This window comes from Diachasmimorpha longicaudata, chromosome 20 (assembly GCF_034640455.1).
Source record: "Diachasmimorpha longicaudata isolate KC_UGA_2023 chromosome 20, iyDiaLong2, whole genome shotgun sequence".
NCBI classification, from domain to species: Eukaryota; Metazoa; Arthropoda; class Insecta; order Hymenoptera; family Braconidae; genus Diachasmimorpha; species Diachasmimorpha longicaudata.
Window position 1 is genome coordinate 377,194 of NC_087244.1, and position 69,512 is coordinate 446,705.

The following is a 69,512-nucleotide window of genomic DNA, read 5'->3' on the forward strand; positions in this document are numbered from 1 at the left end:
TATACCGGAAATTCATTAAGGAGTATGAGGCCTTGGATCACATGCAACGGGCACCATCGACGTCAGAGACACGGTTGGCATACTACTTGCCTCATCACGGAGTGCTGAGACCGGATAGCACGACGACCAAACTAAGGGTCGTATTCGACGCTTCACATCGAAGCTCTACGGGAGTGTCACTGAATGATATCCTTCATTCAGGACCAAAACTTCAAACGGAGTGCTCTGACGTCCTCATCTGGCTTCGTCGGCATCGATTAGTCTTCGGAGCGGACATCGAGAAAATGTTCCGCCAGATTCGCGTCCATCAGGATGATTGGGACTATCAACGAATCTTCTGGAAGGACGACGACGGCCAGATCATCGAATATCAGCTAACAACGGTCACTTACGGGACCAGCTGTGCACCTTGGCTGTCTCTTCGGGTGCTGAAGCAGCTGGCAATCGATGAAGCTCATCGATTTCCTTTGGCTTTATCAACGTTCGCACGGGGGCGATACGTTGACGATATCTACGGAGGTGCAGAAACCGAAGAGGAATTGGGAAAAAATAATCAAGGATCTAATCGGACTCTGCATGGCGGGCGGCATGCCACTGCAGAAATGGTGCAGCAACGCGCCACGGACACTCGGACAACTCGGAATATCGGCGGAATCAGCTCCAACTATCGAATTCGGGGAATCATCAGTGAAAGTGCTGGGCCTCTGCTGGCAGCCTCAGACAGACACTTTCCACTTCAAGGCAAGAAACTTCAGCGGAGACACCATCACCAAACGCGTAATCCTGTCCGAGATTGCGCAAATTTATGATCCTTTGGGACTAATAGCACCGGTCACCATCACGGCAAAAATATTTATACAAGAATTGTGGCTGCTCAAGCTCGACTGGGACGAGCAAATACCAATGACACACACTAAACGGTGGAGAAGTTTCAGGGAGGAACTTCAACGGCTGAGCAGCCTATCAATACCACGATGGCTACATCTTTCATCGGGAAAGAAAATACAACTTCACGGATTTGCGGACGCATCGACCCTGGCAATGGGTGCATCGGTCTATCTTCGATCCTGGTCAGCATCATCGGGAGTCAACGTCAACTTGGTTTGTGCCAAAACCAAGGTGGCTCCCCTCAAGAAGATGACCATTCCACGGCTGGAGCTCACGGCAGCTGTCATGGTCACAAATCTAATGGCCTATGTACAGCGAGCTCTGGAACTTGACGATGCGGAGCTCTACTCATGGAGCGACTCATCAGTAGCCATCGCATGGATCAACGGAGATCCATCACGGTGGAAGGACTTTGTGCAGAACAGGGTTCTCAAGATCCAAGAAACCCTGCCTACTGCCAAATGGAATCACATCAACGGCAAGGAGAATCCAGCGGACTGCGCATCAAGAGGAATATCACCAACGGAATTGCGGGAGCATCATCTCTGGTGGACTGGACCATCATGGCTTGTCCAACCACCAGAACAATGGGTAGCAGCATCAACGGAATTAGCATCAACCTCGGAATTAGCATCAGTGGTGGCAATGGAGGCGAAACCACCCACCATCAGCTCATATCCAGTGCACATTGTCGACGAAGATGCACTGATCAATCGGATTTCGTCATGGAACAAGCTAGCTCGAATCACAGCCTGGGTGAATCGAGCAATAAACAAATTCAAGGGACAACCAACACCGGATTCTCCACAACTCGGAACTACGGAAATAGACGACGGAAGACTGTTCTGGGTTAAGTACACCCAACAGCGATACTTCGGACGGGAAATCACCACATTGAAGGCTGGAAGATCACTGGCAGCCAAGCATCGTATGGCGACGCTGACGCCATACCTGGAGAACGACGTCATGCGCATGGGCGGACGTCTTCGGAATTCAACATTGGATCCGGAGGAGAAGAATCCAATTATTCTCCCACGTCACTCACCGCTATCATCACTTATCATTGCGGAAGCTCATCAGAGGAGCTTCCACGGGGGAACGCAACTCACGTTGGCACACATCCGGCAGAGGTACTGGATCATCGGAGGACGGGCACCAGTACGCTCACACATATTAAAGTGCGTCATCTGCGCACGTCATCGAGCTGTGCGAGCTCAACAGCTGATGGGACAGCTGCCATCGCGACGAGTGACACCATCACGAGTCTTCCTTCACTCAGGAGTAGACTTCGCCGGCCCAATCAACATCCTGAGGTGGAGAGGCTCCGGGGCAGGCAAAACGATGTACAAGGCGTACATTTGCTTATTTGTCTGCTTCGCCACATCCGCCACACATTTGGAACTGGTCACAGACCTCACGGCGGACGGATTCATCGCAGCGTACAAGCGATTTACGGCAAGACGGGGAATTTGCGCGACCCTGACCAGTGACAGGGGATTAAACTTCATCGGGGCAGAAAAGGAATTACGGCAAATCATCCACCAGGCATCTAGCGAATCGGCAACCATCAGGAACTGGCTAGCAACAAACGGAACGGAATGGAGATTTAACCCGCCCTACTCGCCACACATGGGAGGCAAGTGGGAGGCCGCGGTTAAATCCACGAAACATCACCTACGGAGAGTGATAGGAACTTCAACTCTGACGTACGAGGAATTTACGACTCTTCTGACTCAGGTTGAAGCCATCCTGAACTCGCGGCCACTCTGCCCGATAAATAACGACCCGCAAGACACCACGGCATTGACACCAGGGCACTTCATCATCGGCGGATCGCTGACAGCGATTCCAGAACCAAGTCTGGAACACATCAACACGGATCGGTTAAACCGGTGGCAACTTATCACGCAGAAGGTGCAGAACTTCTGGGACCATTGGGCACGCGAGTGCGTGCATCGATATCAACAAATCTATCGGTGGAGGAAACCAACGGACGACATTAAAATTGGGACGTTGGTTCTCATATCAAATGAGCAGGAACCGCCAACCAGATGGCCCCTGGCTCGAGTCATCAGGATCCACCCGGGACGGGACAACTTGACCAGGGTTGTCACACTTTGGAAGGGCAACAAGGAAACGCAGCGGGCAATCCATCGACTGGTCCCACTACCAATCAACGGCGACCTACTGGAAGGTCAAAATTAAACGGACAGTCTACATCGTCACCCAGGGGGGTGACGCAGGGCGGGCGGTATGTTCAAAATCCCGCGGTCAATTCAGGATGACCAACCGGACGACCTCGGCCAATCACCCTTGACCATCGTAACGAGAGGTCACGATCGAATTCGGGATCGTTACGATGGTCAGTACGCCATCATCATTCGGACAAGACATACGGTGTGTCTTACGGGAAATTCCACCGGGGAATTTTTGGCTACCAACGGATAACCAACGGGGTTAGATCGGCAAACCAACACGGCGGAAAATACAGTCCACTATTAAGTAACGAATAGTTTTTACCACCTCGGAGTGCACACAGTGTATATTTATTTAAACAAATAAATCGGAACATTATCACACCACGTGCCAATTATTCGCCATTCCCGGAACTTCCTCACCCACCATCCCATCCGGCCCAAATCATCCCGGAAACTCACAATAAAATAAACAATGGGTCTTATTAGTAGGAGATAACTTAATATTTTTACTTTCTTATGTATGTGCTTATTGTAGAATAACCTGCTAAGTATCTTAAACGCTTTCTTCGCTTTATCCAGTTGGATTTTAATATGGTCTGTGTATTTTAGTTGGTGATCTATGTATACCCCTAGATATCTTACTACATTTTTATGTGGAACTTTAATTGGGGAGTCTCTTTTCTCTCTTAGTTGGAAGGATTTCCATTTTTTTCTCACGTTAGGATGCGCTTTATCCAGCGTTGGTCGTATTAAAATTGTTTCGCATTTTGTAGTATTAATTTTCAATTTCCATGTATGGTAGTAATCTGCTATTTTTTCGAATAATTACTGGAGTGAGTCATTTATCGTTGTACATTTTTCACCTGAGATATAAACGAGTAAATCGTCTGCGAAGGCTACAGCTTTTTTCTCGGGATCGACATTTAGGCCGAATAAATTTAACAAATCGCTGGTATAAATATTGAATAAAAGAGGTGAATTAACTGTTCCTTGTTGTAACCCATTTGCGACATTGAAAGCTTTATTTGAGCATTCTTTTCTATCTGAGACGATGAAGCTCTTATTATGGACCATGCTCCATATTATTTTGATGAGGTGTGAAGGAAACTTTTTTTGTAGTAGTTTAAAAAAAAGTCCATCTAGCCATACTGTGTCAAATGTCTTTTCTAGGTCTATAAACACCGCTCCTACACAACTTCCACCGTTTATGTTCCAGCAAATATCCGATGTGAACTTGTTGATAGCATAAATTGTAGAGTGTTTGTGCCTGAATCCGAATTGTTGTTCGGGTATGATTTTATTTTTATTGCAATGATGAAGTATTGCATTATAAATGAAGATTTCACAGATTTTACTAATATTAGGAAGTAAGCTTATAGGTCTGTAACTTGAGGGGTCAGATCCATCTTTACCTTTTTTATGCAAAGCAATAACTTTGGCTAGCTTCCATTGTTGTGGGAAATACATATTATTTAGTGCCTTGTTGAAGATTATGGCATATAGCTTAATGAGTTTATTGGGAATATTTTTTAATATTGTGTTTGGGATTCCGTCTAGGCCTGCTGATTTTTTGTTATTTATTTTTTTTAATAACAGATGCCTCAGTTCATTTTCATTAGTGAAATAATCCTGAATTGGGCACTCTATGGGGTTGGAGGATTTTAGGTTATTGTCAAACTTAACAACCGTTCGATTTTCTTGAATGTCTGATTCAATTTCCAATTTAAGGTCATTTATTTTATTTTCAATTAATGATTTGTGTTCCGGCTTGCCCAAGTGTTCATTCTGGTTGTTAGCTAGTTCGAAGTGAGAGCGTATTATGTCTAGTTTATCTTTGGGATTGATAACCAATAAATTGTTGGTATTATCCTTTCTGAATTCGTTTGGGTTGAGGTTAGCGTTTTCCATTATTTTTAATTTATTTGGCGGAATTTTGAGTGAATCTATTGGTGCTGAGCGTTTTCTTCTAAATAGTCTGTTGACTTCTGGGAGTGATTTTAATGGGTCAACTGGGTGAATACTTTTTAATTTTTCTTTCCATTGATTATTTATTTCCTTGTCGAACTCAGAAGTTATTTTTTTTTCTAATTTTTTTCAGCAAGGATTCTAGACTTTTCAGTTTTAGACATTTTGTCCCTGGGTTGATGGCTTTTAGTTTGTGAATTTCGGTGATAAGAAAGCTTTTGTGTTTTTGGAGTTTATTGATTTTTTTATTCAAAAATCTTTCTGCGGAGTTAAATTTTTTGCATTTGGGGACTGACTCCTCTATTGAATCTAATATGATTTTTTCGGGAGTTTTTAGATTATTCTCAATCTCTTCATTATTTAAATTTCTGTTATGGGGGATTTTTACATCGATAATTTTGGAGTTTATTGACTTTTGGAATGACTCCCTGTCTGCTTTGTAGAAATTGAATCTATGCTGCGGGGGGTTTTCTTCGAATGTCATTAAGGATTCGATTTTTATTTTAAATTTTATGCCATTGTGGTCGCTATCAAATGGGAATGTTTTTAATTTGTTATTTATGAGATCTATTACTTTAATTCTTTTATCAATTAAACAGATGTCTAGAAATGAGTTGTTGTTTGGGAAAGTAGCTGAGGCTGGAGCAATGAGATTCATTTTGAATTTTAAATCGTTGGTTTGTAGCCAGATATGAAATTTTCTACCTCTCGGGTTGTAGCCTGAGTTCCCCCAGTCAGGATGTCTGCAGTTTAAATCCCCTGCTAATATATAGTAATTCTTTTGATTCTCCAGATTTAGTTCGTCCAACAGACTTTCAAGTTCGGGTATAAATTCTTTTTTGCAGTTTCCGGTTGAGTAGGCCGCAATTACGTATAAATTATGATTATCAGGTAGTTTAATTTTGATGCAGGTTGTTTCTAAGGAAATCGCTTGTGCCAGACATTTAGGATAAATTCTTACATGTTTAATATTTTCTTTAATCAATAGAGCAGAGCCTCCTCCTTTCATTGCCTGAGGCCTGTCATTTCTGAGGCAAGTATAGCCTTTATAGCTAATGTTAGTAAGATGTCAGGGCAGTGCTTATTCAGACATTGGAGCAAGCCGGCTCTTTTAATATTTGAGACTAAAGAGTTAACGTTTAAGGCAGCGATAGATAATGCATGAATATTATTCATAACTTTGATTGGAGTTGAGTTCTCCATTATTTCTCTTTATTAGAAATCTCTGGGAAGAGCGAGCTTAAAATGAAATCAATTCTTTGAGCATTTAATAATATGGAAGCGTTCATTGACTTTAGTTGTTCATTGATCGCTTTTAGAATCTCCGGGTCCGAATTTTGGTTGGTGTGATTGTTAGTGTTATTACGAAATGTTATAAGATTGCTTGGGCCTTCTTGAACCTTAATATTATTAATATCTTTATGATGTTCTCTAGTGATATGACTAAAGGGAATACCTGGCGAGACTTCTTTTGAGATTTTCAGTAATCTTTCATCTTTATGGGAATTGACGAGTTTATTTTTAGCTCCCCGCTTCTCATTAACTTCTTTAGCTATTGGACAGCCTCTGTAGGATGCTGGGTGGCCAGTTCCTTTGCATAAGGCACATTTGAAGTCGACTTTGCTAATTTCTTCCTCTGGGGAATTTGCGTGGTGATCTTTTATTCTACATTGGCCAGGAGCATGGTCTCCTGCACACTTGACGCATCTTGACGGTAAATTGCAGTTAGTGGCTGAATGACCTATTCTTTGGCAGTTGTAACATTGCACGAAATCCTTATTTACTAATTTCTCCCAACTTATTTTTTGATGGAGAATCCTGTGGATTTTATTGAGATTAATTACTTTACTATCTGCTGATAACTGGACTAGGAAAATTGGCAAAACTGTGTTATTTGCAATGGATTTTTTAGTTTTAAATCTTGTAACTTTAATAAAGGACAGGTCTTTTTCATTTACATTCGAGAGTACTTCGAAAATGTCCTCTTCGTTATAATTTCCATCGAGACCTTTCAATAGGTACATGTGGCTTCTCTCAGATTTTTGTGTATAGGTGAAATTGTGGATGCCCTTTTCTTTAAGCGACTCTAATATTCTTTTGTGGTCATCAGAATTCTCCATGTAAATGATATGTTGTTTTATCCCTAAATTTTTGGTGGAGAAAGAGTCTTTCGAGGATAGGTTTACGTTATTTTTAATGGCGTTTATGGATTCTTGAGCTGAGTGACCAATTACTCTTATTGGGGGTGGTTTACCTTTCTTTTTATGTTGATGCTGGTCCTCCTTGGGCTGTGGGTGAGCTCTGGGGTGCTTTTCTGTCTCATTTTGCAGTGATGTTGCTTGCTGGCTTGTTGAGGCTTCATCCTGGGTTAACTGGTTGTAGTCCTTGTTTGAGGGGCGATTGGGGCCTCTCGTATTTTTCTTTTGCTCGGTGTTGAACGAGATGTCACTTGTTTCTGGGTTATAGTTGATTGTGTTGTCCTCCTGGTCCATTTGATTTGCTTCCTCTGGTGTTACTCTCTTGTTTCCAAAATGTGAAGGGTGTGACTGTTTCAGTTTATCGTTGTCCTTAACCTCAATTGTTGCGTCAGCGAACAATTTTGTGCTTATTTGGTTTTTTAAGCCATTAATTATTCTTTGCTGAGCTTTGTTGTGAACTTGGAGTTCATTAATTGTTTTGTTTAGAGAGGAATTCTCTTCTTTTAATTTTTCAAAACCTTATTTGAGAAGAAGAAACTGACCTGATAGTTCCTCGATTGTAAGCGGACTCAGCATTTCTGTTTCCATGTTGGTGATAGCCTGAGATTCAGTTATGGCTTGATGTTCAGTTCTATTCTTTTTTGAGAGAATATTTGTTAGATTAGGTTGTGATCATTTCTTGGTTGGAGATGAGAGGATTTTGCGATTGAGCTCCTCAATATCAGCTGCCTCAGTTGGTCCACGCTTGGCTGCTGCTAATAATTTGTTGGTTGATGAATTATAATCTTCCTGGCAAGAAGAGTTATCCTCGTAATTCATTTTCTCTGCTGATGTTGGGTGGCTCGTTGCCTTCAGAGTTGCTTCCGGAGAATTAAGATGAGTCTCAATTTTGTGCTCGTCATTTTACGGTTTATTGGGCTGGCCCATCTAACCTCAACGAGAGGTTATTTTCTATATTGTTTGTCAGTGATTCGTCTATGTTAGTTTGAGTCACTATAATGGGATTAATATCAAAGTAACTCGTTGATTCCGCTTGCAATGATGAGATTTGTTGGTATTTTAGTTAAATTGGTCGAATGGAAAGATGGGGGGCAATCGACGTCCGATCGACCCGCATGCTCTCGGATCACTCGCGGGTGCTCTCCCAACTGAGCTATCCGGCTCCTAGCCATTTCTTCCATTCACCTTTCCTGCCTATATGAAGCACCGCCGTCCGTCATACGGCAAACATTTTTATCATCAAAACGGAAAGTTTATATAGCGTTCCACATTTCTTGTGACGTCAAAGGAAATCTTTGGATAGGATTTTGGATGAGGTAGGAAGGGGGAACAGGCTAATTCTCCATATGATTTTTGCAAGAAAAATTACTGAAAAAATGGACAGTCCAGACCGGGGTTTGAACCCGGGACCTTCCGATTATGCATCGGGTATCGGGTATATATATATATACTAGCTGACCCGGCAAACGTTGTTTTGCCATATAAATAATTTCCTAGTAATTTCTAGTGTAGACAAAAAATCCCTACTCCGTGCTGTTTACTGGGTCAGAAGCTACCCCAGGACATCACAAAGCAGGGTTGGGCATGTAAAATACGTCACGTAAAATCCATAGTATTTTATACGTATTATACCATGTATTTTGCGTCACCTTTTTCAAACGTATAAAACGTAATATACTCTTCATACAGCAACGTAAAATACGTATTATGCGTCACGCCGTGTCGCATGGAATTTATATGTTTTTGCACTGATGAGAGTTAAAATATTCGATGAAAAGTCAATTTCATATTTTTCGCGACATGTTAGGTATTGCATTCCCCCGTTCCGCACACTGTTAAGCGCCATGCCTGAACCAAGTAACCCGGCGAGACATCATAACCCCCAAATCAGTTGTTCATTTCCCCCTCAGACATGTGAATGCCGATTAAAGAAACCATGTCCTGTAATTTAGTTAGAACATCATTTCGTTGTAGTCAATTCATCCATCCAATTGAATGATGAAAAAAGGTGGACGACGACTCCACAATTTGTGGGAGAATGGCGCATTCGGGCGTCAAAAATTGAATGGAAAAACAGTGGCGTACATTGTTGTGATTCTTTTAATGCTCGCCTCTAGTAACATTTAATAACTCCCTAGTGAATCTCATGAAATTTACCCATTGACTTATCACCCTCATGACATTCGACCTCCACAACCATTTATATATTTTTTACATTTTATACTTTTTTAACGTATTTTATGTAAAATACGTGCATTCAGAATCCGGTCGAATGTAATAAACCGTAATATACATTTCATACATTTTTTTCATAATTTACGTGTATTATACGTATAAAGTAAAAAACCCTAGATCCCACCGATTTACCCAACCCTGTTCAGAAGTGACACCTGTAGACATCTGGCGGGGATATAACTAATTAAATGACGATTGATCAGTTATCGACCGGAGAGGAAAAATGATTAAACTACTAAAATGGCTATTAAAAAATAAGGGTTGATCGTAGAAGGGTGAAAATTGAGGGTTGTACGTATTTTTGTATATTGTATCATAAAAAAATAGAAATTAAAAATTTTGTCTAAAAAATAGAAAAAAAAAATTTAGGGGTGGACTACCCCTAACATTTAGGGGGATGAAAAATAGATGTTGGCCGATTCTCATAGATACCGGATAAGCACAAAAAATTTCATCAAAATCGGTCAAGCCGTTTCGGAGGAGTATCGAACCTAACACTGTGACACGAGAATTTTATATATAAGATTGTGACGAGGCAACATAACCTTAGAGGTTATGTTGACATTCCCCTCCGCACGCCCCCTATTTTACTAGTATTTACGTACTTATTTATTCACCGTTGGAGAACCCCTTCCCATAAACCCTTCCCCCTCCCCCGATCCCCTACTCACCGCGCTCGGACAGCGCGAGAACCATCGCACAGAAGCACCACTGAAGGATGGGATGACGTAGGCCATCCCCCTCCTTCCCGCAGTCCGCTACTCACCACGCTCCCACTTGGAAGAAAAGCAGATGACGTAGCGCGCCCCCCCCGCAGCAGTCCCCTGTTCGCCACGCGTTGCAGGACAGTGGGCGCACACGCACGTTGCGTAGTGCGTCACCCCGCCACCTCTCAGCCCCCGAAGATGCCCACAAGCATCGATCGGTTGATCAGGGGAAGGCGAATATCACACCCCGGAAATGGACGAGAATGGGCCGAGGACCCCCGAATACTTCGAGGAGGTCCTCAAGTGGCTAATTGATCGCCACTCGTCGTTCAGCTGTCAATATAGTCAGTCCGTCCGTCAATATCTTATTCTCAAATCAATCGCGGAGAACTAGTGAAGTGACCCAGGATCGCCCGAGTCAACAGAGAGGCTCACCCTGAACCAGGATCAACCTGTTGTCCCTCAGGAAGAGGCTTGAGACCCTGCTGATCCAACAAAGGAGGACAGAAACCCCCAGAAAATCAGGACCAAAGCATCATCCGAGTGAGTACCCTCTCTTTCCCCTCATTACCCAGCGGCGTCATTTTCCCCCAATCACGATTCTCGGAACCCCTCCAACGGTGTCAATTAATCCTATTCTTTTTCTAAATCTCATTAATTTATCATTGTAATATTCTTATTCTTATTATTAGTGGATCCCTCAATTTTCCCCTTTTTTCATAAATTAGAGCCATCCTCTTTTTTCTTTATATAAAATCAAACGTGGTCCGACAAGCGACCTGCCTGCCCCCCACCCCTGAGAATTTCCAGAAACAGGCATTCCTTCTATGATTATTATAATTTCAATTAATTGTACTTTGACCCACAATATTATAATTCCCATAATTATTACTTGGAATAAATATATTTAATGTTAACAGCCTCTGCCCCTTTTTATTTCATGTTTGACCCGTCCTAATAATTAATAATTAGACGAAAGGTCACATATATATATATATATGTGAAAGGTCATATATATATATATATATATATTCCTCGACCGTTTCGCGGGTTTCCGAAGACTTCCACCAGACGGGAAGTCACCTCCAGTGGCGAGAGTCCGGAGAGAGAAGGATAAAAATATAGGAGGAGATATGTTTTTTGTATTTCTCGGTGACTGGCGAGCAACGGATGTCCGCGCCACTACGCTCCAACGAGGGATCCTGTTTGACCCCGAGAGCGTCGGCAGTAGGCCCAATTACCATCCGAGAGATGTCCTCAGGCTCTGCGGCATAAATGGCCAGGACCAATGGTCGGGAGCGACCAGTCCGCCGAGATCGGAGCTTCAGGGGCGAAGGGGAAGGTCTCTCCGAGGAGAGGACATCGGATGCGTGCAGAATATTCCGGAAAGTTCGCCCGGAACTAGCCACCGAATTATTGCCAGGAGCAAAGGCGCTTGCGCTACCAGGGAAGGGCGCATGCGAGGCGACGCAGGGCACCTCTCGCGCAGTCCTGAAAATTTTTGACTGGCGGATGATGACGCCACTACCCCCTTCCTGTCGCTTATCGCCGGCGTGAGGGACCTGTTGCGTACGGCACGTGTGCCGTACAATCACTTCCCGTTTGGTGGGCCTGTGTGTGGGCACGTGAATTTCATTCGTCCCGGGGGTGAGAGAAATTTCTGGAGTCCCCGGACCGTTGGTTGAGCGTGGTGGCGTCTCTCATCATTATACCAGGCATTTATCGTTTTCTAAAGATTTTGTATTTTGTTTTTGATCTCTCGTGGGCAGAGATTCGACGGGAGCTAATTTATTTTTGGGGACGTCCCGTACGTTCGAGTCCTGAAGGACTTTCAGTGAGTATTACCTCACCGAATCTCTGGCCACTCCAACCAGTGTTAAAGTGACAATCTCTCTCTCCGGTGTTGTATTTTAAAACATTAGTATTTATTATAAGACTGTGATTTTGGGGTTTGGTCGATGTGAAGGATCGACATTACGGTTGAATTTATTTTATCTAGAGCCACGGTGGTCGGTTAAGGAATGTGAAGGTCGCCTGACCTCGTTATTGTTTTGAGTCATCTCGGTCCTCGTAATCACATTCCTTGGCGCTGGGAGTTTTAATATTTACCACATTAGATTATTCGAGTCATCAGGTATTTAATACAAATTTGGGCTACGGCCGTCATGACAAATTGTTAATAAAGTTCCGACACACTGATGCTGAGTGTTCCGACTATTTTTGATTTAACATTTGATGAACGGCAAGTGGGTCTGCTAGCCCGCTTCTGCCGAATTATAGTTTCTGTTTGTTTTATGTTATGATATTAACTCGAGTCACGAGACTCACGAGTGTTAATCTCCGTTAGTGATTGGAGGGGATTTTATTTTCAATTGACCGATAACTGTTTCTTTTATATCGAGACTACTGATGACTGGTTATTAAAAATTGTGCTCTCCGCAAATTGATCGAGTGTGTTTCTGTGTTTTCTTTTATTTATTTATTTTTCCGAACACCATTAGTTGCATCCCCTTGTCCAGTTTCGGTGGCTTGAAACTCTCCGCACTGAGCGCCGGGAGGAATCCGAGGCTGCATAAGGGAGGAGTATAACGGTGGTCATTCCGTATAATGACCTGGCGCCCAACCTATGGTGGTTGATTTTGTTTTGAGGAGTTAAGGTGCCAGAGGGCGGGCGGACGGACGGAGCATTCCGTGAACCTCCCGAAATACGTCACAGTACATAGCTGTTTTTGTGTGTCTTTCCACATCGGCAATTCGCCTTGAAGGACTCACAGATTTAACATCACAGGCTTCATCGAGACATTCAAAAGATTCACTGGAAGGAGAGGTATCTGTGCTACACTTAGCAGTGATTACGCTAAGACATTCATGGGAGCAGACAATGAGCTGGGCCGGCATTAGACGAAGCAAGGAACGAAATTCATCGCATCATCAACAAGTTGGCATCAAATGGCACAAAATAGATGTTCACACCACAACAGTCACGCCACATGGGTGGGAAATGGGAAGCTGCGATGAAATCTGTGAAATTTCATCTAAAAAGGCTCACGGGGAATCTGGTCCTCATGTACGAGGAACTCAATACACTCATCATTCAAATTGAGGTTCAACTCAACTCGAGGCCTTTCTGCACTCTATCAGACGATCCTGACGACTGCAGAGCCCTCACACCTGGACATTTCATCATTGGGGAACCTATCAACGCAGTTCCACTGGCATCACTCATCAATCAGAAAATGGAAGGTCTCACAAGGTGGAAAACGATCGCAAGGATCGCTCAGCAATTCTGGGACTGGTGGTCTCGGGAGTGCATGCATCATTATCAAACCATCTACAAATGGAAAAGATTAACGGATGACATCAAGGTCGGAACACTAGTCCTCATCATTGATGAGAGGTATCCACCAACGAAGTGGCCTCTAGGACAAGTATCAAGGATTCATCCAAGTAATGACAATCTTACAAGGGTGGTAGACATAACCACTGGGGCAGGAGGTGCAAATACCTACACCAGACACATCAACAAGGTGGTTCCGTTACCAATCAGCACAGAGGAGGAAGTACCAGAGGAGCATTCATCATCCTCCGATGATGAACGCGGGCGGAATGTACTAATTTGAGGTTGATCCAGTGTACTGGGTCGATCGGACAATATCGGGAGGATTCGGTAAAGGGCTCGTGTGCCAAGGGGGGCTACGCTGACCTCACTTCACTTCGTGTTAATCCTTCATTAGTATCGCAACGCAAATATCGGATATTATCAGGTTTTCTGTATCGTGGCTTTGATCAGATCAATACATTTCTTTCTATGCGGTTTTTGGTTACTTATCATTGAACTTCATCTTATAATCATTATTACTATTATCGGACATTAATCAAGTGTAAATAGTGTACATTTGTGGTAAAATATAGTGGATCGCCTGACGGCTACATCAACGTTTTTTCTTCACCATCCCTGTTCCGTCGCGGAATGGTTCATCGTGTCGGAATAATTTAGATTTCAAAACAAGGGGAAATCCCCACAATTTTCCTTAAAGGTTTTTACCGGAATTTATTTACTATAAACTTATATATATGTACTATAAACTTTTATTTTTATCTTAGTATCATAAAGGCCACATTTTCGAATAATCTGGCCTCTTAATGTGTTCTTTTCCTTTTAGACTAGAGAGTTTTCTAGCAATTACAACCTCGGACTATTCCCCAATTTCAAGAACCTTTTCTGTTGAGAACCCTCATTTAAATTTAGGAAATATTTGTTATTGCCTTTAAGGTAGGATCATTTATTACCTGATAGTACCCACTCACCCACTGACCGTTCCAACCTTATGACACCCTTCCCCTTCCCCTACACGATCACTACCTACTCCACCCTCAAAATAAACTGACAAATGACAATGTCCGTATATTTCCTTGACCAATTAAAATCCACCAATTTTTGTCCAGTCCACGTGAATTTCAAATCCACAACTCAACATTTTTTCCTCAACAACTTCAGTACTCAATCGTCCTTGGCGATATTAACATCGCAGAGTATCGACTGTTCTTTCGTGAACAATTCTACATTGACATCGTGTCGTTATACCCAAGTCTTTTAATCCCAACTCCGTTCACAGTCCAATCATTTTTAATTTTCATTTAAAAAATATATAAAATAATCCTTTGTATAAAATAAAAGTGCGAAATATATTCATTTTGAAGTGAAGTGACATTGTTGATATTTGTTTATTAATTTTAACTCTAGACTTTCCAACAGTTTGTGAAAAATAAATATTTTTAAATCAAACTAAACATAATTGGTCCTTCGAGCCGGATCTAGTGAACAAGTGATTCGGGAGTGTATAAACATTTTTACGGAAGTTTTTATCTATCGTGATAGAAATTTCCAACTTTCCTTTTGTTCGCAAACTTATTGAACTGTTTTTCCTTGGCATAGAGTTGCCATTCAGCACATTGACTGCTACAATTACTAGTGTCGGAAAATTTCAATAGTGAAGTGATCTCATCATGGCAAATGAGGCCCGACTCAGCACCCGTAGACGTCAACGGGGTAATATTCAAGCCTCGATAACGATGTTTAAAGCAACATTGGAAACATACACGGGACTTCCCATCGAGGAACGCATTCCAGAGAGACTCCAGTTTGCATTGGACAATTTGAAGGAGCGATTCCAGCGTTTTGAAGACATCCAGGAAGAGTTAGAAGAGGCTGACCCAGAGGTAGAGTGTCCGAAACGCTTTGATATATTGCAGAAATACGAGACAGTCGTCGGTAATGCCCTGCATCAACTCTCCTCGCGACTAACACCCGCCCTTCAGCTAGGACAAAACACTCCAGCGCAGCCTGCAACAGCATCTTTATTGTCACTCATGCGTCTGCCTGAACTGGACATTCCCAAGTTCGACGGATCGTATGAAGCATATCATCCATTTTGGGACTTATTTGATTGCACTATCAATCAGAACTCTGACCTATCGAAGGTCCAGAAACTCCAATATTTTCGAAGTCTCCTTACTGGACGAGCTGCAAAGGCCATTGAATCTCTGTCAAATACTGAGGAGAATTATGACACTGCCTTGGAGATCATCAAAAATAAATTCGACTGCACAAGAAAAATCGTCCGCAGACATTGGGAACTGCTGCAAGAGTATCCAGCTCTATCAAGGGAAACACCAGAGGCACTCGGTCATCTGGTCGATACATTTTATCAACACACTAGGGCGCTGAGTAACTTGAAACAACCGGTGGATGAATGGGATCTGCCGCTCATCTATTTAATACAATCGAAGATCACTCCAGAGACAATATACCAATGGGAATTGAGAATCAAGGACTCCAATCTTCCCAAATACACAAATCTACTAGAATTTTTGGGAAATCGCTCGCATTGCTCTTCAGTGACTACCTTATCACCACGGGGAGAAAGATCCAACCGTAACCGAGGACGACGACAGGCTTTTGTGACCTCCAGCACATCAACACCAGTCTCATGCATCATGTGCAAAGAAAACCATACGATCATGAGATGTCCCAAATTCAAAAAATTATCACCAGTGGCTCGGTACAAGGAAGCAAAGAAACTTTCTCTCTGCATCAACTGCCTCACACCAGGGCATGGTGTCAACAGCTGTAATTCGAGGAGCTGCTCTCATTGCAATCAACCTCACAACTCTCTGCTGCATCGAACAGAAACAACAGCAAGCGAGCAATCCTCTACTCCTGTGAAGACAACACCGAACAACCTCTCCTGACTAGATAGAGAGCAGAGCCCATTTGAGATTGCGAATCGTACGTCACTGATCCTGAACTCATCCACCTGCGATCTAATGGTAACGGCCAAACTTAAGGTAATGAATAGCAATAAATCACCTATCGACTGTCGTGCGTTGTTAGATACGTGTTCGACCACTAATTTTATAACCGAGAGTTTGGCTACGTCACTTGGACTTCCCAAAAGACATTTTTCGGCATCGGTTGGGGCTCTGAATGCAATCACTACCACGACCAAACATATCATTACTGCCACTATACGTTCGCGCATCAATAACGAGGAACGAATCACATTTTTAACGGTTCCCAGTATTTCAACTATGGTGCCAGGTCAGCCACTTGATAGAAATAAAATAAAAATTCCCGTAAATTTGAAACTCGCCGATCCAAATTTTCACCAACCAGCTCCAATCGACATGCTAATTGGAACCGGGACTACTCTTTCATTTCTGGGATCCGCAAAAAGGCGAATTTCTACCGAAGGTCAAGACGATTTATTCCTTCTGCAAACCGCTCTTGGCTGGGTCATAGGAGGGGGAGCTCCTACATCTTCACCCCCCCTTTATGGTTCTTGTCATCTCAACAATACAGACTCTCTGGAATTCGACTTGTCAAAATTTTGGGAAATTGAAAACACCACGGAAAAGACCCACTTCAATGAAGTAGAAGCTACGTGCGAGAAACTTTTCAAAGATTCCGTGACCAGGGATACGACAGGACGGTACATCGTAGCTTTACCCTTCAACGATAACATCTCTCGACTCGGAACGTCAAGATCTCGTGCCTATAATCGATTTAAATCGTGCGAGAAAAGGTTCTTTTGGGACGCCGACCTTGCTAGACAATATAAAGCCGTCATTCAGGAATATATCGATCTCGGACATATGACGGAAATCAATACTTCTAATCTATCCGATCATGGATACTATTTACCGCATCATGCAGTATTTAAGCGGGACAGTCTCACAACAAAATTGCGCGTTGTATCCGACGGATCCGCGACAACCAGCACCGGGGTTTCTTTGAATGACGCTCTCTACGTGGGCCCCACCATTCAAGACGACATTTTTTCACTGCTGTCAAGATTTCGTCTACATCAATTCGTTCTGACGGGCGATATCGAGAAAATGTATCGACCGGTTCTTGTGCGTCCAGAAGATCGAAAATACCAGCGAATTCTGTGGCGCGATGATGACGGCCCCGTGAGAACGTATGAGCTCAACACGGTAACCTTCGGACTATCAGCAGCACCCTACCTCGCAATCAGATGTCTTCATCAGTTAGCAGATGACGAACAACATCTGTACCCTACTGGAGCTGCCATCCTGAAAAGAGATCTATACGTTGATGATCTTCTCACAGGAGCACAAACTCTTCAAGAAGCTCTCACTTTTCGAAGTGAACTTGAAAGTTTAATGAAACGGGGCGGTTTTAATCTTCGACAGTGGGCATCGAACGACCCCACACTACTTCACGGTGTCGCCTCCGAGGACATCAACAAACGCCTACAACTGGGGGATTCGACAACGCTGAAGACCTTAGGAATTGCTTGGGATTCAGCTGTAGATAAAATCAAATATTTCGTAAAACCTTCAAATATCGGTCAAACCACCAAACGAGTAGTTTTATCAGAAACCGCCAAATTATTCGATCCATTGGGCCTCCTATCTCCCGTCATCATTGTTGCTAAGGCATTCATCCAAAAACTGTGGACTTCGAAGGTAGATTGGGACGCTACCTTACCACCAGATTTACCGAAGGAGTGGCTTCAACTGTACCAGCAGTTACCAGTACTGGAGCAAGTTACATTCCCACGGGGAGTATTGATACCAGGCGCTACGAATGTCCAACTTCATGGTTTTTGTGACGCGAGCACAATGGCTTATGGAGCCTGCCTATACCTGAGCTCTGTCGACGCCCATGGGAATACTCGGGTGAATTTACTTTGTTCAAAATCGCGTGTGGCCCCACTGAAAGAGCAAACCATACCTCGGCTTGAGCTGTGTGGAGCTCAACTATTGACATCGCTCATGATAAATGCCAGAGCTGCCATCAACTACCCCATCGATGAAACATTTTATTGGACGGACTCTACAGTGGTTTTGCATTGGCTAAACACACCTCCGCACAAACTTCAAGTATTTGTCAGCAACAGAGTGACAGAGATTCAACAAAAAACCAATATTTAGAATTGGAGACATGTGAGAACCCACGACAATCCGGCTGACCTTGTATCACGTGGGCAAACATCGTCTGAATTCATCAAACCATCCCTTTGGCTTCGCGGTCCATCATGGCTCCAAGAAAACAAGAGTGGATGGCCTAAACTGCACCTGGAGTACTCATCACAAGTACCTGATCTGAGAAAAACACCAACGTCCCTGGAAACCTGCTTAGTTACGACAACTGATGCCAAGGCCTCGAACATGTGGTCATCATCAATTAGCAAATTGCAACGTATTATCACCTATTGCTTAAGGTTCAAGACTCGTCGCAGAGGTCCATTGAACCTTGATGAACTTGAAGCTGCTCTTCAGGCTCTTGTACATTGGGTACAACTAGAAAACTTTGCAGCAGTCATTAAAGAACTCCGACATCCTCACCATGGTGAACATAAACCTGCTGCATTATCTAAATTGGTCAAATTATCTCCATTTCTAGATAAGGATGGCCTTTTGCGAGTGGGAGGTCGTTTGACTAATGCTCATATTCCGTACTCTCAGCGTCACCCCCTCATCCTTCCATGCAAACATCCAGTAACCGATCACATTATCAGAAACGAGCATACAGGGTGTAGATCAGGGAGAGGCGAAAAGTGAATAGGCATGTTTTGGGGGTGATTCTGAGCAGAAAAGTCCTTTTCTACTTTTCGATCGGACGCACCCCTGCAGAGATATGGGGGTGAAAAGAACGGCCAATGGGGCGCGAGCATTGCGCGGCTCTCCGTCCGTGTGCCACGGGTGAGCAGTGTGCGTGCTTCCCCTTCTCCTCGGGCGAACGTTCCATTCCGCTAGTGTGTAAGAGAGAGAGAGGGGGAAAGATATTTCATGACAATCCTTTCGGGGGGGGGGGGGCGCTAGGATGATTAAAAACCGATTATTATTTACCTTAGTATTATTTATTAAAAGACAAGATTCTGAAAACCGCGGGCATCCCCCTTGGCGTTCCAAAGCTAATTTTTTAAATGTTAATTATCTCATTATGCAATAGCCCTACAGTGTTTTGTCAAGACATCTTTTTTATTGTAAATTTAATCCTATAAAAAAAATCACAAAAAAACTTTTGTGAAAAAATTTCGCCAAGTTGACGTTTTATTGGCTGATCCTATTTTCCAAAAAAAAAAATGGTTACTTTTGTTTACAAAAAAAACTTGAAATAAAAAATACGCCAAGCACATCGTTCACAATTCATATTGGTTAGAGGAACCTGATATTTCAAGTGAATGAATCCAGGAACATTTATGAATAGCAAATCGCCATTCTAAACGCTAAATAACAAAACGCCCTCTGCAAATTGTCGGCTCAAGTCTGATCAATGAGTCTGAAACACATAAATGATACATACGCTCATATGTCCATGTGTGAGCAGACTTTAATATATCTGTGATTGCTAAACTGGCCATCTTGAAAAAACTAGCGCCACCAACCGTAACTAGCGTCGCCAATTGCCAATTCGATTTTCAGAAAAAAGTCCACTTGGCGCGCCGCGTTATTTGTAAGTCAATAACACTGGGCGCTTTCCATCGTAGAGTACTGCCTAACACAGTATTAAAAAGGAGAACTACGATTGATCAAAACAACACAACAAGACATATGCTAATTAACACTGTGTCACTCTATGTCCCTTGATGGAAAGTACCGATTGTTACCGGACAATTCATTACGATAGAACGCCTCAGTACTTCATCAGTGGATTGCAACCTTACTCAACCGGAGTATTTAACCTTCTCAATTGATTCAACTGAATATGGTATTCACGATTAAGATCATTTCCACTTGATTCCTCGATCGACCGTTGAATTGGGATAATCTACAATCGAATGTTTTTCGAGTAACTATATCACCAACGATGGACTTAATTTCGGAGATTGTACAATATTTTCTCCGAAATTTGTTTATTGCTTTCTAGAAATGAAGTTCGACACCCATCTATCTAGTAACTACTCACTTACATACAATTTTTATTTTCTGAAGTATACATAAAATGCCGGGCGCTCCAAGTGGACCTTTTTCTGAAAATCGAATTGGCAATTGGCGACGCTAGTTACCGTTGGTGGCGCTAGTTCTTTCAAGATGGCCAGTTTAGCAACCACAGATATGTTAAAGTCTGCTCACACATGGACTGTTAATTTTATTGTGAGGTTCCGGGATGATTTGGGCCGGATGGGATGGTGGATGAGGAAGTTCCGGTGATGTAGAATAATTTGGCACTGGGTGTGATGAATGTCCGATTTATTTCCCTTTAAATAATTATACACAGTGTGCACTCCGAGGTGTTAAAACTATTCTTTATTAGTAGTGGACTGTATTTTCCGCCGTGTTTGATTTGCCGATCTAACCCCGTTGGTTATCCGATGGTAGCCAATAATTCCCCGGTGGAATTCCCGTAAGACACACCGTATGTCTTATCCGAATGCTAGATGATGGCATACTGACCATCGTAACGATCCCGAGATCGATCGTGACCTCTCGTTACGATGGTCATGGGTGATTGGCCGAGGTCGTCCGGTTGGTCATCCTGAATTGACCGCGGGATTTTGAACATGGACATATGAGCATATGTATCATTTATGTGTTTCAGACTCATTGATCAGACTTGAGCCGACAATTTGCAGAGGGCGTTTTATTATTTAGCGTTTTGAATGGCGATTTGCTATTCATAAATGTTCCTGGATTCATTCACTTGAGATGTCAGGTTCCTCTAACCAATATGAATTGTGAACGATGTGCTGGGCGTATTTTTAATTTCAAGTTTTTTTTGTAAACAAAAGTAACCATTTTTTTGGAAAATAGGATCAGCCAATAAAATGTCAACTTGGCGAAATTTTTGCACAAAAGTTTTTTTGTGATTTTTTTTATAGGATTTCACTCATTTTTGCAAAGCATAACAATCACTTGCAAAATAATATAAGCAACAAAATCAGTGAAACATGGAAGGGAAAATCATCATTCAGAAATAATTTTATCTAATCATTTAAATAATTAAAAATGATTAGACAAAATCATTAAAATGTGATGTTTTTCCCTACTATTTATTTTCACTGATTTTATCGAATCATTCAAATAATAAAAATGATTAGACAAAGTCGCTGAAATTTAATGTTCTTCCCTTTCACTGATTGTTCTTTCCTTTTCACTGATTTGTTTACCAATTAATAATTTTTTTATTTGCTATTTTTGTTTGCATCATTTGTTTCACTTATTTTTATACAGAAAAGCATATAAATTATTTTTAAAAAAGTTAAAAACATCAGTGACAAAATATAAAAGGCGAATATTAATTTTTTTAATGATTTTAACTAATCATTTCCCCAATAACAACATTATGCAAACGGCTCACAAAGAAACCTCATCTGTATAGGTTAGATTTTCTGTCAGCCGGCTTCATAATTTATCTAATCATTTAAATAATTGAAAATAATTAGATAAAACCATTGAAGTTTGATGTTTTTCCATTTCATTTCGATTCACTGATTTTCTTACTAATTAATAATGTTGTTATTTGTTATTTCTGTTTGTATCATTTTTTTCAATCGATTTTTGTCACTTATTTTTATGCTGAAAAGCATCTAAACTACTAAAACAAATGTAAAAGAAATCAGTGAAAGAAAATAAACGGCCATTATACGGTTTTAATGATTTTTTCAATTTCCCCGCTGTTACCGGTAGCGCTGGCAGCATTACTAGCTTCCCGCGCTACCGGTAACCGCGGTAAAAGGGAAAGACCGCAGGTACTAGATAACCGAGGTTGGGACAGTAGTGGGTGGCTGGGCGCGCGATGTGAATCGGCCTTTTTCCCGATTTAACGTCGATTGTGATTGGTCCCGTCATTTTCCCCCTAGAATGAGCCCAGCGACAGAATTTATCATCGGAACATGTACTGTGCCAACCTGGTTATCTAGTAACCTTGCGGAGGAAGAGGAAATTGCATACATTATAATTGTTGCCAACTTTGACGTACAAGTCTAACGCTGAGAAAATGAAATCGCGAAAATATTACATTATGATGGTTGCTATGGGCGGATATTTTTATTTATTATTGTCTATCAAGAAATAAAAATATCATTAGAAAGCTCATAGTCAACTTATATAATATAACTATGCACGAATTTCGCGAGAAATTTTCATATAACGAGAAAAAAAATTAAAACCAATCGGGGAGTAGTTGTGTCGTGTATATTATACGCGACAGCATCGGCCGATGACGTCACACGGGCCTAAAACGTCAACTTGGCCGATACGCTCTCGCGTATCTTGATTTACAACAAGAAAGGTCTCTTGACAAAATCCTGTAAAAGAGCCTCTTATCGAGATAATTAATAATAAACAATCGAGGTCAAAATTCCGAGGGGATAGCTCGCGATTTTCGCACAATCCGGAGCAATAACCGCGTTATCTTGATTATCACGTAAACAAATGGATTTACGGCCTTTTGTCACACGACATTTTTTGCAGAGAATCAAATTTTCGACAATAAATGTTTCCTGGTGGAATCCCGTAAATCCATTTGTTTATGTAATAATTGGATTTGAAATTTACACAACAATCCGCGATTAATTATTAAACTAAGACATCTACGCGATTTTTCGATAAGATAATTAATGTTGTGACCTTTTCCCTAATTTATTATTATTTAAATTAGAGGGCGGGTCAATTATTAAATAAAACGGGGCAGAGGCTGTTATCTTAAATACATTTATTTGAAATATTAATTAATTGAATTACAATGTTGGGAGTCAAAGTATAATTAATGAAAAATATAATATTAATGACGCGATCATACAATAGTTTGTTCAATAGTACAATATTTATAAAAATGCCTGTTTCTTGGAATATCTCAGGGGTGGGGGGCAGGCAGGTCGCTTGTCGGACCACTTTTGAATTTATATAATGAAAAAGGGGGTGGCTCTACTTTGAAACAAAAAGGGGAAGAATTGAGGGATCCAATATAAATTAAACAATAATAATAATACGAATAATACAATTAGAATATTAATAATCCCTAGAAAAGAAATAATAAGGATTTACACCGTTGGAGGGGTTCCGCGAATTGTAATTGGGGAGAATGATGCCGCTGGGTGATGAGGGGAAAAGAAAGGGTACTCACTCGGCAGATGATTTTCCGAGTTCCTGGGGGTTTTGTCCTCCTTCTCTGGGTCCTCTGGGTCTCAAGCCTCTTCCTGAGGGACAACAGGTTGATCCTGGTGTAGGGTGAGCCTTTCTTCCAGCTCGGACGTCCTGGGTCACTTCACCAATGTTCCGCGATTTATTATATTAAGAATAATGGGGCGCACTGTATGATTAACGGCTGAACGACGAGTGACGAGTTATTGTCCACTTGAGGAACTCCCCGAAGTATTCGGGGGTCCTCGGCCCAATTTCGTCCGTTTCCGGGGTGAGTTCTTCGCCTTCCCCTGATCCACCGATGGATGCTTGTGGGCATCTTCGGGGGCTGAGGGGCGGCGGGGTGGCGCACTACGCAACGTGCGTGTGCGCCCATTGTCCTGTAGCGCGTGGTGAACAGGGGACTGCGGCGGAGGGGGACACGCTACGTCATCATCCTCTTACGTTGGTGGCTGAGCGCGGTGAGAAGGGGACCGCGGGAAGGAGGGGGACGGCCTACGTCATCCCATCCTTCAGTGGTGCTTCTTGCTGGTGTTTCTCGCGCTGTCCGAGCGCGGCGAGTAGGGGATTGGGGGAAGGGGTAGGAACTAAGGAAAGGGGCTCTCCAACGGTGTGTATTGCGTGTATGAATCTAGTAAGAAATAGGGGGCGTGCGGAGGGCAAAAATCAACATAACCTCTAGGGTTATGTTGCCTCGTCACAGCTGTCCCGGGGGTAGAGAATACATGGGGTTTCCACAACCCCATGTTGAACGATATCAAACCTTATTTTTCCAACGTCGACTCCAGGAACGGCGAGCTAGAAGAGAGGCTAGTAGGTGATTAGGACATTTAAGAACAATTGATTCTTCGGAACTTAAAATATACCCCTGCTTCTCCCTCAACCCAGCAGGGTTTCTCCGCGGGTGACTTTCCCGCTTAACATAATAATTATCCTAACCTAACAAATATAATAAGGGGAGCGTCAACTAAAAATCATAATTGGCAATTTATGAACTTTACAAAATATTTATTATGAAAGAAAAGAAAGAATACATGTTATACTAACTGTACATTTGAAGAAATAAGCAATGAAAACAAAAATAAACAAGAACGTTTGGGGGTCGTCCACCGGATCTTCTTTTTACGGGAGGAGCCTGCAGTCGGGGCAGGAGCGAACATCCTCCCCCCACCGGCCACAGAAGTAACAACGGCGGGCACCGATGGGGCAGATACTTGCCTGGTGGGCGCCGTTGCACTTCCAGCAACCGGTGAAAAGGAGGGGGGAGTGTTTGGGGATGGGGGCTAATTGGGGGAATCCAGGGGCTCGCCTCACGTAATGGGAACGCTTGGGAGAGGGTTTGTGGGAGCGATTGATAGAGGGTTTGGGTGATGAAGGGACAGAGCTGGGAGGGAGGTTTGCGGGTCGAGGGATGTGAAGGGACATCAGAGCAGGGATGGGTTTTGGGGGTTGATTTTGGGGGGTGTGTGAGGAAGTGGAGGGGGTGTGGAGGCTCATGAGGGAGATTCGAGGGGTGGGTGGACGTCTGAGGGGTGAAAGTTGTAGGGGGAAATCAGGGATTTCGGGATCGGAGCCGGTTGGCGATGGGCTCAAGGTCTCCGGGGTTGGTGAGGGGGAGAGTGGGGATTTTTCGGGGGCGACCTCGTCTTCTGACGAGGTGGGTTGGAAATGGGGATATTCTATGGGGGAGAGTGAGCGAGGGGTGGGGATGTCCAGGGAGGGAACTGGTGAGGGGGGAAGGGAGAGCTCCTCCGAGTCTTCCCTGGTCGACGTCTCCGGGGTCTGGTAAGTGGACGTCTCCGACGTCCTCGTCCTGGGGGGGCTCCTGACCGGTGGGTGTCCGTATTGGCGGTACTGGTCCGTCTCCATCCGGGCTTGACGGAGCATCTCCTCCATCTCCCACCATTCCTGGGTGTGTGGTGGCGTTTTGGGGGTTACCTCCCCCACTGGGGCACGATATGGCCCTCTCCCGAAGAGGGGAGTCCTTTTCATCCTTAGCATTTTCGGTGATACCTAAAGGGGAGTGGGAGACAAAGGGTCTGAGGTCAGATATGTGAATTTTGGGGATTCGATTACCATGGGGGTCTTCCAAGTCATACATTATAGGGGAAATTACGTTTAAGACGAGGTAGGGGCCATCGTATTTAGGGGCTAACTTTGCGGTGAAATGGGTAGCGGCATGGGAGAGGGGGCGATGTTTTCGTAGAACCAGGTCTCCGACCGCGAACGCGAGATCTTTCCGTCCGAGGTTATACCGTTCGGCTTGCTTCGCGAAAGCTTCACCCGTATATTTTCGTGCGAGGTCATAAAAATAAGTCATACGCTCAACGCGCGACTGCCACGGTCCCGGGGGTGACGAGGTTAAGGGTTCAGGTGATTTGGGGGTTGATTCGGCAATAGGACTGGGGGGAGCAGGGATACGACCCATATTCAGGAATGCTGGGGAAGGCCAAGGGAGGAGTGGACTGAGGTGTTGAGGGCGAAGGCAAATTCGGGTAGGAATTGGTCCCAATTCCTATGATCTTCTCCCGTATAAATGCCAAGCATGGGTTTCAGGGATCGATTAACTCGTTCGACAGGGTTGGACTGGGGATGGTAGGGAGGGGTGGTTATGTGGGTAATTCCTAATTGGGCTAAGGGTTGGGCCAAGTCTTTTCCTACAAATTCCGTACCATTATCGCTGAGGAAAAACTGCGGTTTTCCCCAGCGCAGGATCACTGTTTCATACAGGATCTTCCAAATATTTTTTGCAGTGGCCTTTCGAAGGGGTTTTAATTCTACATACCGGGTGAAAACGTCCTCAAGGACAAGTATGTACCGGTTTTGGCTACGACTGGGGGGAAAGGGGCCCATAATATCACCTGCGACGGTGGACCAGGGTTCGGTGGTCGTCCGCTCGCGCATTAATCCACGGGGTCCGGTTTGGATCGATTTATATCGCTGACAGGAGGGGCAAGCTCGGACATACTTAGCGACATCGCGATAAATACCCGGCCAATAAAAATAAGTCGAAACCCTTTGGTACGTTTTATCGATACCTCCATGGGCAGCATAGGGACTGTCATGGGCATCCTGAATAGTGGCAAGTCTGAGTCCCGGGGGAAGAACGGTCTTCCATCGGTTCAGATCAGGGACTGTCGGATCAATCTGGGGACAGGGGCGTAAATAGTATAGAACGTCGTCGTCTACTGTCCAGTCAGGGTATTTATGGGGATTTTCTTTGACGTCTGTCTTTTTCTTCTGGTACCATCTGTCAGGGGAGGATTGCATTAAGTCAAGGGCGGCTAGGGTATGGGGACAAATACGGGAAAGGGCATCGGGGACGACATGAAGGGATCCTTTACGGTGGACTAGGTCAAAGTCATGGGACTGGAGTTCGAGGGCTCAACGGGCTACTCGGCCGGTGGCGTTCTTGAAATTCACTAGCCATTTCAGGCTAGCATGATCAGTGATGACTCTAAATTTACTTCCTTCGAGATAAGGGCGGAATTTCCTAATAGCCCACAGGACTGCGAGGCATTCTCTTTCGGTCACAGTATAGTTACGCTCAGCCGGGGTAAGAACTCGGCTGGCGAAATAAATGGGTCGGTCAGAGCCAAGGGAGGCTTTATTATTTAAATGGTCGGAGCCAAATTCGGACTCTTGCGTAAGGACGGCTCCGATGGCAACGTCACTGGCGTCAGTCTGGATGGTAAAGGGCTTGTCGAAGTCAGGTCGGGCGAGGACGGGGGTGGTGATGAGGGATTGTTTAAGGGCGTCGAAGGCAGTCTGTTGATCGTCGGTCCAGGTCCAGGGTTGGTCTTTATGTAAGAGGAGGAGGAGGGGGATTTTGTCGTTGGATAATTGGGGCAGGAATCGGGAATACCACCCTACCATACCGAGAAATCGTTGTAATTCCTTAATATTTCGGGGTGGGGGGTAATTAGTGATAGGGGCAGTCTTTTCAGGGTCAGCAGCTAATCCGTCAGAGGTGAGGATATATCCAAGGAATTCAAGTCGGTCACATAGGAAGGAGCATTTGTCGGGATTTACTGTCAGGTTATTGTCCTGCAGTCTTTTGAGGAGTTGGGAAACGAACCATTCGTGTTCCTCTAAAGTTCGGGTAAAAATCAGGAAGTCGTCCGCATATTTACGGACATTGGTGGACCATTGGGCGGGGATTATCATGTCAGTGAGGAGCTGGAACATGGCAGGGCCATTTTTCAGCCCAAAGGGCATTCGCTTATATTGAAATAAGCCGGGGGGTAGTCCAGGGATCGCGAAGGCAGTTTTCTCCTTACTTTCGTCGTCCAGGGGGATATGATGAAAGGCTTGGCTAACATCGATTTTGGACACATAGACCGTTCCATGAGCACAGTCAAGTAAATCTTCAAGACTCTGCATGGGGACGGCTAGGTGTTTCGTAACAGCGTTAAGGGGGCGGTAATCGATGCATAATCGATAACTGTCATCGGGTTTTCTGACTAATACGGGCCAACTACACCAATCGCTTTGGGACGGTTCTACTATTCCTTGTTCTAATAATTTTTTAGTTTTTTCTTGGGCAACTTTAAGAATTTGGGGGGCGTATCGTCTTGTGGGGCTGCGTATAGGGGGATGTCCTTGGGTGTCAATATGCATCGTCAATAGGGGACAAACGTTAGCGACTTCTGCGGCAGGTTTGATCCAGCTTTTAAATTTCTCTCTCAGAGAAGCTGATTGATCTTCTGGGATAATGGCTAGGGAAGTGAGTGTGCAGGGAGGGGGTTTGTCGAGGTTGATAGGTTTAGGAGAAGGTCCGTCTGAAGGGTACCAAATAGTGAGGGGTTGAGCGGTTAGGGTAATAAAGGGACGGGCAGGGTCATCCCGATAATACTTTCGACACTCGAGGTTAAGCCCTAATTGTTGAAGGGCGTCCATCCCGAGAACGCAATCAAAAGCTAAGGCATTAGTAAGCCGAAAAGGGATAATACTAAAATGGGACTCGGAGATCAGTCGCATTGCGACACATCCTTCAAGGGGCCTTGATTCCCCGCTTCCTAACATAACGTCTTCACCGACGTCAACCGCGTAATTCCGCAAATGGGGTCCTATTTCGGTGCTGATGAAAGATCGATTAGCCCCGGAATCAATCAAGGTCCGTAGCTTCATCCTACCAAGGTTAAGCTGGGCAAAATATCTATTCTCGGAGGGGTCATCATAGACGAGGGTTAAAAAATCTTCATAGGTAATAAAGTCGGGATTATTTCGGTCATTGGCTGTCAGGGTCAGTAGGGTCGGGATCTCTTCGGGGGGAGGGTTGCTGGGAATCGGGGTTTTTTGGCGTCGGCGGGGTGTGGGGATGCAGGAAGTTTGTGGTATGGGGGTCGAAGGTAAAGGGGCAGAGGTAGAGGGAACGGGAGAAGGGGGAAGGGTTGCTTGGGTAGGGAGTTTAGGGATGGGATTTATAGGGGTGCTGACTGGGTCTGGAGAGGTAGCTAGGGGAGCAGGGGATTTAGTGGGATTTTCAGGGGTAGGATTTACGGGGTTAATTACAGGGCGTGAGGGGGTGGTGACTGGGATAGGGGGATCGGCAAAATTTTCAGGGGGTGGAAGGGGAAGGTCAGGGTCAGGTATTGTTGGGGGATGATCAGGAATGTGGGATTCAGGGTTTGGAGGAGGGTTTTTTGTCACGTCAGTCGTCAGTTGGAAACGTACGCGTTTTTGTGGGTACGGGCGTCTTGGTCGTGGGGGGGAGGTATTATTGGTCCCCCCCGATCTTAGTTTCCCTGAGGGGGATATGGTTGTTGGGAGTAATTGGGTTAGGAAGGGGGGGTTCGTTGGGGTTGGTTTTGTGTGGGTTGTTGGGGATAATATTGGGGAGGAGGATTTCGTCTTATTGGGGTAGGATAAATAGGACATTCACGGGCGAAATGTCCAGGCTGATGACAGCGGAAGCAGGTGAATTTCTCCAGCGATCCACTGTTGGAAGGGCTGGTGGTAGGAGGGGGTGGTATTACCAGACTCATTAAAGGGGGAGGGTAATGGTATTGGGTATCAGGAGTGGAGAAGGTGGGGGGAGTTCGTGAACGTCTTTGGGGAACAGGACTGTGCGGGGGACTTGTTGGGATTCCATGTGTGGGCGGAGGACGGGGAAAGGGGACAGTATGATCAGGAGGGGGGGCGTAAGGATTGGTGGCGAACTGTGCTGGGGGGACGTCGGGGGCTCTCGAGGGTTGTGCACCCAGAGCCGAATAATGGGTCGTGTTTCGTCTCTGTCCTTTGGGGGTGGGAATGTTGAAGGCGTAGGCCGAAGCATAACTATCTTCAGCTGAGGGGGGAGGCTGATAACGGGACGCATTAATGGCGGTGTATTCCACCTCATGGGCGCTCTCCAAGAGCTGGGCGTAGGTGGTAAAAGATTTTCTTTTAATTTCCTTAGCGAACGAGGGGTGCATTTGGGAATGCACAATATTTAATTGTCTGGCTAAGGGGGGAGGGGGGTGGAGATTCGCGAAAAGACCACGCATACAGATAATGTAATCCCGAATGGATTCTTTGGGGGCCTGGGTACGTCGGCGAATATCTTGCCAAATACTTTCTTCCCTTCCGAAGGGACAGAAAGTGGCAGTAAAGGACGATACAAAATCGTCGAAAGTAATCAAATAGGGGTGTTCAGTGCGATACCACGTCCTTGCATTTCCCCGAAATGCAAAGGCGAGGGCGCGAAGGGTCTCCTCTTCGGTGAGGTTGTATGCCGCGCAACTGTCACCGATTTGGTCCAAAAATAGATAGGGATCCTCACTTTTCGCTCCCGAGAAAGTGATCCCGTCTCTTTTAAAAATTGAACTAATTTTTAGTTCGCGGGACGTAGGGTCCGACGATCCCTGATCGCGGAAAGTGGTATGATGGGGGGTGTGGGGAAAGGATGGTTGGGGCTGTTCAGAGGGATCATAATCATTGAGGGCGAGAGGGGGAATTTGGGAGGCAAAATTCAGGGTACGGGAAGGTCTGTGGATAGGGTGACGGGGTCTGTTGGTGGGGGGAAAGGGATATCGGGGGTTGGTGCGAGGAGGGAATACTGGCTCATCCACATTGTACGTAGAGTGAGCAGTAGGAGGGGGTGGATAGGTAGCAGGAGGGGCAGTGGGATGGGACTCAGTGGGGTAATTGGTAGAGGGGAAAGGGGGGAAAAGGGTAGTGGGCCGGGGACGGGGAGTGGATTGAATGGGGTATGTCTGGGAATAGGGTAGAGATACCTGAGGATCGGTGTGGGTAGAGAGGGGTTGGGGGGTGGTAAGGGGAATTGAGTTGTAAGAGGAGGTGGTAATAGGGGGGGCGTAAGGGGAAGTGGTAACAGGGAGGTTAAAGGTGACTCGATTAGGGGAACGGTGATCAGTCTGGGGGGAGTGGTGGGTAGGGGAACATTGGGTCTGCCCGAGGGGGATGGGATCCTGATAAATTCCCATACTTTGTCCCGTTCTAAGATATTCGCGAGTCCGATCGCGAATGGAATCATCGACTTCGGGGATGAGTTGAAACCCGATAGTAGTGAGAGGAACCGTCATGGAATCGTTGGACGTATCCCAATAAGCGGCGTGAGGCCCGAATTTTCGCCTGATTTCGGCCCGAACAAATCGATCCTTAAGGGTCGCGTATGACCCGACTGTTGAAAGACCCAGCGAGTCCAACAAAATCATGTGATCGCGTGGGTGGAGACCGTCATATCGATTTTCCAATTCATATTTAAATTGGGATATTTCCGAGGGACCTGGTTCCGGGGGTGGGAGAGGGGGAGGTAGTGAGGGGACCATCCGAGGGTAAGTGTCCATGGACGTCGCCGTAGTGACGTATGTACTTGCGCCGGCAGTAATACCGTGAGGACAAGTACAGGGGGCGGAGGGGGTGTGAACGTGAGTGACCGCGGTGGTAGTCACGGAAGTGACAGGAGGGGAGGTAGTAGTAGCAACTACCTCCGAATACAAAGGCATTCCGGGAATAGGGGGATCTGTGGGGTCCATGGTGGGGGAAATACAAAAGAATTCAATGAAAGGAGAAAAAGTTGAAAAAATTCAAAATTATTGAAAATCGGCCGAAACTGAAATAATTTATTAATAATTAATCAAAATCCTTGAAAAGAAACAAGAAAAAAAGAACTGAACAAAAAAGGCCGGTAACCAGGGAATCTGCTTTTTATTGTTTAAAAATAATTTAATTTTATGTAGGTGTGACGTATTGGCCTCCGCCAATGCGTCGTTTTTGAAAATCGATGCCCAGACATGGGTCAGCAGTCCCACGATGTCTTGGAGACGCTGTGGTCAGCTGCCCCAGTGTTTGGAGGATCGGTTTGCTCCCTGCAACGCCATTTGGACAAGGGACTGAACAATCCAACGGATGTTTAGACCATTGTCAGCACCCAAATGACGCCACAGCAGGGATTAAATAAAGCAGTTTCAGGGCTTTTGGCACGTCCAGTATACTGTGTGACTGTATGAGTCTTGCGTCAATGATGACACAAGACAATATTGGTGCAAAAAGCCGTGGAACTGCTTAGATCAGCGGACTTGGAGGAGATTTAGAGACTCGCAGAGAGACAGATACCTTCCAGGAGCAGACCAGACGGGGTCTTCCACTGCTCGTAACCGCGCTCCAAGTCCAACTCATAACCACCTAATAACGCGATACCGACCCACTCGCGCAAGGAGTGTATACCATTAAGATCAAATATATATATATATACATTTAATACATTCCGCGAGTGAGATTATTAAGTGTTGTTCCCAACCCGTCACCAAGACACCCCTCCTAGAAGAGTGAACCCGAAGGGCTCACCGAGATCTAGCCGGACGGGGCACGACGGCCCAGCAGAAGGGGACAAGACACAGGAGTGTCCCATCACCATCAGTCCCCAGAGGGGATATATATATACACCAGCTACTAGTAACCGCTAGTAGCATCCAGAAATATATATATAACCCCTTTGTGAGTACACTGGGAATAATAGGAATCAGTTTGGCTATCCAAAGCACCAAAAGAGGGGGTAGCCAAACCTCAAAACGTCACATTGGCGCCCAACTAGTTTTTGGCACTCATCAGGAGATAGTGCAGAAGAATTATGTGACACTAGAAGTGGGAACACACTGAATTACGCGTACGGAGCCGACGGTCGACGAAGGAAGGAGATTAATAAATAAAAACACAGAACCCCAACCAACACCAGAGAAAATTAAACCGACAACGCAGACCGATAGCCGAGACGGGAAGTATAGCAGTGACAACGCTTGACACCAACACCAGGAACCACCCAACGCCAAGCCAGGAGCAGCAGGAGAAATTTGGGACAGGACAACTCGCCAACAGCGGTACCGGAGACAACTCAGCGCCAAACCTGAAAAATAAAATCATCATTAGCAGAGACAACAAACGAGATCCGGGACAACAGGATGAATATCGGACTACTGAAAATCGTCATGGGACTCGCGTAAGTACTGAACAAGCTTAAAAATTCCTCCTATTCGCACACCGCGATCTTTGGCCAGTCGGACCCAACGACGCGACCGACGGAACCGAGACTCGCGACCATATTTAACACACACAGAATTAAATACAATAGACATGGACGGCGCGTCAAACGAAACCACCACGGGAGGACCGACGGAACCGGTCAACCGCGAGACGACAACAAGTAACCCGACGGCAATATCATGCGTAGCAAACACGACAACCACATTCACAACCTTACAGTCGAGAATAACAGCAAGTACGGTCGCACCAACATCAGTCGGTATTCCCCAACCTTTCGCGTTCAGTTCCCCAATACCAGGGAACATTAGACCAGAAATGGGACAGATGGGTCCGCCCTACAGAAATAATCGATCGGATTTGGGATTAGGACCATTTAGCCCTATGCTAGGAATGAATTACGCGATGGGGAGACAAGAGTTGGGACAACAATTTCACAGGGGCAATGGAATCGGTAGATCGGAAAGGGTACCCGGAAGCCCTATGTCGGAATTGAGTGCGAGATTTGGAAGGGCCAATTTCGGTCTCGGAGGACCGAATACGGTCCCTCAAAATACCTTCGAAGACGGGAATGTAGGACAGGGAGCTTTCTCAGGTCACGCACCACAAGCTCACGGATTGGGCTTGGGATACAATCCATGGGCAGATCACGGCTACGGAGAAGATCAACGAGTGAGGAATGCAATAAGACCATTGCCGAAATATGAGGTAGGGGATGATGTAGAGAGATTCATCACCAGCCTGAATATGTCACGAAGACTTTTGAGGCCGGGAGATGAGCTAAATTTTCTGCACCAGTGCCTGCCAAAATTCGGTCCGAAAGCAAGATTGGCGGTAGAAAGCGCGCTAACAAGCATAAACTCGCTCGATGACCTTGTCACAAAGCTTCGCTTATCATTCGGAACTAGGGAAAACCTACGTCAAATTCTGGGGAAAATGTCGCGTCTGTATCAACAATACGGAGAATCGGTCACAGATTACGAAGCGCGATTCAGGGCTCTGCAATTAAAAGCACAAAGTCGACTTGACACGGATCCGACGGCAGATTACGGGATCACGATCCACGGTATTAAATTAAATATGAGGGAAGCCTTTCTCGCCGGACTCAGAAGAGACATCAAGAGTATGATGTTTCCCCTGACTCCAGCATCTTTTGACGAGGCCGTCGGACTCGCGGTCACGATCGAGTCGAAAATAAAAGAAACCGAGGATTTCGAACAGCTACGGAGGCTGCATGCAAAACCAAAACACTCTCAAGGGCAAGGAAAGATTAGAAGAATCGAATCAATCGATGATGACGCGATTGAGGCTGATTTGAGAGCGATGAACATCAGGTTCACAAACTCCACAAAATCCGACGGACAGAAACGCGCAGTCCGAAACGAAAAGAACAAACCCGAGTACAGAGGGGGGAAACAGTCAGACAAACGGGTGACGAAACCTAACACCAACGATAACGTTTGCTACAGATGTGCCAAACCGGGGCACTATGCACGGGATTGTAGAACCCCCGCTCACCTAATAAAAAAACAACGTCCAACGAATAAAATCGCGACTGAAGAAAAAAGAGAAGACACAAAGAACGACCAAGAGGCGGTCGCTAGTACCAGCCAAAATTTAAACTAAAAACGAGTCCAGAAGAGCTGCGCGATCTAGGACTCGAAGACATGGGCGAGTCAAAAGCGCAGAAAAAAACAATATATAAAACGGCCCATGTAAATTTCCGCGTAATGGACATACCTCCCACCCAAGTACATCTAAAGGTAGATCGAATGAAGGGAAGGGAGGGGAAATTCTTTGTAGACACGGGAGCTGATGTCAATCTAGTACGATCAGACAAACTCAGTCCGGAATTAAGGATAAATCGTGAAGAAATAATAATTATCAAAGGGGTTACACCGGGGAAATCGAGAACGATAGGGTACGTAACTCTGAACGTAGAAGGAATCGAAGACAAATTCCATGTCGTCGATTCGAGTTTTCCCCTTTCAGAAGATGGAATGCTGGGCAGGCCATTTCTGAAAAGCAGGGCAGTCAAAATTGACTACGGGGAAGACACCCTTACAATAGGGGAGGGGATACACACATTTTTAAATACGGAATCAATTTCCCTTCCGCCTAGGACAATTAAATTAGTCTACGTCAGAGTAGGTAAATTCGACGCAGAAGTCGGTTACCTCCCGCGAAGGGACATCAAATCAGGGGTGTACTCCGGGGATGCGATAGTGAAACCTAGGGAAGGTGTAGCTTTTTCATACGCGTACAATACCCGGGAAACCGAAGAACGATTTAAAATTCCATTTGTCGACTTAGAAGAAATAGAGTCAATTGCAACGGAAGCGGAAATTAAAGCATTCAGCGAATCAGAGAGTTCGGAACCAACAAAATAATGGAAATGCTCCGGCTGGAGGGTCTGGATGAGGAAGAGCAGGAAGAGGCAGAAAATTTAATAAGATATAATCCTTGGGTATATAAACTTGATCACGAAAAACTAAAAGAAGCCAAAATACCGGGATATCAATTTAAACTAAAGGACGACGAACCCGTCGTAGTCCGACAATTCCGCCTGCCCTTCCACATCAGAGACAAATCTAAAGAAGAAATAGATACCATGCTGAAAGCCGGTATCATCGAACCCTCTGACTCACCGTATAACTCGCCAGCGTGGATGGTTGCGAAAAAACCAGGCCCCGACGGAGAGAAACGGTGGCGTATGGTAGTCGATTTTCGTCGACTAAACGAAAAAATGGTCGCGGACGCATACCCACTACCCAATATCACGGATATACTCGACCAATTAGGGGGCATGAGATACTTCTCAACATTCGATTTGGTATCCGGATTCCACCAAATCCCTCTAGCCCCGGAGAGTCGCCCCAAAACAGCCTTCTCAACCACGGGAGGACACTATCATTATACCCGAATACCAATGGGCATTGCGAACGGTCCACCAGCCTTCCAGAGGTCAATGGACGTAGTATTATCCGGACTACAGGGGGCAGGGTTATTTGTCTACATGGATGATATAGTCGTCTATGGAAAAACTTTAGAAGATCATAGAGAAAAATATAAATCGTTCGTGGACAGACTCCATGATGCACAAATGAGCCTGCAGCCCTCTAAATGTGAATTTTTAAGGGAAGAGGTAGCCTTTTTGGGGCATTGCGTCAGCCACGAGGGAATAAAACCTAACCCCAAAACAATAGAACCCATCCTAAAATATCGAAAACCTAAGGATAGGAAGGGAATTAGACAATTTATCGGATTGGCGGGGTACTATCGGAAATTCATGGAGAATTTTGCGACAAAAGCACGCCCCCTAACGGAACTCTTAAAAGAAGAGGTCCCCTTTGAATGGGGAGAAAAACAAGAAAATGCATTCACAGGAATAGCCCGAGAAATAACGTCATACCCCATACTACGACACCCAGATTTTTCTCGACCGTTCATCGTCACGACCGACGCATCAGATTATGCGGTCGGGGCAATCCTCAGCCAAGGCAAGATAGGCGAAGATCTGCCTATAAGCTATGCCTCGCGAGTAATGACAAAACCAGAAAAAAACTATACAACTACAAAAAAGGACCTCCTAGCGATAATATTCGCGATTAGGCAATTCCGACCATATTTATACGGAAGAAAATTCACCCTGATAACCGATCACCAACCACTAGTGTGGCTGAGGTCAACAAAAGACCCAGGGGCCCAATTACGTCGTTGGGCAAATGAATTAGAAGAATACGATTATGAAATCAAATATAAACCGGGAAAGTTAAATTTAGACGCGGACGCGCTATCACGAAACCCGATACCTGAGGAGACAGAAGAAGTCACTCAGGAGAAAACCGTCGCAATCATAGCCGGAATGAACGCGCAAATTTGGAACGTAGAGGTCGGGGACGCGATGTGGTACACTATCAGACCAAGTGGCCAAAGAATAGGACCATGTGTGATCGAAGAAATATGGTCAGATAACAAAGTACTGGTCATGCGCGGCGATAGACCAGATATCGCTCGGGGGGAAAACATTGTGGCAGTGAATACCCCCCCGACAGACTGGAACACAAGCGAGACCGGGATTGAAGCGGTCTCAGCTTACGTCGACATAAAGGTCGGTGATATGGTATGGTACAAGAAATTCTCACCATATCACACGGTGGGACCACACGAAGTTATCGCACTCCTTTCGCCCGACGTAATTAAAGTCAGAACAGGGAATGTCGATACACACGTGTCAAAATGCCGAGTCGTCTCAGTAAACGAAGAACCAAATAAGGGTCCTAGAACGACTTCACACGGAAGCCAAGACGCCGGTCAACCAATAGAAACCCAAGAAAACCGCCCGACAAAAAGGAAGCGAGGACGCCCACGGAAAATTCCTGTTAAATGAGGGATACGAAAACGACCCTCGAAATTACCAGCAGTTAAAAGAAAAAGAGGACGACCGCGAAAAATCCCACTTGAAGAAATATCTACAGAAGAGGAAAATATTGCAAAACGCCCAAAAGGAAACACGCAACCTCCTCAGCCAAATGAAGAACCGGAAACAGAAAGAGAGAGCTCTAACCCCGGAAGCGAACCCGGAAGTGTATTCGACCCCACACAAGAGCCAATACCAACGTCAGATGAAGATATGGGTCGACAAAACTACCAAGAAGATAACGCAACAGCTGACGAGGGAAACGAGACGACACTCGACAACCGAAACGAGATCGACAATAGTCAAAACAGAGAACCACTGGATGACGCAAATTACGATGCATGGGAGCCGCCGACGGACGCTGATAACAGCGAGGGAGAAGACCCCCCTTTCGTCGACAACGAAGAGGCACCAGAGTATCAACTGTCTGAAGAAGAAGACAACGAGAATGTCCGACACTCTCGAATGCACGTGACGGAAGAAAAACAAAACTTCGCATTTTTTCTCCCAGCATCCGGAGAGCCGGATAACGCATGCCTTAGGGTATTAATCGAAAAGGAATGGATACAGGCGGAAGAACTGACGTCACAACGGTGTCAAACGGGAGAAGTAATTAAAATAAGGAAATCCGACAAATGGGGATTTGGCCTGGTCATTAAAGATGACTCAGAGGCAGAAGTCCTCGAGGATAACATTGAACGAACCCTAGAAATATTTCTCGAACTAATAACAGCCGAAAATATAGAAATAATAAGAATGGCACACGACTATGATTGCCTATCGGGACGATCACGAAGAACAATCAGAACGACCCTGAAGAAAAAATTACGCGGAACCAACATACAAGTAATATTATGCGCAAGATTACTCGAAGTACCGACTACGGAAGATCGCATTTCCATCGTTGAAGAAAAACATACATCAACGATAGGAGGACATAAAGGTATCACCAAAACCCTACACGGAGTGAAACTCCAATACTATTGGAAAAACATGTCCCAAACGGTCCGAGAATACGTAAACCTCTGCCAAACCTGCCAACGCAAGAAACTAACGAGGGAGAAGGCCCGCCACCCCATGATCATTACTGATACACCAATCGACGCGTTCGAGAAGGTGTCTATGGACATCTATGAGCCCTCCGGCAGGAGCCACAGGGGACATGCATACCTATTGACAATGCAGGATTGTCTAACGAAATACGCCTTAGCCGTGCCATTGAGAACGGAACGAGCGGAAGACGTAGCACGGGCTCTCGCACGCAGATTAATATGTACATTCGGCGCGCCACAGGCCCTCTTGTCGGACAGAGGCACAAATTTTACAAGTCAGATCACCGCGGAATTTTGTAAATTATTTAGAATTCGCCACTGTCTGACTACCGCGTACCACCCCCAATCAAACGGATCCCTCGAACGCAGTCACCATGTCCTAACCGAATTTCTAAAAACCCAAATCGGAGATAGCGGAGACTGGGATAAATGGATAGATATGGCGATGTTTGCGTATAATACGAGCGTACACGAAAGCACGGGATTCACCCCTCACGAGCTAGTTTTCGGAGTAAAACCACGCGTACCCTCAGCAAGATCGATCGAGGGAATCGGAGGCAAACCCTATCGCGTATTATTCCAAGAATTAACCGAAGGATTAAAAAGAGTACGCGAACAAACCCGGATAAACCTCATAAAATCAAAACAAAGATCAAAAAAATATTATGACCGAAAAGTGAGGGAAATACCGCTTCAAGTAGGAGAATATGTTTGGCTTTTAAAAGAGCCCAGAACGGGAAAAAGGGACGATGATTGGAAAGGACCATACCGTATTCTGGAAATTTTAGATCACAACAACGTGAATATCCAAATGGAAAGAAGATCAAAAATTGTACACCGCGACAAACTAAAGAAAGCGCGTCTCAGGGAAACCGAAAACCGCCCCGATAACCGAAATTAGAAAAAAAAACGAAACGACGAAATATTACCCGTTTTTCGAAAATTTCCGGTATATAAAAAAAAGGGGGATATAAAATAAAATAATAACTCACCAAAATTGAAGAACGGGCATCATCTAATTTGGCAGCAGTTGACTCCGGAAACCGAACTGGAGACGAGCTGGATGAAAAAAGAAAAAAACAACAATGAAATTTTCAGAAAATAAAAAAAACATATATTAAAAATATTTTTAGAAAAAAAAAATTAAAGAAAAAATGTAGATCCTGGACGCGGTAAAACCGGGTACGTTGGCCGCATCAGGAGAAAAGAGGATTCCCTCAGCCTTACACACCGCGAAGACGATCCTAGAAAAAAAAAAACAAAGTATAAAAAGATTGGCAAAAAAAAAAAAAAAAAAAAACGAGGATCATGATCAGGAGAGACAAATAGAAAAGGAAAATAAACACATACAAAGGCATCCCCACGAACATGCTCGAAGAAGGCAAACCAGTCGTACTCGTCGACGATCTCCTCCCCGAGAGTAGGATCCCCGGACAAATATCGTAGATATTCCAGAGGATCATCCCCGTATTGATACATACGGGGAGCCTGAAAAAAAAAAAAATATATATATAACACAAATTTAGCATCAAAAAAAAAAGGGGGGAGGATAACTCACCCTGGACAGGGACCCTCAATAAAGAGACGGGGGAGACAAAAATCACCCGATAGCCACAGGCGCAGATTCCCCTGTCGCCGAACCTCACGAGTAATCCCCATCCTGAGGATAGTCTCCACACGATCCCAACAAGCATCGTAAAGAAGGTCAAACAGGAGACACGGGGCAGAATGGGAGAACAGAGGGACGCGATAATAATTCTCCACCGTCAGGGTAAGCCAGAGTTCAGTGACCTCTTGCACGGTTTCCCAGGGAAAGGACTCCTGAAAAACAAAGGGGAATATATATTAAACATAAAAAAAAACAAAAAGAAAAAAACTTACCAAAGATGCCGGGAGAACTACGTCAAAATCCCCAACCTCAAAACCCGGAATCCAGAAAGGATGGCCCGTCATCTCACTAGAATCTCGCTGGCTATTGAGGAGATCGACCAACCCCAACCCAAAATATTGGCCAGACCGGATGGCGGGAAGAGTAAGAGCTATACGGTACTCAAAAATTTCCCGTGGAGCCCAAGAGGGAAGAGGCTCTAACAACAACTCGTGGAAATCATAGAATCGCGAACCACCACGAATCAGGGACCCAACGAAGGGAACCGTCTCTATAAGGTCCTCCAACACTCGCACAATCGGGTCACCAGCGGATAACACCATTTTATAACAATAAAACAAACCACAAACGATCGACGTGACAGACGGACAACGACTGAATGACCACACGTCAACGAAGAACAAAAAGGGAGAAGAAAAGAAAAGATTCCTAGAAAAGAGATTATAAACACCCCACACAGCATAGAGGGTAATGATAAAAAAAAGGGGGATCAACTTACCAACTATGGAGCAACACCTGAGTCAGACGGAATCACCGACGACTGTCGGGATTCTGGGAGACGACGTCCGGATCCACGACGACGTCCGGATCCTCGTCGACGACCGGAACCTCAAGGACGCCCGGCACCTGGGCGAGATCAGGACAAATGGATAATCGACTTATCCAGTCCCCGGGCGTGAATCGACGGGACCGACGAGCCGTCTGTCGACCCGATCCATACCCCGATTCGGGGCGAATCCCTAAGAAAACAAAAAATAAATTAAAAACGAAGGGGAATAAAATTATCGTGAATAATAAATTAAAGACAGAAAGCCTTCCCCAAGAAGCACCACTGAAGGAGGAAGAAGCGGGTGACGTAGGCCGTCCCCCTCCTTCCCGCGGTCCCCTACTCACGACGCTCCCACTTGAAGGAAGAAGCGGGTGACGTAGGCCGTCCCCCTTTTTCCCGCGGCCCCCTACTCTCCACGCTCCCGCTTCAGGAAAGAAGTAAATGACGTAGCGCCCCCCCCGCAGTCCCCTGTTCACCAGTCTTATTATAAATGGACCCCTCAAAAATTATATATATTTAATGCAATTTAATAATAAAAAAAAAAGGGACTTACCGGTAAAAGCACCGCCGGTGGAAATAGGCTCATCCCTATTTGGTGATCGGGACACCTTGCTTAGTAATCCGTGCTGAGACATCCTTCACCAATCGAAAGAGAAAAATCCTCACAAAAATATTCAGACACGCACTCACAAAAATATTCACAAAAACTTCACTGTTCGTCAAATGTCAAACGACTGGTGACATACGCCCCGCAATTGCGACCCGATAATCTGACACCCCCCCCACCGGAAGAGCATACTCTTGGGCACCAAGAAAGACGTCGGGCGACGACCGATATTGATACCGAGAAAAATGACCAATCAATCTCGCTGGCGCACCAACGACGATTATTTAAATTTCGAAATTCCCTAGGGACACCCTCGTTCATTGTAAATTTACACTAATTTGTAAACATTAATCTATTTAGAATTGTGAATTAGGGTAGCGAGAAGATGAATGGAATTGGGCCCAGAAATGATAATACGGATGATTATCGGGTGCTGAGAGAAATTTTACGGTTTTGGGGTAAAGGTTATACATTGATGCATGAGAAATATTGCGTATTTTACTGAAATATAATTCCAGAAATTAGAGGGAATAAAGAGATGGGGTGAATATATGCGTGGGATGTTAGAAATTTTTTAATTCACTTTGGTGATTACGGAGATATCTGACTCATTTTTTTTTAAATAAAGGGGCTTTGAGAATATTAATTATCACTCTCAGGATATTTTTAATGGATCAATAGTTCTAGTAACTATTGCACCTGAAAATTTGATCACCTGAACTTGTTAAAAATTAAAAAAAAAAAAATTAAAATTTATCAAAAAAAAAAAAAAATACTTACTTCATTGGATTGAGAATAATAAATTATAGTTTTTGGGATAATTAAATAATTATTTCGAACTGATCACAGCTCCATTAGTTGTAAAATGCTATATAAATATGTTACCAGGAAATTGAATAGAGGATCCCGCATGATCTCTACCTCTGTCAGGAATATATTTTAATGTTTTCACATTTCGCCCGAAAAGAATTCTTATTTCTGACTGATGAACTGTAGAGTACAATCAGCCAGGAATAAGAAGGGGAGTGAAGGACGAAACGTAAACAACAAAATAGCCGCGTATGATTGGATGTTTCAGGCTCGCAGGGAGCCCGGAAACTCCAGGCGTGGAGATCACACGATTAGAGGGAGGAAACGGAATCCTAACCACTAAATATGCGAACCTGCGAATCTATCACACGGTGTGGAATATGATTACACATATCGACATAACAAAATTCCTAGAGAAAAAACAAATCCTCACACGACACTGGTTGGGAATGAAAGGGATCTGTACCCAACTACGAGGCAATTGTAATTTTGAAGACCAATTAGACCAGGTAATTAATCGGCTCGATATATTAGACGGTACTCATCGACACATGAGAGAATTGTTAGCAGAAACACCGGAGAGATCGAAACGAGCGGTCCTCGGATTTATCGGGAAAATAAGCAAGATTCTTTTCGGGACAATGGACGAAGATGACGCGGACTATTACGACCAATACATAGAATCCCTACAGAACACAACTAGGGAAACCCTAGCCCTTCTGGCGAATCAAACGCACATTATTCGATCCGAATTCGAATCAATCCACCAAACTATTCAAGGTCTAACTAAAGAAATTAAGACCTTGAACGCGACAGTCTACGTAGCCATCGGAAACATCCTCGAACGTATCGACACTATAGGGATTAATGGGAAAATGGCGAGCCTTATATCAGCCTTCGATGCGGAACTGAGCGAATATGAGCTCGACACCCAAATGCTGATTAACGCCATCCTATTCGCGAAAAGAGGACAATTGCACCCGTCAATTATGTCGCCAGAAAATATCCTGGACGCGGCTAACGAAGTAATTCAACATAATCGGGGGGCGGAGTTCCCGGTCCCCCTAGAAATCCCATATATCACCGAATTATTGAAACTCGCGGATCTGACGGCCTATTTTCATAAGGAAAAGGTCGTATTCGTCATCACGATACCGATACTTGAACTAACAAAATATATCGTGTATAGACACTTGACAGTGCCGACCAAAATTAACAATACCTCAACGTCTCTAGTGGCCTTTATAACGCCAAGTTATCCCTACACCGCTATTTCGGAGGAAGCCAATACGTATCTCAAGCTTGACAGTGAAGACATCAACCACTGTAAAACGGGAATGATCGGCCTTATATGCAAGACCGCACGACCCCTATACGAGGTCAATGGGAACAAGGATTGTGAGGTACAAATGATCTCCAATCCCCGTTTTTCGAGCTCCGAAATATGCGATGTACGGGTAAAATCAATGGACCGAACATATTGGGCCCGAATAGGAAATTCCAACACATGGGTTTTTTCCGTCGTCACGGAAGACGAAATACGGGTAAAATGCACAAGACGCGAACCCGCCACGATCATCATTACGGGAACCGGAACAGTCACCCTAGCGCCGGACTGCGAGATTCGATCGCGATCCGTCACCCTCACCCCATTCCAAGAACTGACGTCGAAGTTCGACCTAAAATTCGTGGACCGAGCCGTCTTCGACATCCCGACCCTACTAAACAAGACAATACGCGGACTCGGACCGAACAATTTGACAGAAATCTTAGGCGATATAGGCCTACTACAAACGGTACAGGTTGGACAGAACGACGAGGACAGCGTCACAAGGGACAGTCTCGGGCTGCAAGTCATTATCGATAAAGCCCGAGCGCTGTCCAGACAAGGGGATACAAACAGAAGACTGAGGAGGGTTGAACACGGGTTAGGATACGCGGGGATTTCGCTAGGAATTCTTGGGGTGATTGCCGCGGCATGTTGGAAATTCTCCCTATGGTCGAAGGTCGCGACGCTATGTGGGGGAGTTAGGTTTTGTTCAGGTACTCGAAACAGGGAGAACGAGCCCCACCAACCGAGAACCAGGACCCCATCGCCGCAGGCGCCACCACGACGATCACGCACGAGAAAAACAAACCAAGAAGTACACCTTCCGATGAACACGCTCGCTCGAGGAGTACGACCGGGGCCTACAGCCACCATCACGGAGATTGTGGAGCTGGACGAACACTTGGAGCCTGTCGAACCAAGTCGCCCAGTCGAGACAGCCGCCCCCCTCACCACTCAGCTTGCGCTGATTCCCCAAAATCGAGTCACGCACACCCAACAATATCAGGCCCTTCCGATGATCATCGGGCCGCCGGAACGAACAGGAGCCCAGGGCTGGCAGATCGTCAGCCCATACTGGAACGGGGAGACGTCTTACTCCAGACCACCCCTCCAACACGACCTGGGAGGATGGTAACCAGCAGAACCAACCCCGAAAGCACCTATCAACGACCTCGCTAACTTATTCTTACGCTTATCCGAAAGGAGTTAAATACTGTTCTTGATAAGGACTTTAGCAATAAGAAAACTGTAAGGGTCCGGTCGATAGGGATAGTTTCAAATCTGCTCATATAGCAGGGATTTTGGCCCTTATGGCAGGGAAGTTGATAGCCCTTTTGGCATAAGCCGAGGCCCTTAAGGCACAGACTATATTAAAATTCGTTTCTTTTAGTTTAGTACTATTGCCACCTGATTGTGAACCAGGGTAGCAATAGTTTTATCAGGGGAGTGTGACGTATTGGCCTCCGCCAATGCGTCGTTTTTGAAAATCGATGCCCAGACATGGGTCAGCAGTCCCACGATGTCTTGGAGACGCTGTGGTCAGCTGCCACAGTGTTTGGAGGATCGGTTTGCTCCCTGCAACGCCATTTGGACAAGGGACTGAACAATCCAACGGATGTTTAGACCATTGTCAGCACCCAAATGACGCCACAGCAGGGATCAAATAAAGCAGTTTCAGGGCTTTTGGCACGTCCAGTATACTGTGTGACTGTATGAGTCTTGCGTCAATGATGACACAAGACAATATTGGTGCAAAAAGCCGTGGAACTGCTTAGATCAGCGATTTGGACTTGGAGGAGATTTAGAGACTCGCAGAGAGACAGATACCTTCCAGGAGCAGACCAGACGGGGTCTTCCACTGCTCGTAACCGCGCTCCAAGTCCAACTCATAACCACCTAATAACGCGATACCGACCCACTCGCGCAAGGAGTGTATACCATTAAGATCAAATATATATATATATACATTTAATACATTCCGCGAGTGAGATTATTAAGTGTTGTTCCCAACCCGTCACCAAGACACCCCTCCTAGAAGAGTGAACCCGAAGGGCTCACCGAGATCTAGCCGGACGGGGCACGACGGCCCAGCAGAAGGGGACAAGACACAGGAGTGTCCCATCACCATCAGTCCCAAGAGGGGATATATATATACACCAGCTACTAGTAACCGCTAGTAGCATCCAGAAATATATATATAACCCCTTTGTGAGTACACTGGGAATAATAGGAATCAGTTTGGCTATCCAAAGCACCAAAAGAGGGGGTAGCCAAACCTCAAAACGTCACATAGGAAAGATTTTTCTTTTAATTAGAAAAGGATTTTATTTTAATTCGGAAAAAGTTTAAATTTTATTTGGGAAGAGATTTTATTTTATTCGGGAAAAGTTTAAATTTTATTTGGGAAAAGATTTTATTTTATTCGGGAAAAGTTTAAATTTTATTTGGGAAAAGATTTTATTTTAGAATATTGTTCAATTAATAATCAAGGGGGGGGGATTTACAAAAGAATCAAAAAAGAAAGAATTTTCAAATAATAATTATTTCTAACCCGAAGTTATGATATTATTTTCGGATTAGGACGGATAGGTGAAAGGGAATAGCAATTTGACAAGGGGAAAGGGGGGGGCGGAAATAATATTGAAGAAATCCTTTTGGATCGGGATGGATAGGGAATGAGGGAGACCTCGATAACTCGAGGGGCGGGTCTGTTTACGTGCCGATGTAAACACGGCCGCGCGAACGAATTTCTTGACTGTACGCTAGTCAAGTACAAAAGAAATATTATATCGTGAAAAATTCACATTGACGATTTCCGAGAATTAATTTTATTATATTCGGGTAGTATTTTCCCGATTTAAGTGGGGGGAGGGAGAACAAAAGAAACCGATTTCAAATCACGGCGATTCGAACAATGGAATAGAAAATGGGGGTCACGGGGAAAGAGGGGCGGAAGAAATCGCGGGGGTGAAGGGGTTTGCACGGGGAAAATCGTATAACTCGGAAGACAAAGAAATAACAATTGGTTCAATAAAATAATACAAAATAATTCAAAATAATTCGAAATAATTCAAAATGAAATTAATCTAATGAAAAAAGATGAAGGGGGGATATTTTTCTAAATAATTAATCTACTCCCTATTTTTATTAAATTTTTTTCCCACCTCCAACGGTGAGAATAAAAAAAGAAAACGAATTATTTTGGGGGGGGCGGGGACAAAAAATAGCCGATATACAGCGCCTGCCCCACGTTGGGCGCCAATTTGTGACCTTTTCCCTAATTTATTATTATTTAAATTAGAGGGCGGGTCAATTATTAAATAAAACGGGGCAGAGGCTGTTATCTTAAATACATTTATTTGAAATATTAATTAATTGAATTACAATGTTGGGAGTCAAAGTATAATTAATGAAAAATATAATATTAATGACGCGATCATACAATAGTTTGTTCAATAGTACAATATTTATAAAAATGCCTGTTTCTTGGAATATCTCAGGGGTGGGGGGCAGGCAGGTCGCTTGTCGGACCACTTTTGAATTTATATAATGAAAAAGGGGGTGGCTCTACTTTGAAACAAAAAGGGGAAGAATTGAGGGATCCAATATAAATTAAACAATAATAATAATACGAATAATACAATTAGAATATTAATAATCCCTAGAAAAGAAATAATAAGGATTTACACCGTTGGAGGGGTTCCGCGAATTGTAATTGGGGAGAATGATGCCGCTGGGTGATGAGGGGAAAAGAAAGGGTACTCACTCGGCAGATGATTTTCCGAGTTCCTGGGGGTTTTGTCCTCCTTCTCTGGGTCCTCTGGGTCTCAAGCCTCTTCCTGAGGGACAACAGGTTGATCCTGGTGTAGGGTGAGCCTTTCTTCCAGCTCGGACGTCCTGGGTCACTTCACCAATGTTCCGCGATTTATTATATTAAGAATAATGGGGCGCACTGTATGATTAACGGCTGTACGACGAGTGACGAGTTATTGTCCACTTGAGGAACTCCCCGAAGTATTCGGGGGTCCTCGGCCCAATTTCGTCCGTTTCCGGGGTGAGTTCTTCGCCTTCCCCTGATCCACCGATCGATGCTTGCGGGCATCTTCGGGGGCTGAGGGGCGGCGGGGTGGCGCACTACGCAACGTGCGTGTGCGCCCATTGTCCTGTAGCGCGTGGCGAACAGGGGACTGCGGCGGAGGGGGACACGCTACGTCATCATCCTCTTACGTTGGTGGCTGAGCGCGGTGAGTAGGGGACCGCGGGAAGGAGGGGGACGGCCTACGTCATCCCATCCTTCAGTGGTGCTTCTTGCTGGTGTTTCTCGCGCTGTCCGAGCGCGGCGAGTAGGGGATTGGGGGAAGGGGTAGGAACTAAGGAAAGGGGCTCTCCAACGGTGTGTATTGCGTGTATGAATCTAGTAAGAAATAGGGGGCGTGCGGAGGGCAAAAATCAACATAACCTCTAGGGTTATGTTGCCTCGTCACAATGTGTAAAATAGGATTTCTCGGAAAAAAATGGGGAGCAATCGGGAATAGGGAGCAATAAACGGAAAAAAGGCCTACTGTGTTTTTGTAAATTTTGTTTTTATTGTAAATTTCATTTTTAATTACATAGGGAAAAAGAGGGCCGATTTTTTTTCTTTGGGTGGACTACATTCTATTTTCGAAGTGTCCACCTCCAGCAGCGATGCACAGTCGGGCACGTTTCAGCAAATTGGCCCTCATTCGCTCCAGTTCATCAGGAGTAATAGTTGCGACTGCTGCGTTCAGCAGCGCAACCATTTCCTCCTGATTCGCGCGGTGGTGAGCGTGCATGCGCGACTGCAGAGTACCCCACAAGAAAAAATCGAGTGGGGTAAGGTCTGGAGAACGCGGGGGCACGCAACGGGTGGTGCTCGTCGTCCGGCCCTGTCCCGGTCATTTTGATTCCCAATCCACCGCTGGGGGAACCATTCATTGAGCTTCTCAATGACCGGTACGCAGGTATGTGCTGGTGCTCCATCGTGTTGGAACCAGACATCCCTGGAGGCCGGACCATCACCAACAATCGGCGCAAGCCGCTCCCGCAGGAATCCCAAATAGTTCCCTCCCTGCCAAAAAACAAATAATTATTAGTAGAAACCTGTCATACTGGGTTAGACATCGAAGTCCAACATGAAACGCAGTATTGACTATGGGGAATACTTACGTCCAGACGTCCTGGAAGATGGTGTATGTAGACTTCATCGCCGAGGATTCCTCCCCAGACATTCAATGTATCCCAGCGATATTGGAAGTTTGAACATTTCGCGAGCCGAGGATTTTCAACCGCCCAATGATGCTCATTGTGCTGGTTGACGATCCCCTTCTTCGCGAAAAGTTTTTCGTTCGTCCACAGTATGTTTCGAAGAAAGTTTGGCTCTTCACTCCTGTCGAGGAGCCATCTACAGAAGGCCAAACGCTTGGGGAGGTCCTCGGGCTTTAACTCCTCGACCGGGGTAAATTTCCAGGGACGAACCCCTTCCTCCTGCAGAACTTTATGCACCGTGCTGTGTGGAACTCCTAAGGAAGCCGCGATCCCCCGAATGGATTGCTCCGGATTCTCCTCCACGGCCTCCAGGGTTGCCTCCTCCACTCGTACCCCAGCATTAGGTCTTGCACGCCCTTCGCCGCCATGTCGCGGAAGAATATTACCCTCTCGGAGGCGTTGCAGGGCGTTTCGAAATGTTCGTGCCTCAGGAACCACTCGATCAGGGTACCGTTGCGCGTACAACCGTGACGCTTTAGATCCATTACCCCTTGCTATACCATAAATGGTCACCATATCCGCATATTCAACTGCACTAAACTTTGCCATTCTCCGACATCAATTTAATAACACTGCACTTTTTTCTTGTTTAGACGAGAATCGTATAGGACCAAGCAACCGCGAAAACTAGCTCTGTCTTGGAAGACGTCTTGAGGGATATTGACGCTTTGGAAAAATCCGTAGAAAAATTTTCCCTGTCAAGTATAAAATAATATAGAAAAGAGCAAAAACAATATGATTATATTAGAGGCATATATAAGTTTACACGAGTACTGTGAGGTCATTGTTTCTTGGAGAGACCGTCTGCGTGGTCTTGCGCCGAAACCTCCAGTTTATGTTTATAGAATAAAAGAAAGAAATCATTGTTCATTGGAAGAAAGAAACCATGATGACGATGCTTTGGTTTTTGAGATTTTCCAATTCGTTTGTTAGTTCGTCGACTGCTCTCGAAGTGTGAACATATATTCCTCAAGAAATAAAAACTGCTCTTACTTACATCGTGCATTTTTGTTATTTAACCTGGCTTCCAATTTATTAAAATCTAATAAATAATAATTTTTATGAGTGAAAATGGCCTGTTCCTCTCGTTCAACTGTCCCATCATCCACAGATGGGAAATTTGGACTTGAACGTGCCACATGTCAGCAACAATCCATACCGGTAGTGGGAAAACCCTTTTTTTTTCGCGGGCGGCAACAGATCAAGTCGTAAAGCTGTGCGACACAGCGTCCCTTCCACATGGGCCTTTACGACAGGTAGTTAGCCAAATACCGTAATTACCTCAGCTTTAGAAGAGTCCCTAACTATTTACGACTTTTTGTCGTTTATTGCTACCGAATCCGGGAAAATCCCCAGCCATCTCCTCTGACAATTATCTTGTAAAGCAATGGGTTTACAACATTTTGTCAAGACGATCTTTTTGCGAGACAATTTGATTCTCTGCAAAAAATGTATTGTGACAAAAGGCGGTAAATCCATTTGTTTACGTGATAATCAAGATAACGCGGTTATTGCTCCGGATTCCGCGAAAATCGCGAGCTATCCCCTCGGAATTTTGACCTCGATTGTTTATTATTAATTATCTCGATAAGAGGCTCTTTTACAGGATTTTGTCAGGAGACCTTTCTTGTTGTAAATTAAATTTACAATAAAAAAGATCTGTTTGTTGAGGGAACAGTTGTGTAGGGTGGATCCGGAGATTTCAGGGAAACTGGTTGATCGTGTAAAGAATTTAACTCGCGGAAATTATCACACACAACGATTTCTTAATTTATTAAAACGCGTGGTTAATTTCAATCCGGGTTATTACAGTCTTTACAAGTTGATTAGGTGATGTACAGTTAAATTATGTTGATGTACAATTTAGTTGATTTCACGGTGAGTTTCGATAGCGAACTTTTCGCGGTGAAGGTCGATGATAGAGTCTAGGTGAGTGGGGTGATTTTTCAAAGATGAGTGATAGACTTCGGCTGGTGACCGTTGACCGACAGGTCACGATCATTGCCGGAGTTTTCCGATAATTATTTTTCGTTGAAACCGCCCGAGTTTATCTTAATTCTAAACAAGATCTTTTGACAAAACACTGTAGGGCTATTGCATAATGTTGAGGCGACGGCCTCATGTGGCGAAGGGTGGCAGTACCTCCTGGGCGAGGTCTGCCTGACCGGCCGCGCTGGCATCCAGGTGCCTAATTGCACCTGAGGCGCTGCCCTAATCACCGTTTCCGATGATTTATCTGGAACGTTCGATTTTGTTCTCGAACGTTCCATATATCCGTTGGAATTCTCTCGACCTTTCCGGGGGTCACTTCTCAACGTGCTCTCATGGTGATCTATCGCTACGTTACATCTCCGTCACCAAGTTTGTCTCTACCGCGCTCAATATTTAAGTGGTTGCTCGCGGTTTATGTGCAACGCACATAATTATAATTTGTACAGTTTTGTGGATAATTCCACATTGACGTGAAAATAAATAAGGTTTTTTAGTGACAAATAGTGCGTCTCGTGTCACAGTTTATTCTCCCCCGTTAACCCGCATCCCCCTCTCTACCGGTTTTTTTTTGTGTGCTCTCGCCGGAACACATAATGAGATAATTAACATTTACATAATTAGCTTTGGAACGCCAAGGGGGATGCCCGCGGTTTTCAGAATCTTGTATTTTAATAAATAATACTAAGGTAAATAATAATCGGTTTTTAATCATCCTAGCGCTCCCCCCCCCCCGAAAGGATTGTCATGAAATATCTTTCCCCCTCTCTCTCTCTTACTCACTAGTGGAATGGAACGTCCGCCCGAGGAGAAGGGGAAGCACGCACACTGCTTACCCGCGGCACACGGACGGAGAGCCGCGCAATGCTCGCGCCCCATTGGCCGTTCTTTTCACCCCCATATCTCTGCAGGGGTGCGTCCGATGGAAAAGTAGAAAAGGACTTTTCTGCTCAGAATCACCCCCAAAACAGGCCTATTCACTTTTCGCCTCTACCTGATCTACACCCTGTATACTACAATTGCATGCTGGCGCTCAAGCGACACTCTACGCAGTTCGTCACCGGTTTTGGATCTTAAATGGCCGTCATTCAGTTCAACGCATCGTTCGTTCCTGTGTCAAATGCATCAGACACAAACCGCCACTAGTAGATTATATCATGGGTAATCTACCTGAGCCTAGAGTAACAGAATCCCGCCCATTCACTAACGTCGGGATTGACTACTGCGGCCCCTTCTTCATAAAGGAAAGGAAAGTACGCAACAGAGGTCGTATAAAGGTTTACGTGTCGGTCTTCGTATGCCTCGCCATTAAGGCAGTCCACTTAGAGATCGCGTGTGACCTCACCACTGAAGGGTTTCTGGCGGCCTTACGACGGTTCGTCGCTCGACGGGGAGTCTGCAGCAACATTTACTCAGACAATGGCACAAATTTCATCGGTGCCAATAGTGAGCTGAAGGAGATCCACGAGTTTCTGAAGAATGAGGACCATCAGCAAAAAATTCTTCATTTTGCAACGTCGAAGGAAATCCGATGGCACTTCATCCCAGCGCAGTCTCCAAACTTCGGTGGTCTTTGGGAAGCAGCGGTCAAATCCTTCAAACATCACCTGAGGTGGATTGTGACCAATGAGTTGCTGACTTTTGAAGAATTCAATACACTAACTATCGAGATTGAAGCCGTGCTAAACTCACGACCTCTCACTCCTCTTTCAACGGATCCAAATGATCCAATAGCATTGACTCCTGGCCACTTCTTGATTGGTGACTCTCTGACAAATCTCAGAGGTCCTGACTTTCGGGAGACTCCTAGCAATAGACTCTCAAATTGGCAACACATCCAGAAGTTGAAGCAGGACTTCTGGACTCGCTGGCATCGAGAGTACATTAGCGGGCTCAATGTCAAATCCAAATGGATACATGGGGAGCACTCAATCAAGGAGGGTACTCAATCAAGGAGGGTACTCTTGTAATCATCAAGGAAAACAATCTACCACCAATGCAGTGGGCATTGGGCAGGGTCATCAAGGCTCACGCTGGTACCGATGGCATCATCCGAACAGTTACGGTGAGAACTGCTAAGGGTATCTACGACCGCAACGTGAGAAAATTGGCGCCTCTACCCAACACTGATGATCCGACATGTTGATCAAGTCTTCTCAACAGGGGAGCATGTTCCGTCGCGGAATGGTTCATCGTGTCGGAATAATTTAGATTTCAAAACAAGGGGAAATCCCCACAATTTTCCTTAAAGGTTTTTACCGGAATTTATTTACTATAAACTTATATATATGTACTATAAACTTTTATTTTTATCTTAGTATCATAAAGGCCACATTTTCGAATAATCTGGCCTCTTAATGTGTTCTTTTCCTTTTAGACTAGAGAGTTTTCTAGCAATTACAACCTCGGACTATTCCCCAATTTCAAGAACCTTTTCTGTTGAGAACCCTCATTTAAATTTAGGAAATATTTGTTATTGCTTTTAAGGTAGGATCATTTATTACCTGATAGTACCCACTCACCCACTGACCGTTCCAACCTTATGACACCCTTCCCCTTCCCCTACACGATCACTACCTACTCCACCCTCAAAATAAACTGACAAATGACAATGTCCGTATATTTCCTTGACCAATTCAAAACCACCAATTTTTGCCCAGTCCACGTGAATTTCAAATCCACAACTCAACATTTTTTCCTCAACAACTTCAGTACTCAATCTTCCTTGGCGATATTAACATCGCAGAGTATCGACTGTTCTTTCGTGAACAATTCTACATTGACATCGTGTCGTTATACCCAAGTCTTTTAATCCCAACTCCGTTCACAGTCCAATCATTTTTAATTTTCATTTAAAAAATATATAAAATAATCCTTTGTATAAAATAAAAGTGCGAAATATATTCATTTTGAAGTGAAGTGACATTGTTGATATTTGTTTATTAATTTTAACTCTAGACTTTCCAACAGTTTGTGAAAAATAAATATTTTTAAATCAAACTAAACAATCCCCTTGGGAAAATCATCTCGCCACTTCCGCTTCCAATCCACCCTACCCGGTTAAAATCATCAATGCCCTAACAAACTTAAAACTCAGGGTAGCGGATATCTGAAAAAGGAAAAAAGCAAATATTTATCAAAAAAGAACCCAACTATTTATTTTAAAAAAACGTGAATATTTATTTTTAAAAATTTTCTAATTGAAAAAAACTTAAAACTAAAATGCAAATTTTTAAAATATTACTTGGCTTTTATTGACTTTTAATGCCGTTAGACCGTCCTGACAAGTCTAGAGGTGTAATCAGCCTTCCGGCCATTTTACACCCTGCCTTTAGACAGCCGTCTAACCGCTGGTCTCGAGTATCTGTGCCCTACGCGCTAACTCGTAGAGCCCCTTAATACCGTCCCTGTCGACATGTATCTCTGTGCATGCAGACCCAAAAACGTCCCATCTAACTGCATCGAGCCCGCTGCATCTTGTGCATAGGTGAAAAGGATCCTCCTCCTTCTCCCCGCAACTTTTGCATAGGGGGTCAGGCCTTTTGCCTATGCTCGATAGGTACAGAGCCAGGGGCCAGTGTCCAGTGATAAGCCCCACTATAGCTCGGAGTTTAGCCCTGTTTAGGCCCAACAGAGCTTCTGCAATCTTCCTAGTGGGTCTTTTCAAGAGGGATTTTGCGTGTCTGGCGCCCGTTTCCGAGCCCCACCTATACCACAATCCTCCTGTACCCACGTTTCTTGGCTAGGTCCTTCACAAAGTGAGTGTGCACGCCTACGCGCTCCACTCCCCCTGGGAGGCCTTTCTGCATCCGTGCTTAGCAAGCTCATCGGCTTTCTCATTGCCTCTGATGCCAGCGTCGCTCGGAATCCAGGCCACCTCTAGCCGATTGTGTACGGCGATTTCCTCCATTAGCTCTACGCATTTACCCGATAGTTTTGAGCAATACTCATATTTGAGTATTGCCCTCAGTGCGCGTCTGCTGTCTGAGTAGATGAAGATCTTTTTGCCCTTGTCCCCTTTCTCCAGGATGGTCCTGGCGCAGGTCCTCAGGGCAGCCCGCTGTGTCTGGAGCACGGTTGCGTGCGAATCCAGCACGATGGCCTTCGCTATGGCGGGCCCCTCAGCCCATACCCGCGCCCGTGCTCGTCCGCTCAACCCAGATCCATCTATATACCAGACTAGCCTCTGGGGCGGCGTTCAATCCGCGTCCTGTTCTGACGGGGTTTCTCCCCCATCTAACGTTGAAAGAGAAGTTCCTGGCACCGCACAACAGTAGCCATTCCAGCTCTCTGTCGGCGCGGAGAATACTAGCATGTCCAATCCTGGCTCCCTTCCACGTTCCCTGTGACTGCATTCTTGCAGCCGATTTGGTCGCCTCGTCCCTTATGATTAGGTGTGGCGGTTGCATGAAGAGCAAGGTCTCTAGTGCTGAGCTCGGAGTCGTTCGAAGGGCCCCAGTTATGCCCAGTATCGCAAGCCTGTCTACTCTGTCCACCACTTTACTTATTCATTCATTTTTTTCATTCCCCCCCCCCCCCCTTCCTCTTCCCCACCGCCGCCAGTCATCTCTTTCTGCCGCCGCAGGGGAGTATTACGGTATGGTGGGGACACTACCACACTCGCATGGTTTCCTCACCGTCGTGCGAGCGGTTAGCCCACGCCCCTGATTCGTCCAACTTCAACCCTGAATAAGTTGAAGAGGCTGCGTCTGATCAAAAAGTCGCTCAGGACTTTTCAATCCAGAATTTCACCCCCAACTTAAGTTTAAAGTCTGGACGTTCAATTGTGGGACACTCTGTATACAATGTTACACGTGCCGACTACAATATATTACTGTGTCCTGGAACACTCGATTTTGACATATTCGGCATGGAATTTGCCGTGAGTGGTAGGGGTAATCCGTTGAGGAATTCGGACTACAACAACACTGTAGTAGTGAGACAGAAGGTGTCGTCTGACTCGGACAGTGCTGGAATCTAGTGCTACATGGCTCCCCTGTTTGGTGAAGTGGCCGTGGTATTTTGAAAAAAATCTGTAACAAAAAAAACGTATAGCGTGGTGACTGCTGAGGTAGCTATGATGGCTGCCTTGGTCGCCTTGGGCGGATGACAGTTACTCGCTTGCGTTTGGCCTGGGTATTCGATACGGCTAGGTTAGTTGCCGTGCTGGTGGACGGCTGAGGATCGTCGTGATCTTGCTGTTGCAGTGGCTCTGGAGGCTAGCCTAGCACCTGTTTTAAATCCTCTGGCAGGACGTACAGTCGGTCAATTGAGATGGGGACGCTCTTATATTCCCCGAATCCTCCGGTACGGAAGTGAACCTTGCAGAATTCCTCATGCCGACTGATCACTCGGAACGGGCCAGTGTAAGGCGATCCAAAAGCCCTACGGACTTGATCGTTCCGGGCGAAAACATGAGAGCAAGTCGCCAGATCCTTGAAAACGATGATCTGTCTACTTCCGTGTCGAGACGTCTATTGTGGTGCCATGGTGCGGAGACGCTTCTTCGGTTTTCCCACCATGTCTGATGCTAGAGACCGGTCGCCTGAAGGGGCTACGAATTCGCCTGGAAGACGCAGTGGCTCACTGTAGACCATCTCGGCTGGCGTGGTGGAGGTGTCTCCCTTCCAGGCATTTCGCAGACCCAGCAAAACGATTTGGACGGCGTCGTACCACTCGTTTCCGTGGCAATAGATTGCGGATTCTGGCTGGCGATGGAGTCGTTTGACTAAGCCGTTTGATTGCCGATGATACGGTGTTATCATTAGACGACGGTTGCCCAATATTTCCGACAGCTTCTGGAAGGTGGCCGGGAAGAATTGACTACCTCGATCAGACGTCCTCAGTGATCCTCAGTGGCACTCCATGTCGAGATATCCAGTGGAACAGCAGATCTTGAGCGACTGTATTGCGGCTCGAGTCGATTAGCGGTACTGCTTCTGGATATCTGGTGAACCTATCGACGATTGTTAGGCACCATCTATGGCCCTTCGATGGAGGCAGCGAAATACGGTCGATGTGTATGTGCGCGAACCGTTGCGATGGAAGTTGAATATTTCCGAGCTGGGTTGCACAGTGACGAGTTATTTTATTCCTCTGGTACTCAAGACAGTGTTGCTCCCATTCAGTTCAGTCCTTTTGTATCGAAGGCCAGACGTATCTAGCCGATCCAAGTTTTCCCGAACCCCTCTTTCCTGGATGAGCCAACGAATGCAGGGAAGTGAACACCTGCTTCCGTAGAGACTGAGGGACGAATGGCCGCACTGATTTCGATGAAACATCGCAGTATAGTACGGTGTCCAGCTCAGGAAAGTGGATTCTCTGGCGTCGAAGGTCGCCTTCCTCTTGTTGAATGTGCAGTTGAAGCTCTTCGTCCTGTTGTTGGGCTTGTGCCAGTTGTTCGGTAGAAACAACTGCTGACACGGCATCAACTCGAGAGAGAGTGTCGGCGACGATGTTATCGGCTCCCGCTACGTGACGTATGTCAGTCGAGAATTGCGCGATGAAGTCCAGCCGCGTGAACTGCCACGGAGTTACACGTTCCGGCTTCTGGGCGAACCAATGCGTCAAGGGCTTGTGGTCCGTAAAAATGGTCACGTTACGACCCTCAAAATTGTGCCTGAAGTGCCTGGTAGCTTCATATACTGCGTTCAATTCTCGATCGTACGTCGAGTGCTTGAGTGCTGAACCAGATAGCTTCTTGCTAAAGAAGGCTATCGGCTGCCAAGATCCCTGGTGACGTTGTTGGAGAACCGCTCCGATGGCGTGATCTGATGCGTCACTAAAAATTGCCCACTCTGCTTCAGTGGTCAGGTGCGACAACAAAGTGGCGTTCGCAAAGGCTTGCTTGGCGTTCTCGAAGGCTTGGTCCAGGTCCGTGGTCCATTCTACCGGATGACAGCCTTTTAGGCCCGGGCCTTGTTGTCGGTGAGTCAGTGGAGAGAGGATTTCGGCAGCTCCCTTAATATATCGGCGATAAAAATTAAGGGTGCAGAGGAATCTCCTGAGGGACTTGACCGTAGCTGGCCGCGGGAACTCTCTGATGGCTGCGACTCTGCCCTGCGAATCTTCAGACGGCGATGTCGTCCAGGCTTCCGCTTCGAGCAAAAGGTGTTATGATTACGTCGCTAAACCGGAAGAGACCGGAACTACAACTTTTGATAATCCTTCGGTTATGGTTAAACGGCGTAGAGGATCTGGTTCTCTCTCAATCCCAATGACCCGGGGTGGCTCCCTTCTGGAGGAATCCTCCGCTTCTCGCCACGTGACTTCGAACGTCGTCCATACAATAATGCAAAATATGGACTTTACTCGTGGCAAGGGCCTGGGTAAGAAAAATCATTTTATCGCTGAGCCCATTCAGGCTTCTTTGCATAAGGGTCGACGAGGTTTGGGTCATAGTAACCAAGCTCTGATCAAAGCCATTGGGAAATGGGATCGATCCCAAGAAATCATAAGCGTTAGGGAGAAAATCTACTGGTTGAGAAATGATCAGGAACCACCAATAGCAGAGGATTTCAGGGGTTGGATGCGCAGGGCTCCCTGGAAAAAGACCATTGATGATGAAACTTTATTTTGCGAGCCCCAGATCCTTCACCAGGTCATAAGCTCGAAGAGCATTTTCGATGGTTTAGAAAAACCTGAAATACAAAGGGCGAGGATTCATTCGAATCCCTTTGAAACAATCAGAGGTGTATTTTTTCTTAATCGCGATGCTGTAAAAATGGCTAATATTGACAGAGCCTGCAATTTCATGTTCACTAATCCAACAACGGCAAATCCAAATGAGATCCTCTACTTCGCCGACGTATGCGCCGGTCCTGGAGGATTCAGTGAATATGTCCTGTGGAGGAGGAAGTGGCATGCAAAGGGCTTTGGATTCACCCTGAGGGGCTCCAACGACTTTCAATTACATAACTTTTACGCTGGACCACCAGAAACTTTTCATCCTTTTTATGGACCCAAGGGTGATGGTAATATTTATGATCTGGAGAATCAACTCGCCTATCAACAACTTATCATGAATCATACCCAAGGACAGGGTGTTCACTTCATGATGGCTGATGGAGGATTTTCGGTTGAGGGAATAGAAAGTATTCAGGAGATTTTGTCGAAACAGTTATACTTGTGCCAATGCCTGGTGGCCCTTAAGATTGTGCGGACAGGTGGACACTTTGTTACTAAATTGTTCGATCTGTTCACACCATTCAGCGTGGGATTGATTTACTTGCTATACAGATGCTTTGAAAAAATATCAATTTTCAAGCCGAATACATCTAGACCTGGCAACTCTGAAAGGTGTGTATTGTATAATTTTTACAAAATAAAATACATTTTTTTTTTTTGTAAATTTTCCAATAATTTCATTAATTTTTCTTTCTTGTGTTCTAGGTACTTGATTTGCGAGAAGAAGAAGAGTGAAATTGAGGCTGTGATCAACTATCTTTCATATGCTAGGGAAGTTCTTCTGAGGGCTGACGGGAACGGCGATATCAGGGAATTGGTACCTGTGGAGTTGCTCCAAGATGCCGATAGCTTCTACAACTATATTTGTAGTTCCAACAACGATCTGGGAAGGAAACAAGTGATGGGACTCTTGAAGATCGCTGCCTTTGCCGAGAATCGGAACCTCTCTGAGCCGAAGCAGACGCAGATGAGGAAGGAGTGTCTTGAATATTGGCATCTACCGGACCAGATTAGAATAGTCCCCATGCTCTTGAAACCAGAGGAGAGACTTCGTTCAATCGTCGTCGAATCTGTTGTAAAGTACCTGAGCGCTCCTCCCATGATTTTGACTTCTAAGAATGTGACAACGACTATCCTGGAAAATCCCTGTGATTGGTATGCAGTACTCTGTGGATCGGATGCCAGTGGAACAACACCTAGCAAACAATTGACTTTCTACTTGGGTATGGGAAGAACCAATGTCTTTAGGTTGGTGAAGAATACCTGGGAGAGGGCCGACAATATTGAACTGCCTCCTAATACATTTGTTTATGCTGAACTGGTGGAGGAGATGAGAGGACTGGAAAATAATATCCGGAGAACTGAAGCATTGCATATTGTCGATGCGTATCTCCTGGGAGGAGAGGATGTCAGCAGAAATTCACTTCCAGAAAGGTATGTTTTGGACTTTTTAAAAAATTTTATACGGACGTTTAAAAATCATTTTCTAATCTATTTGAAATCATCGTGTTTTTAGGTATGCTCTCATCAATAAATTCTGTGAGTCTCTGTGGAAGCTCAATAACTCTGCATATTGTCCAGTTCGTGCCAAGGAATTGCATCCTCTGGATCGTGAGTTACCCATGACACTTCATGTACAACCCTGTACATTGATAAACAAGAAGAAATTATTAGTACATTATCTACAAGATTCATACCCGAGGAGGACACGCCCCGATAACGATCCACTATCCTTTGTACCAAATAGTGTGGTATTCTTGAAGACAACTAGTGCACCCTGGACACGAGTTATCAGTAGGGAAACTAGCCATCATTATTACTTCAATTCTATGACGAATGAAAATTTTTATGCTAATCGTCGACCAGAATCAGCTTGTGCTAGCTTCCTCGAGACATTTGTCACTCGAGTGCAGTGGCATTGGCCGGGGGATTCATCTCTTTCAATTAATTATATATACCATAATGTAAAACAGAAGTGCCCTGTTTATATACCGGAAGATTAGTGACATAGATTCATCAATACTTAGGAAGAATTAATTTTATAATTTCTCATTGAGGTATTTATTGCGTGGTCAGAAAGAACTTATATATTTCTTGTTTAGCAAAATTCTTCATAAAAAAACATTTTTCATTTTCCTGATGATCCCATAAATACTTAATATTGTAAAATAGTAATTAGTTTAGTTTCTAGTTGTTGAGGCGACGGCCTCATGTGGCGAAGGGTGGCAGCACCTCCTGGGCGAGGTCTGCCTGACCGGCCGCGCTGGCATCCAGGTGCCTAATTGCACCTGAGGCGCTGCCCTAATCACCGTTTCCGATGATTTATCTGGAACGTTCGATTTTGTTCTCGAACGTTCCATATATCCGTTGGAATTCTTTTCGGACGTTCCGAGAGTCACTTCTCAACGTGCTCTCATGGTGATCTATCGCTACGTTACATCTCCGTCACCAAGTTTGTCTCTACCGCGCTTCATATTCAAGTAATTGTTCGCGGCTCAAGTGCAACGCACATAATTATATTTCGGTACAGGTTTTGTGAACAACTGACATTGACGTGAAATAAATAGTTTTTGAGTGACAAAACACAGTGCGTCTCGTGTCACCGTTTATTCTCCCCCGTTAACCCGCATCCCCCTCTCTACCGGTTTTTTGTGTGCTCTCGCCGGAACACTAGTATTGATACAATATTATTGGCTTATTATTGTACATAATTAGTAGTCAGTAAGTGGGAAAAATTGATTAATTCATAAAAATTCATGGATAAAATTATTCATTTCTAGTAATGTAGAAAAATATTAAATATTTCGATCAAGTCCACTCAACTTTTGTATAATTCGAAGAACATTTGATTGAAGTTGACATCACACAATGAAAATTAAAATACAAAATGAATGAACAATTAATTGTTCTAAAAAATATATTGATAGATTTTTCCACTAAAATTTTCATAAAACTTTTTCAATGAAATCTGTGAATGAAAACATCAATTTTTGGCAATCATTACCAGTTCTCCAGGAGCTGGTCATAATCGACTGAAACTCTAGATATTTTTGCCATGAATGTAAATACTGCACGTTTATATAATGGGATAAATGAAAATATATTTGTAATTTAAATCCCAATATTTATTTAAACATTAACATTGTTTTAATAATTTATTTTGTTTTCCATCATCAACACTATTTCTGACTTTCGCTAGTGATGACGAGTTGTAATTAAAAGAACAGTGTGGAAAATTTGTTTCTAATGGAGTTAATATTTTAAGGTGAGAATAATCAGGGAATAAAACAATTTAATTTAACAAAAATCTTGTTTTCATTTATGAAACATATTGAAATTCTTAAATATTTATTTAGAGTTATCTCCCAACTTTCCTCGAGTTGATTTTACTTTTCATCCAATTAAAATTCATAATCTCCTCTGTGGTATGTGATCAGCTCCTCCGAAGGTAATCCGGAGATATTACTCTGAACTCCCAGTGGATGATCGGCTGAAAGTGTACAATTCTACAATTAATTTTTAAACTAACCACGGTAACAATCCTGGAAACGTCTAGGTGCCCACATTTTTGTATAGAAATCTTTTAACTACCTTTCACATACAAAAATGATTTGTACAAAATATATATCATGGTATATATATATCGGTACTAGCAGACCCGGCCACGCGTTGCCGTGGTTAAGGTTAATGTTATATTACATTGTATTGAACTATTTAGGAGGAACAGTAGGAGAACATCAGTCAGGTTCATCACCATGCTTTTTTACCTAGATGACATTGGTAAAGAAATATGGCGAACCCCATGACAGATTTTCTACTATCGTAGGCCCTTAGTACAATGAAATTAATATTTACAAAGAAAGACGTTAAAGCTGGTATAACAGCTGGTATCCCATCTTTTAAGTTGAATGAAACTGCACACGGTGTGCCAATTACATTAAAATCCGGTAAGTAGTTTACGAGTCCATCGCGCAGCTCCGGGTAGTTGGCTACTCATTAATGAAAATTAAGTATTTAATTCAGCCAGGTCGTTTGCCGGTCGTTAGCCGGTGATTGTCAGACTACTTTTATCGTTTGCCGGATTAAATTAATGCTTTAATGGATTTTTTAAATATCGGGAGCCAAAAACACGGAAGTTGGCTGCCAAAAAAAAAAAATTTGATGTATTAAGTTCGACAATGGCTCAATCGATAGGAAATCGTTTGCCGGTGATTGTCAGGTGATTGCCAGACTCCGACAACCGAATCCTGCACCCAAAAATTGAAAAAAACTATTTGGGGACATAAAAATGGCGCTGAGTCGGGATTGCCCCGGAGTGGATGGAATCGCACCATGCTAACCACCATCTTATTTCTTGCGGGGTGCCGCCAGGTGGATTTACTTTTTGGAGCACTCCAAAAGCATTTTCCGGAATTAATTCATTAACGTATGTGAAATATGCATGGATACAAGCCGATTCTGTGGATTGATCTGTTACTGACGGCGTACTCCTGCCAGTGGAATGTTCTGTGATCTAAAGTGAAAATGTGCCTGGAAATGAGTAAGGTTACTCTCTCTATTTCTCATAATTAATACATGTAGTTTCATTAATATGAGTATTCTAATGCAGGTCAGAGGAAAAAGCGAACGAGCTACGACAAAATAACCTGCAAGTACGTGGCATCGAGAAGAAAACGACTGAAGTGGAGCACTGATATAAACATGTGCTCTTTTTTGCATATGCGTGTGCGTGTTAGTGTTAATTGCGTTGAGGTCTTTTGTAGTGATGTTACGGATTGATTCACTCGGATTCCTAATTACTACTATTTTTTAGCAACCGATCGAAGATTGGGTGAGACTGTTTGTTCAGAGAAGGAGCAGTTTATGGACCAAGAGTGCAATGATGACCTTCCTTCATCAGGATGAAGAGTCCGGAATTTAGATTTTTTGTAAGTTTTTCCTACAGACTATTTCCCTTATTTCTTCTTCTATAATCATTATTATCATGTAAAATTCACAATTACTGGGCGTCTGCTCGACATTATAATAATATATTTCTAGATTCTTCATTGCCTTAACACTTCCATAATCAGTAACTATTCTACGAAATCTGTATCTTATTCTAAAAAATATAATTTTGTAGTCATACTTTATTTGTTCGCGGATTTAGAAGCTATTATTGGAGCAAAAAATTTTAAACCCCATTTTTTTAGGCCGAATCCCTTATTTTCTGAAAAGCAAATTCGTACACACTTCACAATCATATGATGCTACATCCTGCATCATGCAATGACTCGATTCAACCCTAAATAAATAAATTTGAATTTTTTTACTCCGATGATAGCTATTGTTCACGTGATATGGCCACTTGAAAGACCATAGAACATACCATCTGAGTACAAAACTGGGTTCTGAATGTTTTCGTCATGGGATGTTTGTTTCAGCAAATTTAAACGATTAAATTGTTGGGAAATTTTAAATCTTCAATTCAACAATTTCTGTGGGATACTTGGAAAAAGATAAAACAGCTAGAATTTTAATAAATCAACACTTTAATTTCTAATAATTAATTACAGTCTTTCTGACATAAAAAACACTCACGAAAACTACCAATGTTTATGACTTTTACGAAAATCTATAATTAGGTGAACTTGTCCGTCTAATGCCTCATATGAGGACTTCGCCAAAACTTCTATGTTTTTACCGTCTAACTATTCTACTCCTCGGTTTCCAACTAACTGCTAATCTTAAAAATTTACTCTTGGCAACCCCAATTCCTCCAACTTGGCCTCTTCCCCCACCACCGTTGTGGGGCCCTGTTTGCCATTTTCCATCTTCTGGGAAATTCCCCAAACGTGGCGGAGTGGGCCAGCTAATGGTCCAGGCGCCATTAGTGAGAGTGCGTGGGTTCTAGTTCAATAAAATAATAAAACTAGGTTTGCAACTTAATCCTACATCTCAATAAAATATCCTAAACACCGTAGACATCTGTCTATCATATTCGACAGACCTCTAAAAATTTTTCCCGATACTACATTTCCATTTTGGAATATAATTTTCAAACGGACGATAAAATTGTAATCTAGTTTTTATTCTGATGGTATGTTTCCGAGCCTCTCAATATCCAAAATGGTCTAGCGAAATCTGGAAAAAAATGAGCCAAGATGTCGGAGGGAGATGGACACCCGATACTGTCTACGCAAACGTCACAAAAAATCGTTGTGGAATACTCACTGCTGCTTACGAGAATATGAATATTACCCCCGTGGATATTACGACCAAACCATTAAATGATTCGACTCTTGATGAGTCTGGACTGAATGTAAGTGATGCGTCATTTGATTTACAAGATGAAGTACCACAACTGACGGAATTCAAAGTGCATCTTACTGCTACCGAATGGTTCCAAATGCAACCAAGAGACGTGATTTATAATGAGGGTAGGACATATTCTAGTCTGCGAAGAGGAGTATGGACCGATATTTTATTCTCAGCAATACAGCGACAGACTGACCTCCCATGTGCTTTTATTTTTGATAATCATAAAATCTATAAGACTGATGAAAGTGTCCATTATTTAAGAGTGAATGGGCATTGCAAAGGTAAAGACTGTGACAATTCCCTTTTTTGTTACATCAACAAGGAGCCAAAAGAGAATGAGAACGTCGAAATTATTGTGAAAACTAAAGATAATAGATTTGTAACCCATGAAGCTGTGAGGCGACCATTACGAGGACTCTCTCGAAAAAAAGCTGGAGAAGAAGCTTATTTGCAGGGATGTGGGAATTGGCAAAAGCGGCGAGTGAAAGAGGAAACGAAATTCGGTGGTCGTGTCCCTCCTTAAGTTCCTTCATTAGATGTTATCCGCCAGGCGAAAAAGGAAAACAGCAACACCACATATGGGATAAAGCCCACAGATCCGAAGGATGTCGTAGTGAATATTCAGAACATGAAGTACTCACCACAGTATCCAAAATTTATCCACGAAGTTGAGCGTGATAAATTTTGTGTCTCAAACAGCACACCAGCTCAACTCCATGCCTATAAACAGTACTGTCGGACCACAAGAAATTATTCATCAATCGCTGTTGATGGACCTGGATCTTTGATAACGAAGGTGACTCGTGATGATGGGAATAAATCGGGTCACATTTTTTTATACTCAGTAGTGATCAATTTCGACGGTACAACCATTTCAGTTCACGACATGTTGACAGAATCTCAGGATACTGACACCTAATGGTGGTGGCTCAAAAAATGGCGTGATACAGGAGTTCCGCCACCGAAGCAAGCAACATGTGATTCGTCGCGAGCCTTGATGAATGTTCACTCGCACAGGGTAGGGACACTGAGGAGGTGATTGTGAACGGTTTTTTATTTTGATTAATTAATTAGATTTGATGGAATTGGGATTATATTTAATCGATCTCAAACAGTTATTAATTTGGCAAAATTATTATTAAAATTGAATTATATTAAATTTAACTAAAAGGAGGAGTGTAACCAGAAATGGTGTAACTCGTAATCAAATAGTTGAATCAATAATTATAATATTTTTTATTTGAATGAACTACGGAACTAACTTAAAATTAAGTACAGGACAATCTTTAAGGGATCACACGGACCATGGAGAGATTCTACATTTTAGGTTTCTTTATGATAGAACGTGGCAATAAACCCTTCGAAGGATCAGGAACCATAAATTGGTCCGCAATAAATTCATTCGGAGGAGTACAACCATAGTAATTGCTCCATCATAAAGTTCTGGGGAAATCCCGACTATATTGAAGGAATCATAGATAAGTTTAATTCCCACTAAAATATTAAAAGGTTTGACCCTCTATCGAACTATTATCGGGGGAAACCCCAGTCAAATAATACCAAATACAAACTATTACAATCTAACAAAACTATTAAATTTTAAATAGAAATAAAACCCTTCTGCGACAGAACAATGAATGCTATATGTTTAGCATTCAATCAGCAAACTGTAAGAGCCTATAACGAGACTTGTTTTCTCATCGCAAGTGCTATCGATGATTACAAGTACCTCCCAAAAATTCAAACATATCTGAGACTCGATGTTGCTCATCTGATGAAAATGGTGCGCGGTTGGTCCTGTCTTCAGAGTATGAGATTAAAAAAGGTTCGACACATGTACTTACGGTGTTTGTCGCGTATGATTGACTGTAAATCAATGGCCGAATTTCAGAAAATTTTGTCACTCACATTGTGCGTGAAATTAGTTAAACATCCCGCGCACTTCTCAAGCTAAAGGATTAACCTCGCTTGAAAGAAATAAAACGACTAATATTGTAAGAACTGTCACAAAGATTAAATTTATTTATCTTAATGTTATTATAACGAACACAATACTACACAATAAGGTTTGCATGTGGAATGCCGTATGATTCTGTTTTTTAACAATTTATCAATATTTAGTTTTTACTGAAAATGGAGTGACCCGGATGTATAAAAATTCTGATGGTGATGTTGTACCTTCACTTGGTGGAGTTCAACTGATTTTGGTAGTTTCAATCTTTTCTCGGTTTTGGGGGTGTTGGGCAAAGAAAAAAGGTAGGTCATAAAAATGTAGGTTTGGGCTGGAGAAGGTATCGGCAACCTTCTCTAGCAAAATGGGAAAATTTCGAGTCATAAAGCCCGGCTAGCAAGGGATTAGGTGGCAGAGTACTGAGAGAGTGTTTTTTTTATTATCAAGAGCTATGGATGGGGACTGAAAGATGGAATTGTTAAAATGAGGAATTTTCTGAACAAAGGGTCCATGGGGTTTTCCCCAACAGATGTCAAAAAAAATGTTTTTTCTCCATCCGATCATCCGAGTCACTCAACGCTAAAAAATGTATAAACAAACTCATCTTTTTTCGTGATTGAAGCACGAAACACACTCCCCCCCGTTGGGAGCATAGTGAGCAACAAAATCAAGTACCATACCAAATTAATTCGTTGAAGCAGGCGTTGGCAAGGGGGCGAGACGTTTGACATTGCGTTTCAGGATTCCGGTGGCTGTTTTTACTGTGACGACTCTGATGATGTTGTCTACTCCTGGGTGAAGATCAATCACTCGACCAAGTTTCCATTTCATGGGTGGAGTGTTGTCATCCTTCAGCAACACAATTGAGTCCCTTTTAATATCATGACTTCCAGTGGTCCATTTTCGTCTAATATTCAACTCGTTCAGATATTCCTTATTCCATCTAGTCCAAAAATCTTGTTTCATTTTCTGGATCAATTCCCATCTGGATAGAGTATTGATTTTATCTTGTTTAAGATCACGTTCGGGAATGCTGGTGAGTGGAGTACCGATCAGAAAATGGCCTGGTGAGAGTGCTTGGATATCATTTGGATCGGTTGACATGGGAGAAATTGGTCGCGAGTTCAAAATTCCCTCTATTTTGATGATGAAGGTGTTTAATTCCTCGAAGGTGAAAAGGCTGTTTTTTGTAACTCGTATCAAATGATGCTTAAATGATTTGACTGCAGCTTCCCAAATACCGCCAAAATGTGGAGATAATGGAGGTGTAAATTTCCATTGAATCCCTTGGTCATTCAGTCTTCGCGATATGATTGCTTCTTGCTCGGGGTGTTGTACATCCTTGATGATGTTTTTCAATTCGTTATTGGCTCCCGTAAAATTGGTTCCATTGTCTGACTCAATGGTTGATGGTTTTCCTCTCCTAGCCATGAATCGATCTAGAGCGGCCAAAAAACCTGTGGTAGTGAGATCACTGACCAGCTCTAGATGTACGGCCTTCACGGAGAGGCAAATGAACACAGCGACGTAGACCTTGGTTGTATTCCTGTTCCGATGCTTCCTTTCCTTGATGAGAAATGGTCCGCAGAAGTCGACTCCCACGTTCACAAATGGTCTGATTGTTTGTGATACTCGACCCTTCGGTAGATTTCCCATAACGTAATTGGTTATAGGTGGGTTGGCTCGGCAGCATGTGGGACATTTTCGAATTATCTTCCGAACTGAATTTCTCCCACCCAGAATCCAGTAATTTTGTCTAATTGAATATAGTGTATTCTGAATGCCTGAATGACAATTGTCAAGGTGATATTTGGAGATGATCAATGCTGTGATGTTTCCAGTGGATGGCAAAACAATTGGATGTTGCTGGTCAAAGGGAAGTCCAGCATTTTGTAGTCTTCCTCCTACCCGTAGCACGCCTTGAGTATCAATGAATGGATTTAATTGCTTCAACTGACTGGGTTGATGTTGAACCTTCGTGTCTCTTTGTGTCAGCATCTTGATCTCTCCCCCAAACGCTTGTAGTTGAACAAGTTTGATGATACGGACTCGTGTATTCTCTAATTCCGCCAATGTCACTCGCCCCTGCCAACGTTGACTATTCGCCTTTGGAATAAATCTATAACAATAGGTAAGAATTCGAATCAATTTGTCAAAAGAATGAAAGCTGTCAAATAAGGATAGATTAATTGTTGTTTTGAGGCAAGTTATTTTTTTTTGTTCAATGTCGTCAATTGGAGCTTGCACTGGTTGATTTGGCCACTATGCCTCTGGAAGAGTCAGCCAGAATGGCCCAGTAGCCCAGAGTTGATTGTGGATAAATTCAGTTGGTAATTGTCCTCTAGACAGTGCATCAGC

The 69,512-nt window shown here is 44.2% G+C and overlaps 9 protein-coding genes across 10 annotated transcripts in view; 4 read left to right on the top strand and 5 right to left on the bottom strand.

The window, feature by feature from the left end:
- Positions 1-3,911: 3,911 nt before the first annotated feature.
- Positions 3,912-6,254, bottom strand: LOC135171576 (uncharacterized). Its single transcript, XM_064138205.1, has 5 exons — positions 6,064-6,254; positions 5,757-6,007; positions 5,626-5,690; positions 5,199-5,508; positions 3,912-5,071 (listed from the first exon to the last, which is right to left on the bottom strand). Exons 1-5 carry the CDS (start codon positions 6,252-6,254, stop codon positions 3,912-3,914), a joined length of 1,977 nt encoding a protein of 658 aa, XP_063994275.1.
- An 8,944-nt stretch (positions 6,255-15,198) lies between these two features.
- On the top strand, positions 15,199-16,443 carry LOC135171577 (uncharacterized). Its single transcript, XM_064138206.1, has one exon. The coding sequence runs from the start codon at positions 15,199-15,201 to the stop codon at positions 16,441-16,443; it is 1,245 nt and encodes a 414-aa protein (XP_063994276.1).
- A 75-nt stretch (positions 16,444-16,518) lies between these two features.
- LOC135171578 (uncharacterized) lies at positions 16,519-19,281 on the top strand. Its single transcript, XM_064138207.1, has 2 exons — positions 16,519-18,600; positions 18,652-19,281. Exons 1-2 carry the CDS (start codon positions 16,519-16,521, stop codon positions 19,279-19,281), a joined length of 2,712 nt encoding a protein of 903 aa, XP_063994277.1.
- Positions 19,282-24,768: 5,487 nt separating this feature from the next.
- On the bottom strand, positions 24,769-26,233 carry LOC135171579 (uncharacterized). The gene is made up of 3 exons (XM_064138208.1): positions 25,922-26,233; positions 24,932-25,818; positions 24,769-24,772 (listed from the first exon to the last, which is right to left on the bottom strand). Exons 1-3 carry the CDS (start codon positions 26,231-26,233, stop codon positions 24,769-24,771), a joined length of 1,203 nt encoding a protein of 400 aa, XP_063994278.1.
- A 13,864-nt stretch (positions 26,234-40,097) lies between these two features.
- Positions 40,098-41,653, bottom strand: LOC135171436 (uncharacterized). 2 transcript variants are annotated; one of them, XM_064137966.1, is made up of 3 exons: positions 41,145-41,653; positions 40,639-41,074; positions 40,098-40,578 (listed from the first exon to the last, which is right to left on the bottom strand). In XM_064137966.1, the coding sequence occupies exons 2-3, from the start codon at positions 40,966-40,968 to the stop codon at positions 40,312-40,314; spliced, it is 597 nt and encodes a 198-aa protein (XP_063994036.1). In that variant the 5' UTR covers positions 40,969-41,074; positions 41,145-41,653; the 3' UTR covers positions 40,098-40,311. The 2 variants fall into 2 exon arrangements, with proteins under 2 accessions (XP_063994036.1, XP_063994037.1); XM_064137967.1 differs by lacking the exon at positions 41,145-41,653 and having other exon boundaries at positions 40,639-41,143.
- Positions 41,654-52,374: 10,721 nt separating this feature from the next.
- Positions 52,375-53,363, top strand: LOC135171580 (uncharacterized). The gene is made up of 2 exons (XM_064138209.1): positions 52,375-53,175; positions 53,220-53,363. Exons 1-2 carry the CDS (start codon positions 52,375-52,377, stop codon positions 53,361-53,363), a joined length of 945 nt encoding a protein of 314 aa, XP_063994279.1.
- Positions 53,364-54,560: 1,197 nt separating this feature from the next.
- On the bottom strand, positions 54,561-55,572 carry LOC135171581 (uncharacterized). The gene is made up of 3 exons (XM_064138210.1): positions 55,459-55,572; positions 54,994-55,403; positions 54,561-54,924 (listed from the first exon to the last, which is right to left on the bottom strand). The coding sequence occupies exons 1-3, from the start codon at positions 55,570-55,572 to the stop codon at positions 54,561-54,563; spliced, it is 888 nt and encodes a 295-aa protein (XP_063994280.1).
- A 2,936-nt stretch (positions 55,573-58,508) lies between these two features.
- LOC135171583 (cap-specific mRNA (nucleoside-2'-O-)-methyltransferase 1-like) lies at positions 58,509-60,940 on the top strand. The gene is made up of 4 exons (XM_064138211.1): positions 58,509-59,515; positions 59,609-60,337; positions 60,420-60,810; positions 60,902-60,940. Exons 1-4 carry the CDS (start codon positions 58,509-58,511, stop codon positions 60,938-60,940), a joined length of 2,166 nt encoding a protein of 721 aa, XP_063994281.1.
- Positions 60,941-67,838: 6,898 nt separating this feature from the next.
- Positions 67,839-69,512, bottom strand: part of LOC135171584 (uncharacterized) — a 2,562-nt gene continuing 888 nt past the window's right edge. Inside the window, exons 1-2 of the mRNA XM_064138212.1 lie at positions 69,448-69,512; positions 67,839-69,273 (exon numbers count right to left, since the gene is read on the bottom strand). The exon at positions 69,448-69,512 is cut by the window's right edge and continues 888 nt beyond it. Coding sequence (XP_063994282.1) covers positions 67,839-69,273; positions 69,448-69,512 — 1,500 coding nt within the window. The remainder of the gene's footprint in view (positions 69,274-69,447) is intronic.

What these genes read in the sequence shown, in the direction of transcription:
- LOC135171576 (XM_064138205.1), bottom strand. Translation starts at nt 6,254, where the DNA reads ATGGAGAACTCAACTCCAATCAAAGTTATGAATAATATTCATGCATTA. An exon ending in CTCAGGCTACAACCCGAGAG is followed by an intron (nt 5,691 to 5,756) that starts GTAGAAAATTTC and finishes TCATTGCTCCAG; the next exon opens with CCTCAGCTACTTTCCCAAAC. An exon ending in AAAATGTCTAAAACTGAAAA is followed by an intron (nt 5,072 to 5,198) that starts GTCTAGAATCCT and finishes AATCACTCCCAG; the next exon opens with AAGTCAACAGACTATTTAGA.
- LOC135171577 (XM_064138206.1), top strand. Translation starts at nt 15,199, where the DNA reads ATGGCAAATGAGGCCCGACTCAGCACCCGTAGACGTCAACGGGGTAAT.
- LOC135171583 (XM_064138211.1), top strand. Translation starts at nt 58,509, where the DNA reads ATGCAAAATATGGACTTTACTCGTGGCAAGGGCCTGGGTAAGAAAAAT. An exon ending in AGACCTGGCAACTCTGAAAG is followed by an intron (nt 59,516 to 59,608) that starts GTGTGTATTGTA and finishes CTTGTGTTCTAG; the next exon opens with GTACTTGATTTGCGAGAAGA. An exon ending in TCGAGACATTTGTCACTCGA is followed by an intron (nt 60,811 to 60,901) that starts GTGCAGTGGCAT and finishes ATATACCGGAAG; the next exon opens with ATTAGTGACATAGATTCATC.
- LOC135171580 (XM_064138209.1), top strand. Translation starts at nt 52,375, where the DNA reads ATGGGTAATCTACCTGAGCCTAGAGTAACAGAATCCCGCCCATTCACT. An exon ending in AGGGTACTCAATCAAGGAGG is followed by an intron (nt 53,176 to 53,219) that starts GTACTCTTGTAA and finishes CCACCAATGCAG; the next exon opens with TGGGCATTGGGCAGGGTCAT.
- LOC135171436 (XM_064137966.1), bottom strand. Translation starts at nt 40,968, where the DNA reads ATGGTGTTATCCGCTGGTGACCCGATTGTGCGAGTGTTGGAGGACCTT. An exon ending in TAGTTCTCCCGGCATCTTTG is followed by an intron (nt 40,579 to 40,638) that starts GTAAGTTTTTTT and finishes TTTGTTTTTCAG; the next exon opens with GAGTCCTTTCCCTGGGAAAC.
- LOC135171578 (XM_064138207.1), top strand. Translation starts at nt 16,519, where the DNA reads ATGGTAACGGCCAAACTTAAGGTAATGAATAGCAATAAATCACCTATC. An exon ending in CACCTCCGCACAAACTTCAA is followed by an intron (nt 18,601 to 18,651) that starts GTATTTGTCAGC and finishes ACCAATATTTAG; the next exon opens with AATTGGAGACATGTGAGAAC.
- LOC135171581 (XM_064138210.1), bottom strand. Translation starts at nt 55,572, where the DNA reads ATGCAGTCACAGGGAACGTGGAAGGGAGCCAGGATTGGACATGCTAGT. An exon ending in CCAGGAACTTCTCTTTCAAC is followed by an intron (nt 55,404 to 55,458) that starts GTTAGATGGGGG and finishes ACGCCGCCCCAG; the next exon opens with AGGCTAGTCTGGTATATAGA. An exon ending in TCCCAGGGGGAGTGGAGCGC is followed by an intron (nt 54,925 to 54,993) that starts GTAGGCGTGCAC and finishes ATTGTGGTATAG; the next exon opens with GTGGGGCTCGGAAACGGGCG.
- LOC135171579 (XM_064138208.1), bottom strand. Translation starts at nt 26,233, where the DNA reads ATGGGTCGTATCCCTGCTCCCCCCAGTCCTATTGCCGAATCAACCCCC. An exon ending in GCCCCTACCTCGTCTTAAAC is followed by an intron (nt 25,819 to 25,921) that starts GTAATTTCCCCT and finishes ACTCCCCTTTAG; the next exon opens with GTATCACCGAAAATGCTAAG.